At 37.1% G+C, this 72,089-nt stretch overlaps 1 long non-coding RNA gene and 1 pseudogene across 1 annotated transcript; one reads left to right on the forward strand and one right to left on the reverse strand.

The window, feature by feature from the left end:
* The first annotated feature begins 2,233 nt into the window (after positions 1–2,233).
* On the forward strand, positions 2,234–41,431 carry LOC141409810 (uncharacterized). Its single transcript, XR_012432077.1, has 2 exons — positions 2,234–2,375; positions 38,764–41,431. It is a non-coding gene; the product is annotated as an uncharacterized lncRNA (long non-coding RNA).
* Positions 11,939–12,830, reverse strand: LOC102142955 (large ribosomal subunit protein eL8 pseudogene; annotated as a pseudogene).
* Positions 41,432–72,089: the final 30,658 nt, after the last annotated feature.

Raw genomic sequence — 72,089 nt, forward strand, 5'->3', positions numbered from 1 at the left:
TGTTGCTTTTCTTTTTGATATTTCCCCCTTATTTTGCTGAAGCATATTGTATCTGTATTTAATATTGATACAATATGTATCTGTAAATAATATTGTATGTTTATTATTTATAATAATGAATACCACCATAGTTCTCATTTCTACAACGTATCATGCTGTCATTGCATACTTGGAAATGATATTGTAATCTTTCTTACCAGAACATATGCTCTGTGAAAGGAGGGACTGTTTCTCAATTACTTACTCCTCTCTCTCTAGTTCTGAGCACAGTGACAAACACAGAGCAGACATTAAATTAGTATTTAATTAGCATTCAATAAATGCAGACTAGTGTGTGTATCTGTGTTTGCATGTGTGTGTATGTACATGTGCATGCATGCACACACACATACCAAGATGACCCTGGGTGTTTTAATAAGAACATCTTCCAAGTTGAATGCTTTCTGAGGAAATTTACCTGTAATACAGATATCATTTCACATATTACTCCCCTTCATTTGCACTAACAAATGTCTCCTCTTGCTCTTTTGTGCTAGTTCAGTCTCCAGCTACATCCACTTGGAGTTTCACTGTTCAAGGGTTTCATTACCACTTTGGTGTGAATCTACTTAATAAACATTTTCTTTCTTTTGTTCCTTAGAGCTATCCTGTGAGGCACCCAGAACAGCTATTATTACTATTTTAATTTACAAATAAGGAAAGTGAGATTCAGAAAAAATGTAATGCATTGTGATGTCAGTGGTAGTTAAGAACTCGAATTTGCAGCTTGTTACTCTTAGTCCAGTACTCCTACTATTAAGACATGCTGGTATTTAAAAATGTAAAGTGGTTAGTAATGGACTGAACTTGAATAATACACTAATGGAAACATCAACTGAATTTCTTCTTATAGCTATAGTTTTGAAACCGCATAATATTGCTCAAGCGACAAATTAAATGTAGAGTTTTCTGCTTTAGTTCAGTCTTACGGATTATGATTAGAGGCATAAAAAATTACCAGTATTACTGAAAGAATTTCTGACTTTAGACATAACCTGTTTTAGTATTGTAAGCTATTTTTGATATTTGATCTTTATTGTATAAAATTTGACTCTGTATTTCTGGCCCCTATATCACTTAATGGTCTCTGGGTGTGTGCCTCAGGGCCCCTCCCTCAAATCCTTGTGGTTTAGAAAACCAAAAGTGGCATCTCGTTTTCTCTACTTAAAGACCTTCTTCATCATTTTGAAATTCTGATGACATTTATTGGGTACAACCATGAAAAGGAGAATGGCCATATGCTTTTAGTTTGCCAAGGTATTACCCAAAGCAGGTGTTCAGTATGCAAAGAGATACTTTTAAAGTGCCAACATTGTCATTTTTAATTAGTGGACATTCTTTGTCAGGAAAGTAAAGTTTCACATTTCTTTGGGTGTGAAGTTGCATATTAAAATGTTTTAGTTTCTTCTGAAAAACAAAAAAAAAATCCATTTTAGGAATAAAACTTAGGAATAACTTAAGCTTCAATTTCTGATACTCAGATTATTGTTTGGGAACAAGTCATCATTGTATTAAATCTGTTTCTCATCACAAAGGGAGTATCTATTACCTGAATAAATACTTTTAAGGTATTTTTGCATATAATGTAAGTCATGCCCTTACCATGAGCCAGGGTACCACACATTAACAGATTATTCAGAGGAGCTCAGAAACAGCAATGATTAAGAAATTTTAAGTAGATTTGTAGCACAGTAATGGGTTTTTAATCCTTTAATTTTACTTACCATCTCTACAAAGAAGTTTTGAGATTGACTTTGACTTCACGTATTTTCATATTTTCAAAATTACAGAAATGGATCTTTTTTGCTAGTCGAACATCCAGAATTAAAGTGAGCGGCTCATGAAACAGGCAAAGAAAACACAGTGAATCAATCAACTTAGTATTAAATCTTGTGGGTAAAAAGCCAGTACTAAGCAAGTGGCCACCAGGAATTTGATTGTTCCCACTCATAATGGAATTTGGAAAGGGCTACTAATCACATAGTTTTGCCTTCCCTGAGCTCCAGCATATTGATTGTAACAGTCAGGTAACTTTATCCTCTGTAACCACCATAGCTCATGCTAATTTAGTTAGTCTTCATCTTCTCTGTGGTTTGATCTTTCTTGTCTCAGTAAAATTATTCCATTCTGTGTTCTCTCACATGAGTCATTTCCATTTCTAAAATCAATATCTCTCAATGGTATTTTGCTTCCAGAAAGATGGAATAGATATATTCCTGCTAAATCCAACTGAAAACCTTGAAAATTATATGTAAAACAAACCCAAGAAGACCTGAAAAGTGTAAAGAAGAAGGAAAACTAGCTAAGGAACTGGAGGACCAAAGAATGGCATGGTGGTAAGTTTTCTATGTTTTTGTTTTTGCCTCATATGTTTCTGACGTGGAGATACAGAAGCTGGAAAAATCCCAGAAATGCCAGAGGATGCAAAAACAAAAATCCTTAACAAAAGCCTACTGGCTCTAGCCAAAGTTTCAGGAAAGGCATACTAGCAAGAAAGAAAGCTTCTATATAATAACTCTTCCACCCTGACCAAATACCACAGAAAAAATCTGTAGCCCAGTCCCACCTTAGCTAGCAAAAGCTAAATGACGAGCATAAAGTTTCATTCTTTTCAGACTATAAAGAGGGGTCTCAGACTCTCTCCAGGGTGATGTCAGAGAAGACTGCATAGGAAGTTGTAACTTTGTTCTCTGCTAAGGGTAATGAGTCACACTTGTGGCTTCTATTGTGTCAGTGAATACACCTGAGGAGTTTTGCTTTTCACCACCACCTAGTAATGAAGAAGAATGCCTCTACCGCTTTCTGGTGGTGGTAGAAAAGGCCTAGAAGAGAGTCTGGACTTTCATCATTGCCCAGTTTCCCCTCCCTGTGGTGTCAGTGGAGTTCACACGGGGAGCAGTAATAGAAGCATGCCAGTATGATATCAGCAAACCTCTAGTGGGGACATGAAAATCCCTCACTTGTCCAACAGTAACAAGGAGCTTTTCTCCCCTTTGACTATTAATAAAGGATAAGTAGGGAACTTGAAATTTTATCTTCACTTCCCTTCTGTCCCTGTAGAGGAAACCAAGTGAGTAGATTTACATAGGATCCGGTCTCATAGTTCTAAAGGGTTCAGGTTTTGAGAGAACATCACATGTCACAAAATGGCCAGGAATATTTCTAACTGAATAAAGAAAGACAATCAAGATATGTCAACACCAGTACAATGTAGATACTAGAATTATGTGACAAATCATTTAAAAAATGCTTCTGCAAGTAATTACAAATAAACTGGAAATAAATTAAAAGAGAAAAGTTTTAGTAAAGAAATAGGAGATAAAATAAGAGTGAAATGGGAATTTTAAAACTAAAAAATACACTAACCAAAATAGAAAACTCAGTGGATTAGCTCAGCAGCAGAATAATGAGGACAGAAGGATGAGTAAGTAAACAGGGTTAGAGTTCCAGAAGGAAAGAACAAAGAAGGTAGGGCTAAAAAAATATGCAAACAAATGACCAAAGCTTCCCAAATTTAGCAAAATACATAAACTTACAGATTCAAGAAGCTTAGAAAAACCCAGACAATATAAACCCAAAAAAGTGTGCATGAAGATATATCATACTCAAACTTGTAAAAACTAAAGGCAAATACAAATGATGGAAGCAACTAGGGAGAAATGACATTTTGGCTATAGGAGTAAAACAGTTTGAATGATACTAACTTTTCAATCAGAAATCAGTACTTCAGCATTTTTTAAGTGCTAAAAGAAAATAACTGTCAGTTCAAAATTCTAAATACCATTTACATTTCAATTAAGAATCAAAGCTAAATGACATTCTCTGATGAAGGAAAGCTAAGAGAATTTATCACTGGCAGACATATTCTACAAGAATGACTAAAGGAAATTATCTTTGTTAGTTAGCATAGGCTATTAATATACCATGGTCTGGATGGCTTAAACAACCGACATATTTTCTCACTATTCTGGAGGCTAGAGGTCTTGGAAAAAGACACCAGCCTGGTTGGTTCTGGTGAGGTTTCTCTTTCCTTCTTGTAGACAGTTGCCATATTGTTGTGTGCTCAGATAATCTCTGTGTGTGTGTGTGTGTGTGTGTGTGTGTGTGTGTGCGTGCACACACAAAAAGAGAAAGAGACAGAGAGAGGGCGGGAGAGGCAGAGAGACAGTTTTCTAATCTGTCTTCTTATAAGCACACTAATCCTATTGTATGAGTGCCCTACCTTTGTAACTTTACTTAACCTTAATTACCTCCTTATAGCTCTGTCTTCAAATACAGTCACATTGGTGGTTAGGATCTCAATATATAAATTTTGAGGGGACATAATTCAGTGAGAATTCACTTCAAAATTGGGTCAGAATTTATCATTGACTAAACAGAAACAAAATGATAAAAAAAGGAATTTTGAAATATCAGAAAGAAACAAGAAACAGCAAAAATATGGATAAGCAAGAGACTTACTCATATTTTCTTCTCTTCTTGGGTTTTCTAAGTCATGATTGACAGTTGAGGCAAAAATTATGACACTGTCTGATGTGATTCTAATTGCTTAGAATATATTAAAGACAGTTATTTTATAAATGAAAGAGGAAAAAAAGATGTGAAGAGAGGGAAGCTTTAAAGCTTCACTTTAACTGGTAAAATGTAAACATCAGTAGACCATAATAAATTTTGTACATATAATATAATTATATATATAATAATATATATAATATATGTACATATAATGTAATTATATATAATATATAACATAATTATGTAATATACATCATATATAATTATGTAATATACATCATATATAATTATATAATATACATTATATATAATTATATAATATAATGTCTTGAGGAATCACTGAAAATGCTATAACAAGAGATATATAAAAATTATTGTACATACATCAAAATGAAATTCTAAAAATATTGTCACATTGCTCATAATAAGGCAGGAAAAAAGAAAACAGGAACCAGGACAAAGAGAAAAGAGAAGGAGCAAAATAAGACTTAGATGGTAGACTTAAATGCCAACATGTTAATAATTACATTAAAAGTAAATAATCTAAATACGCACATTAAAAGGCAAAGATTTATAGGGTGGATTAAAAATATGTGACTGAGCTATATGCTATAAAAACTCACTTCAAATATAATATAGATAAATTAAAAATAAAAGGATGGAAAAGATATGCCATGCAAATATTATTTTAAAAAGGCAGGAGTGGCTAGATTATTGTAAAATTAAGGAGACTTCAGAACAAAGAAAATTACCAGAGACAAAGAAGTACATTACATAATGATAAAAGGTATACAAGTCAAACAATAGAAGTACAAGATATGTGAAACAAAAGCTGATATAATTAAAAAGATGGGAGAAAAAGACAAAGACCATAGTTTTGTTGGAGATTTCAGCACCTTTCTATCAACAATTGATAGACTATTTAGACAGAAAAATTAGCAAAGATGTGGAAGAACTTAACACGAATAGCTGTAAGTATCTAATCAACATTTAAGGAACATTTTACTCTTTAAAGAGCAAAATAAACATTTCTTCTAAGTACCCATGGAAAATATACCAAGATAGATCATATCTTGGGCTATAAAGCAGACCTAGACAAATTTTTTGAAAATTGAAATCATACAAGGAGTGTTCTGTAATCACAATAGAATCAAACTGGAAACCAGTATCAGAAAGTTAATAGGAAGATCTCCAAACACTTTGAAATGAAATAATGCATTTCTTTTTTTTTTTTGAGACGGAGTCTCGCTCTGTCGCCCAGGCGTGCAATGGCGTTATCTCGGCTCACTGCAAGCTCCACCTCCCAGGTTCACACCACTCTCCTGCCTCAGCCTCCCTAGTAACTGGGACTGCAGGCGCCTACATAATCCCTGGATTAAAGAGGAAGTTTCAAGGAAAATAAAAAGGACATTCAAAGAATTATAAATGAATATATAAACATATAAAGTTTTTCAGGACACAGCAAAATTAGTTCCAAGAGGGTTTTTTTTTTTCCTTTTTTTTTTTTTTAAGACCATGTCACTCTTTCACCCAGACTGGAGTGCAGTGGCATGATCACAGCTCACTGCAGCCTCACTGCTCAGGTCTCAAGGGTTCCTCCTGCCTCAGTCCCTCAAGAAGCTTGGACTAGAGCTGCATGCCACCATGTGCAGCTAATGAAAAAGTATTTTGTAGAGACAGGGTGTCACTGTAGTGTCTAGGTTGGTCTCAAATTTCTGGCCTCAAGTGATCCTCCCATTTTGGTCTCCTAACATGCTAGGTTTACAGGCATAAGCCAACACACCCGACCCCAAAAGGAAATTTCTAGTACTAAATACATACATTAGAAAATAAGTTCCAAATTAATCATCTAATCTCTGACTTCAAGAATCTAAGAACAAAATAAATCCAAAGCGAGCAGAAGGAAGAAAATATTAAAGATAATAGTTTAAATCAATGAATTTGAAAACAGAAAAGCAATAAAAAATCAAAATAAGCAAAGAACTAGCTCCTTGAAAAATAAGTAAAATTTAAAAAGCATCAAAATTGACTGAAAAAGAGGTCACAAGTTGCCAATATTGGGAGTGATACTGCTACAGCCATTACAGAGCTCAAAAGGATAATAAGAAAATACTATCAACTCCCCAAACATGTTTGTTAACTTTGATAAAAATTGGCTAGTTTTTCAAAAAGCACAAAATGTGACAACTCACCCAATATGTAGTAGATAATTTGAATAGCCCTATACTTGTTAATAAAATTAAATTATAGCTAAGTCAAATTTGAAAAACTACTAAAAAGAAATCTCCAGGCACAGATGGTTACCTGTATAATTGTACTAAATCTTTAAATAGCTAACACCAATTTTATGTAATCTCTTCCAGAAAAAATAAGTATACAGTTCCCAATTCTTTTTATGATGTTTATATCACCCTGATACCAAAAACTAAGAAAGAAACAAAAAAGAAAATTACCGATCAATGTCTCTCAGAAATATAGGCATGTAATAAACTTTATTAAAATATTATTAAATAGAATTCAGTAATGTAGAAAAAATATACATCATGATCACATGGGATTTATTCCAATGATTTGAGGCTACTTCAATATTTGACAGCCAATGTAATCCACTGTGTTAACACTCACAAGGAGAAAAAATCACAGGTTCATATTCATTAATACAGCCAAAGCATTTGATAAAATACAACACCCACTGATAATAACTTTCAGAAATATAACAATAGAGGGACTCTACCCTTGCTAAAGAGTATCTACAAATAGCTTATATATAACATCATACTTAATGGTAAAATACTATATTTTTTACATCTAAGATTAGAAACTGACAAGGATGTTCACTTTCACCACCAGTATCGCACATAGTGCTAGAAAATCTAGCTGATACAGTAAAATGAGCAAAGCAAATAATAGGCATGCAGACAGGAAAAGAAGAAATAAAATGGTCCTTATTTGCAAATTACATGATGGTCTATATGGAAAATCCCAAGTGATCTTCCGCTGCCCCATAAAAGAGACCAAAAACTCATAGAACTAATAAATGAGTTCAAAGTCACAGAATTAAAAAAGACGGAAATCAATTATATTTCTGCATATTAGCAATAAACACATGGATTAAAAATACAGTGCCATTACAAATGCTCAGAAAACAAAATGAAATAGGTGTAAATTGAACAAAACATCTATAGGACTTACATGCTAAAAACTATAAAACACTGATGAAAGAAATCAGTGACTATCTAAATAAATGGAGAGACATAATCTGCTTAATGGATTCATAGGCTCGTGTGTTTGTGGACTGGAAAGCTCAACATAGTGAAGATGTCAGTTCTCCCCATATTGATATACAGTTTAAACACAATTTCTACCAAAATCCCGATAATATTTCTTTTAGGTTCAGGGGAACATGTGCAGATTTGTTATATAGGTAAATTGAATGTCACAAGGCTTGGCATAGAGATTATTTCATCACCTAGGTAATAAGCATAGTACCTGATAGGTAGTTCTTTAATCCCCACCCTCCTTTCTTCCTCCACATCAATATTAATCCCAGCCCTTCTTCCACAAACACTGATTCGGCAGCAATTCACAGGTTAATTTCCTTTGTGAGTAATCCAAAACTAATTAAAGCGCTCCTGTACCTTGAGGGAATGTGAAACCAGAGTTACCAAAGCTGGTAGGGATATTTGGGACACCCTTGCACTAGAGACCGTGACCCCACTGTAGCACCATACAATCAGGAAGAGACACTTTAGCTCCCAGATTGATCTTAGGGAAGCAAGGTGTTTGTTCAAGTGTCCAGCACCCCAACTTTTTTGAGTGGGTTCCACAGAGAACCAACTTATATCTTCCCAGTCTTGGAGCTCTGACAGGTTCTATGCAGTCTATCCAGCTGGGGGAGAAAGGAGGCAGTGGCTTCAGATGGTAGACACCATTAATCCCACCCCCAACTTCTCAGCATAGAGCAAAGGGCAAAAATAAAATCTTAGCTCTCAGCTTCCATATGGAGAGAGAAAGAGTTCATCCATGTTCCCAGTACCCAAGAGTCACCAGGGATTGCCAAAAATAATAGCTAATATTAAAGCTCTGCTGAGGCCGGCACAATCAAGTTGCCTTGGGAAGAATGGAGGTTGGTGGCTTGAGCTGATAGATGCTGTAGCTTCTCCCTGGCTCAGCACAGAGTGAGCAGACAATTACCACAGCTGCCTTCCCTCCCTGTGGAGGAAAGAGTGGGTAGAGGCTCCCAGAATCTCTGGTTAGGGTTGTTTATCAGGGTCTTCTTCAGAATGAGGTCAGTCTGTAAGACTGGAACAGTTGCCTGCTGTGTCTAATGGACAGACACCAACACAGAGTCAAGTAAATCAAAGAACTAGGCAAATGATACTCAAACAACAACAAAAAAGAAGGAACAGGGAGCAAGATACATCTCCAGAAACTAATGCTAATGAAATGTAGTTATATAATTTACCTGACATAGAATCAATTTAATTAATAATAAAGATGCCCACTGAGATTGAGAGAACAATGCATTAATAAAGTGAAAATTTCAATAAAGAGATATAAAATACAAAAGAGTTCCAACAGAAATCATGGAGTTGAAGAATATAATAACTGAATGGAAAAAGTCACTAGAGCAGTTCAACCACAGACTATTTCAAACAGAATAAAGCCTCAGCAAATGCAAAGACAGATAGTTGGATATTATTTAGTCAGAGGAAGAAAAGTAAAACAATGAAACATAGTGAAACAATTTTTAAAGATTTAAAGAACATCATCTAAATGCATGCATTATGAAAGTCCTCAGAAAAAAAGAGAGGAGAAAGATCAGAAAGCATATTCAAAGTAGTGGCTGAAAACTTCTCAAATCTGAGGAAGGAAATGATTATCTATATCCACGGCTATAAGAAGACCCTAAATAGATGGAACCAAAAAACTCCACAGAGACACATAACAATCAGATTGTAAGAAGTCAAAAACAGAATTTTGAAAGCAGCGAGAAAAAAAGGAAATTTTTATGAATAAGAGAATCTCCATATATACAAAATCAATCCAAAATGGCTACATACTAGGGTAGTACACATATAATATTTTTGAAATAGTAAAATGTATAACAACGGAGAACAGATTAGTGATTTTCATGAGTTACACAATGGCAGAGGGAATGTGGTTATGAAGAGGCACCATGAGAAATCATTGTAGTAAAGAAAATATTTGGTAACTTAATTGTGCCAATGTCATATTGTGGTTATGATATTGAACTACAGTTTTTCAAGGTGTTATTATTACAGGAATATGGACAAAGGGTACATGGGGTGTTTCTATTATTATTTTCAACTGCATGTCAATGTATAATTTTTTAAAAATAAGTTTAGTTTTAAAAAGTCATTGTAACTTATGGTAATATGTGGTTGTCTAAGTCCATTTCGTACTGTTATAACAAAATACCTGTGACTTGATAATTTACAGAAACCAGAAATTTTTTTCTCACATTTCTGGAGGCTGGAAAGTCCAAGATCAAGCCATAGGCTTGATATGATGAGAGACTTCTTGCTGTGACTTTTCATGGCAGAAGGAGAAGGGCAGAAAAGGGGGACAGATGCTGTTCTTCATATGGCAAAATAGCAAAAGAGTCAGAATGGACTTTCACAAGGCCTTTCCATAGCAGCATTAATTAATTCATGAGGGCAGACCTGTTCTGACCTAAATACCTTCTATGAAGCTCCATCTCTCAGTTTTGTTGCATTGGAGGCTAAGTTTCAATGTATATCTTTAGAGGAAAAAAAACATTCAAACCAAAGCAATGGTTAAAATATAATAATTAAAAATAAATCAGAATGCTATGAGCACAGAGCCACATATGTTTGTTCAGGACTCAATACTCAGTTTTTAGTAGAATGCTTATATAAGTTGTCAAATTAGTATTTGAGTATAATGAACAAATACACGAATCTACAAGACATCCTGAAACAACCGATGACCTATTTCATGTGTCTATTTGCTTGGTCCTGCATTTCTCCTATTTCATCATGTTGCATATGTGCCCAGTGTCCTCACATTTTTTAGATGATAATAATATGTTATTTTACATTGCTTCTTTTATTAAAAATATGATATATCTCAGGTAACAACCATCTAGATTCTAAAATGTATGCTGCTAGATGGCAGACATTTTGCGTTTTATTTACTGCTATATCATCTGGTATCTAGAAAATGGTGCATTCTAGGAGTATAATGCATTTGTTACATTCATTATATTTACTGAGTATAAAGAATTTATCAATGTGTGGATTAATTATTGAACACTCCTCTTGTTGCACATCTGCGTGATTTTTATTTCATTCCTCCATTTTCTACTTTTGTGTTCTTTGTTAAAGAGCAAGATCAGTGACATATGTGGTCATGAAGCTTCCATATTTATGGAGTATAATGATGAATAAACATAAAACCAAAAATACCATAGTAAGTGCTTTGATGTACACAATGCCTATAATACAAGACATGTAACTTGGATTTTGAAGTCAGATGAGTTGTTTAAAGGAAATGACATTTGTAGCCAAAGAAAATGGAAGGATGGTTTTTGTGGAGGGGCCCAGCATAAACTGTGCACCTGTTTAGCCAATAAAATGCATATGTTAAATTAAAACCATGTAATTATAATGATTATGTCTATTAAATTTGGAAGACATATTCAGACTTTGTATTAGTCTGTTCTCATACTGCTATAAAGACATATCCAAGACTGCGTAATTTATAAAGAACAGACGTTTAACTTACTCAAAGTTCTGCATGACTGGGGAGGGAGGCTTCAGGAAACTCACAATCATAGCAGAAAGTGAGAGAGAAACAAAGTCACATCTGACATGGAGGCAGGCAAGAGAAAGTGTGAACAAGTGAAGAGGGATGAGCCCCTTATAACATCATTGAATCACATGAGAACTCACTATCATGAGAACAGCATGGGGGAAACCATTCCCCTCATCCAATCACCTCTCACCAGGTCCTGCCCTTGATGCATGGGGATTGTGGGGATTACAACTTGAGATGAGAATTTGGTGGGGACACAGAGCCAAACCATATCATTCCATCCCTGGCCCTTCCCAAATCTCATGTCCTCACATTTGAAAGCCAATCGTGCCTCCCCAAGAGTCCCCAAAAGTCTTAAGTCATTTCAGCATTAACTCAAAAGTCCACAGTCCAAAGTCTCATCTGAGTCAAGGCAAGTCCCTTCCACCTATGAGCCTGTAAAATAAAAAACAAGTTGGTTACTTCCAAGACACAGTGGGGTACAGGCATTGGCTAAATGTTCCTATTCCAAATGGGAGAGGCCAAAACAAAGGGATTATAGGGCTCATGTTAGCCTGAAACCAGGCATGGCAGTAATTAAATCTTTTTTTTTTTTGAAGGAAAATTTGTATTTTAATTATTTTTATGTACAGAAAACTCAACAGTGTACATTTAACCCAGCTTAGTGGCAAGTTCTTTAGCCTTTGCCTTTTCGAGCTTGGCGATACGAGCCACAGACTTGGGACCCAGGACATTGCCGCCCCAGGGATGGCGGATCTCATCGTATCTGTCGTTGTAATTGGTCCTGATAGCTTCCACCAGCTTAGCCAAAGCGCCTTTGTCTTCCGAGTTCACCTGTGTGAAGGCGACAGTGGTGCAGGTCTTCCTGTGGACTAGACGGCCCAGTCTGGCCTTCCCCTTGATAATGCAGTAAGGGACCCCCATTTTACGACACAGGGCAGGCAAGAAGACAACCAGCTCGATGGGATCCACGTCATGTGCAGTCACCACCAGCTGAGCCTTCTTGTTCTCCACCAAGGTGGTGATGGTGTTAACTCCTGCTCGAAGGACAGGTGGTCTCTTAGTGGGGACATCCCCTTTGCCAGCAGCTTTCTTCTCGGCCCGGGCCAACAGCCTCTGCTTCTTCTCTTGCTTTGTCTCTGGTCTGTACTTGTGGGCCAGCTTAAGCAGCTGAGTAGCTGTTTGGCGGTCCAGGGCCTGGGTGAACTGGTTAATAGCAGGAGGCACTTTCAGCCGCTTATAGAGGATGGCTCTCTGCCGCTGCAACCTGATATAGCGAGGCCATTTCACAAAGCGGGTGAGGTCTCTTTTGGGCTGGATGTCCTATCCAATGCCAAAATTCTTAGGTCTTTTGTCAAACAGGGGATTCACCACTTTCTTGGCCTCCTGCTTTTTCACGACAGCAGGGGCCGGAGCCACCTTCTTTCCCTTGGCCTTCTTTCCTTTTGGCATCTTGGGCGGCGGGAGGAGAGAGCAGTAATTAAATCTTAAAGCTTAAATTGATCTCCTTGACTTCATGTCTCACATCCAGGTCATGCTGATGCAAGAGGCGGGTTCCCATGGTCTTAGATAGCTCTGCCCCTATGGCTTTGCAGGGCACGGTCGCCCTCCCACCCAGCTGCTTTCATGGGCTGTCATGGAATGTCTGTGGCTTTCCAAGCTCACAATGCAAGCTGTCGGTGGATCTACCATTCTGGGGTCAGGAGGGAGGTGGCCCTCTTCTCACAGCTCTACTAGGCAGTGCTGCAGTGAGAACTCTGTGTGGTATCTCCAACCCCACATTTCCCTTATCCACTGTCCTAGCAGAGATTCTCCATGAGGGCTCCACTCCTGCAGAAAATTGCCTGGACATCCAGGCGTTTCCATACATCCTTAAATTTAGGCAGAGGTTCCCAAACCTCAATTCTTGTCATTTGTTTACCTGCAGGCCCAACACCACATGAAAGCTTCTGAGGTTTGGGGCTTGCACCCTCTGAAGCAATGGCTTGAGTTCTACATTCCCCCTTTTTAGTCATGGCTGGAGCTGGTGTGGCAATGGCTGGGACACAGAGAGCCAAGTTCCAAGGCTGCGCAGAGTGGCAGTGAGGCTCTGGGCCTGCTCCCAAGAAACAATTTTTCCCTCCTAGGCCTCCAGGCCTATGATGGGAGGGGCTGCTGTGATGTTCTCTGGTATGCCCTGGAGAGATTTTTTTCATGGTCTTGGCTATCAACTTTTGGTTCCTGGTTACTTAACGCAAATTTTTGCAACCAGCTTGAATTTCTTCTCAGAAAATAGGTTTTGCTTTTCTGCTGCATGGTCAGGTTGCACAATTGCCAAACTTGTATGCTTTACTTTCTCTTTAAACATAAGTTCCAATTTCAGACAATCTTTCTCAAGTTCAGAGTTCCACAGATCTCTAGGGCAGCAGCAAACTACTGACAGTCTCTTTGCTAAAGCATAGCAAGGGTCACCTTTGCTGCAGTTTCCAAGGAGTTCCTCATTTCCATCTGAGGCAACCTCAGCCTAGACTTCATTGTCGATATCACTATCAACATTTTGGTCAAAACCATTCAACAAGTATCTAGGAAGTTCTAAACTCTCCCACAAGTTCTTGTCTTCTTCTGAGCCCTCCAAACTGTTCCAACCTCTACCTGTTACCCAGTTCCAAAGTCGCTTCCACATTTTCAGGTATCTTTATAGCAGCACCCCGCTCTACCAGTACCAATTTATGGCGTAAGTCTCTTCTCACACTGCTATAAAGACCTACCTGAGACTGGGTGGTTAATAAAGGAAATAGATTTAACTTACTCACGGTTCCAAATGGCTGGGGAGGCCTCAGGAAACATACCATCATGGCAGAAAGAAGCAAGACGTGTCTTACATGGTGGCAGGTGACAGTGAGAACAAACAAGCAAAGGGGAAGATCCCTTTATAAAACCATCACATCTCACGTGAACTATCTTGCTATCGTGAGAACAGCATGAGGAAAGCTGCCCCCATAATCCAGTCACCTCTCACCAGGTCCGGCCCTGGGAATTACAATTTGAGATGAGATTTGGGTGGGCACATATAACCAAACCATATCATACCTCTTAAATACTTTTGAAGTATCAGAAGTTCCCAGGAATGTAGACTGTAAAGACCTGGAAATATGGCCTTAATTATTACTTATTAGTTAATCCAATGGTGTAATAACTATTTTTATTCAAATGAAGGTTTATGTCTTAATTTAAAAAGTGTGTAGCTTGACTGATTTTTTTCAACATTTATTTTTGGGATAAAATTTACTATTAAATGTGATAAAGATTTGACATGAAATTGGAGGTGCACATTATATACTCTTTCCTGGGAAAAATTTATGAATGTTATATTTATGTACACTTGAATATATAAAATGTTATATTTATGCACACTTGAATATATAAAAGTCTATAATTACCTTGAGCTTATTTCTGGATAAATTTGCTCAGTTGATCCAAAGTACCTGAGATTTTATTTTAGAAGCAATTATTTTATTGTTTTGATCACTCTCCCCTATTTTTGCCTTCTTTTATAGTTAATCAAGTCCTTGGTTCCAGTTAATTCCTTGGCAAATTTTATAAACTGAAATTTTTCTTCGCTTTGAAGCCAAAAGTAGTGAAAAACTCATATAAAACATTTGATTAGCTGAGGTTTGCAATAATTACACTAACAACAAGCATACCTTAGCACCTAGACTATTAAGAACAATTTTAAGGTAGCAAAAGTCTAATTTATGAATAAAAATGAGCAGAATCCAATAAATGCTACATCTTCTAGATAGTAATATTTTCCACAGAAATTCTATTTCAGAAAATCTATGATACCACTAATACATACTAGAAAGATATAACCATTTTACAATTAGTATTTTTATAATATAGAAAATTGTTCTCCGTACTTTCTATAGTCACATAATGGTGTGTTACTGATGACAATAAATAGCACTTTTGCTACTTTCCAAGGATGTTTTCTGTACAAATTGTAAGAAAAGGAGTCCAAAAAAAAAGAAAAAAAAAAGGAATTTGATCCATGTACTGTCACGATGTGTGGAAATGTAATAGAATCCTATAAATATTTTATCTCAAAGTATTTTCTAATTTTCCTTATGTCTTCTTTGACCCATTGACTAGGAGCATGTTGTTTAATTTCTACATATTTGTAAATTCCCAAAATTCCTTTTGTTTTCCCTTTATAATTTAATTCCTTTGGTGTTGAAGAATATATTTTGTATGTTTTCAACCTTTTTAATTTTTTGTGGTTTTAATGAAGTAATATACAGTTTATCTTAGAGAATATTACCTGTGTACTTTAGAAGACTGTGGATTCTTCTGTTGTGTATAGAGTGTTCCATAAAAATCTGTTAGCTCTAGTTGGCTTATAGGTTTGTTAAATCTTCTCCTTTAATTCCCTGTTGAAATTCTTCTTAGTTTATTTTTATTCATTATTGCAGCTGAGGCTATAGAAGTGTCCCATTATTCTTGTTGACGTGGCTATGTCTCCCTGTAGTATTGTCAATTTTGGCTCCATGTATTTTGGGACTCTGTTGTTAGATGCATATATGTTTATAATTGTTATGTCTTCCTGAAGGATTGACCCTTTTATCATTATAAAACATAGTTCTCTTTTTTTCTAATAATATTTTTCTTAAAGTCTATTTTGCTTGATATTAGTATCACCATTTCAGTTGTCTTTTGAGTGCTATTTTTATGATATAATTTTTCCATCTTTTTAACTTTCCACCTACCTATTTTTGAATCTTGAGTGTATTTCTTACAGACAAGATATAGTTGGATCATATTTCTAATTCATTCTGCCAATCTCTGCCAATTGTTTAGTATACTTTTGTTTAATGCAATATAGATATGGTTGGGTTTATATCTGCCATATATGTATATATATACACGTGTATATATATATACACACACATATATATATATATATGTAGGTGACTATTTTGGATTTTTTTGGTGCCTGTTGGATTTGTCATATATATATGCAGTTGCCTATTTTCAGGCCTCAACAATCACATATACAATTTTGGCCTGGAGCTGGACTCCTTATGTTCATGTGGATTTGAGTTGTTGACTAGTTTCCTTTCATTTGGTTCTGAAGGACTTGCTTCAGTATTTCATGTAGTACAGGTCTATTAGTGATGTATTTCTTTTTTAATTAATTTATTTTTTTGGTCTTGGGATATATATATGTATATAAATATATATTTAAACATATATATAATGTTTTTTGTTTCTTCATTACTCAATTACTGCCTTGTTTGTGTTAACTATATATTTGTATTGCACTATTTTAATTCATTTTGTTACTTTTGTTATATTATTTTGCATTATTTTCTTAATGGTTGTCCTGGGCGTAAAATTTACATCTTAACTAAGACAATGTATTTTAAATTATTGTCAATTTTAATGTCAACAATGTATTTTAAATTAATGCATACCAACTTCCAGTGGTATACAGAAATTTTACTCTAATATAGCTTTGTTCCCTTACAATTCTTCTTGCTATAGTTTTCATATGAATTACACCTTTATACATTAAGGCCAAAGAACACATATTCATGATTATTGCTTTATGCATTCACCTTTTAAATCAGGGAAAGTGTTAGAAACAAAAAAATACATTTATTACATCTGTTATATTTATCGATGTAGTTACTTTTACTAGTGGTCCTTTTTTTTTTTTTTTTTTCTTTTGAGACGGGGTCTCATTCTGTCACCCAGGCTGAAGTGCAATGGTGCAATCTCAGCTCACTGCAACCTCCACCTCCCAGGTTCAAGCAATTCTCCTGCCTCAGCCTCCTGAGCAGCTGAGACTACAGGTGCACACCACCACGCCCGACTAATTTTTGTATTTTTATTAGAGATGAGGTTTCACCATATTGGCCAGGCTGGTCTTGAACTCTTGACCTCATGATCCACCTGCCTCGGCCTCTCAAGGTGCTAGGATTACAGGCATGAACCACTGCACAAGCTAGTGCTCTTTATTCTTTTGAAGAAAGTTGAGCTGCTGGGTGTTCATGCTAATTAAGACAATAAACTAAACTACAAATACTAATTGAGCTGTTTTTCACTTACTGTGATAGTATCAGTAAGAAGCTAAATAGCAAAGAGTGCTGGCGTGCTGGCTCCCTCAATGTTCCCATTTCCCCCATGGAATGGCAGTGTGTTAGGATCAAATGTAGCAATACATGTGGAGAAAATATGTAACTGCCAAGAGATACTTGAACAAGGGACTTCTGTCATTTTATGACCTGGGGCTAGGGAAAGTGGAAGTGTAAGGGCTCAAATTCAAGGAGTCGTAATTACTGAGTCAGAGTGGAAAAATCTTTGAGGACCCCTTATAAAAATATAGAGGTGCTTGAGGAATGTCTCAGCTGAGGCTTCCCAATAAGGAGACTTCCCAGTAGAGGTCCTTTGGCTATGAATAAAAATGTACATAAGAGCATGACCAGCCAGAGGGGCCTGAGTTCTTGGCTGCAACTTTCACCAGAGACTTCAGTGCATTGTCTGTATGTCAAGTTTGGTGTAGGGAGAGTAGATTTCCCTGTGAGGCCTGCCAGGTAAAGCCTTTTCAGGTGCCTATTTCCAGGCCTGAAAAAATGTTCACGTGGATTTCAATTAGTCTAACTTCTTTTCATTTGATTCTGAAGGAGTTCCTTCAGTATTTATTGCAGTGTAGGTCTGTTAGTGACAAATTTCCTTTTATTTTTATTTTTTGTTTTTTTTGGCCTGGGGATATCTTAATCTCTCCTCAACTTTTGAAGGTTAGTTTTGCTGGATATTCAATTCTTGGTTGACATTCTTTTGCTTTAAGCACTTTGAATATGTTGTTTTACTGCCTTATAACCTCCATGATTTCTGTTGAAAGTAACCTGTTAATTTTAATGAGATTCCTTTGTATCTTATAAGACTCTTTTTTTCTTGCTGCTTTCAATACCCTTTGTTTTCAGCTTTTGTCACTCTGATTATAATGTGTCTACACTTGGATCTCTTTGAGTTAATCCTACTTGGAAGTTGTTGATCTTCTTGGATGTGTAAATTAGTGTTTTCTAAATCAAAGTTTGAAAGTTTTTGCCTGTATTTTTTCAATTTTTTTCTATCTATTTCTACTTATGCTTTCCTGCTGAAACTCCAATCCCAGAGATCTTATAATTTTTTTTTCTGTTCCTCAGACAGGATAATCTCAATGGACATGTTTTCAAGGTTATTGGTTCTCCTTTTGATAACTTATATATGCTGTAAAGCCCCTGTTGTTAAAAAAAATAAGAAATATTTGTCAACTTCAGAATTTCTATTGATTCTTTTTAAAAAATAATTTCTCTCTCTTTATTGATATTGGATGAGGAATTTTTCTAACCTTATTTTCATTCTTTCCACAAGATTTTCTTAGTTATTTGAGCACATTTGGAATAGCTACTGTATGTGTCTAATAAATCCAACATCTGGGCTTCCTCAGGAAAAGTTGCTATTGACTGCTTTTTTTCTCATGTATGATAATACATTCCTGTTTCTTTGGATGTCTTATAATTACTTGTTAAAAACTGGATATTTAAAATTATATCATGTTTTAGCTTTGGTAATCAGATCTCCTCCTGTCCCTAGTTTTGTTTTTGTTGTTGCTATTTGTTTGTTTCATGTTTTTCATGAAATAATTCTCTAAAGTCTGTATTCTTGGTCATGTGCAATCACTGAAGTCACTGCTCATTTAACTTAGTGATCAGCTAATGATTCATTTCCTTGGAGTTTTTGAGCCAACTAGTCCCCTAAACTCTCCTGAGGCGCTCTGTTTGTGTGTTGGGCATGTCTTTAATGCTCTGAGAGTTTACATTTGTGCTTCAGCCATTACTTCCTATTTGGACAAAGTATCAAAATTAAGTAGAAATGAGAGGTTAGAAATTTCTCAGTTCTTTTCTGAGTGTTGTACAGCCCTTTACATGTATATGGTCTTCAGCTTCCCAAGAATGTAACAGAGCTTTTCACAGTTCAGTGGACATATTGTCTCCAAGTTTTCTTGTTAAGTTTTTTGGCCAGACTCTTGTTTACCCCAAATGATATTAACACCTCAGGCAGCTGAAATAATATATAATTGCCTGTGAAATTTGATAAATGACCTGGTGAAGGGATTTTCCTCGTGAATAAGCTCTGACTTCATGTAAAGATGAGCCCCCTATGAATGGTGCCAGACACGTCAAAAAATAACAGTTCTCTCAAGATCTGGTTTTTGGAGCTCCAAACCCATTCTTCCTTCAGTGGCTGTTAGACTGCTGATTCTTACAGCTACCATGGTTGTAAGGCTGCTGGTTTTCAAGGCTGTCGCCAAGGTGCAGAGGAGCAGGGGTGGAAATAGGGGAAATTAGAAATACCACAAACCTTACTCTTCTTACTGAGATTAGTTTTTGTTTTGTTTTTTTCCATCTACTAGTTATTGCAAGTCTTTGGTTAATTTCCAGAGTTATAAAAATGTTGATTTTGAACAATTCTAGTGTTCTGTCAGCTCTTATGGAGGAATGGATTTTCGGGGTTCTTTACATTGCTGAAGTGTTTCGGCTCTTTGTGTAACAATTGCTTCTAAAAATTAGTGCCTAAGTTTCCCAATGTTTACATAAAAGACATGAATTTTATGTGTGAAACATGATTAACTATGTAAAAGGGTTTTGTCTGCAAGTGTTAAAGCCATAATGAAATATATGGTAAAGCCTATGTCACAGTTGCCAGTTGGTATTAGTAAAAATTTGTTAGTAATTTGTCCTAAGCTTATTTCTTCTCTGAGTGTCACAGCAGGAGCTATACCTGCTTATTGATACCAAAATGCCTAGAGGCACAGGATAGGAATGTACAGGAATAACAAATAGATCCATCAGAACTAAACATGCTAAGAAGGAAGATTGAGTCGTTCGTAAAATTATAAATTATAGGAACTCTGTCTTTAAAAAATATGTATCTTACAACTCTTGATTTGTTGTTGCATTTGAAGGCATTCACCAACTCCATCCCCAAGGATATAAAACTTACACATAGTAAACAACTCAGAAACTGCCAGAAAAGTGAATCTCCCTCAAGTCCAGATTCAGTGTCTCCTTTCTTATATGTAAACCCCTGTAATTCTGGATTATTTACTTTAGGAAAGTGCAAAATAGTTGTTAATTCCTGATGTGGACTATATGGTTCATATATTTACCATTTTCTCTCTCCTTTCTCCAATGTTTGGCATTAAATTTAAAAAATGTTGTACTATTTTAAACATTCTGGAAGATACAGAGAACAAGCAAAGTGTACTCAAACATATTTACAGAACATGTGCTAAAAATCTGTTTTAAGCTCACTTCTCAGTCTTTTTCTCTTCCTTTCTTGCCAACTGTGAGCCCTGTGCTTCAGACATTCCACTAGGCAGAGAAACTTGCACTGGCTCTGTAGCACTGATATTGGAAGATGTGATTATTTCTTCTTGCTTCATTTGTTTACTTGCTTCTTTACACTTTATGACCTCCACATATTTGTTGACATCTCTTATTTAGAAACCCCTCTCATTATTTTCATTTTTCCAGGTTTATACTCTTCTAAACTTCCACTTTGAACACATTTCTTGTTTTAGTGGAGTTTCTAAAGGAAAAGAGAGAAAGATGTACTTTCTTATTCTTTTATTTAAATAAATACAATCAGGCCATTCTACTTTATTTTAATATTAATTGCCCTTGTCATTCTGCCATTTTATTTTATGGGTTTTCCTTTCTTCATTTTCTGATTTTTGTATAAATTTTCTTCTTTTTTTTTCTTTTTAATGTTTTGGAAACTATAAACTTGGCCACAGTCCTCAACTCTTTCTCAGTTGAAATAGTACCTATTAATATTTATCTATGATCAGTGGAGCTCAAAGAGTTTATTAATCATTCATTATTAGTGAGTAACTTAATGTTCAGTACAGGAAAAAAGAGCCGCTTTAGATGCTTCAAATAGAATGAAACTTAATTCAGGGAATTAGGCACTTCAAAAATTGTAGGGATGTCTGGAAGAGCAGAAGTTCATACTATTCAGGAACATGTTTCTGCTACTGTACAAAGTTGGTGACTAGAGAGTAGAACATGAAGTTAGAACACTGAAAACATTTGTCCAATAATCACAGGAAGGTGACTTCCTTCTCATTATGATTTTGTGCTTGGCAGAATCTTATGTCCAAATACATAGCTGTGAGGGAGTCTGAGAAATGTACATTTTAGCTTTCTATCTCTCTAAATGGGAATAGGGAAATATTGATGTCTGAGAACCAATCCATGGCTAGCAAGTAGATGCTAAACCAGAGTTTAGAACTTTTGATTCCTGACTCATTTCTTCTCCTAAAACTGCACTGTGGCTTCTTTTACTTGATTTTCAAGGCATGAGTTATATAAGTCATAGCTTTGTTTGTTTATTTTCCCCATGACATATCTGATGGCTGCTCAATTTTTGTCAGAGCAAATAAAACTCAATCAAAAATGTAAAGCTGAAATTCACATATTACATTATAAATATCTACTTTTATGTTTTTCTTCATTTATATTAGAAGATTCATTTTTTAAACACATTATACACATATATATATTTGTATGCATATATATATGCATATACATATATATGTGCATAGTCTGTTAATATTAAATAACAAAAACTAGCCAAATTACATGAAAGGAGTTTTCACCTCCGGTTTCAAATGCAAAAATGCCTTAGATATGCATCATATATTGCAGTTTATTCCGTATACACATTTTTCTTCTTACAAGAACACTTAAAATGATTTTATTAACATTGTGCTTTTCCCTGAATAAATATTATCTCTAAATAATATAACTATAATGTGGAAGATCATACTAAACTGTGGTAACAAATAGACACAAAATGATCTAAATGCTTCAAAGGCAATGAAAGTTTATTTCTAGCCCACACAATTCAAGGTGACTCTTTTCCATGGGTGACTCAGGGTCCCAGTGTTCTGGATTGGGGCTGTACCTTTCATCATATTGGCATCCACAAGTACAAGGGGAAGTGGAATGGACAAAGGCAAACCAGTTAATTACATCCTTTGCCTGGAAGTGGCTCACGTCATTTCTGTTCACCTAACTTTGTTGACAACTAATCACATGACCACATCTGAATGCAAGCAGGGTAAACAAATGCACTTCTTAACTGGGTAGCTGCTTCCCAGCTACAAGTGACTAGCAAGGTTAGTGGAGACATTGCTACTTCTACTGTCCATTTTTCTGAGCGCCAAATTCACTCTTAGTTCTTTAGGTGGGAAAATTGCACCTTTCTTCCCACTTGAAAACCACACCTATCCCATCGCTAAGGGGAAAATTCCAGATTCTGATTAAGGAACTGCATCAGCTCAAAATCCATGGTCTCTGGGAGTTTTACATTTGCTTCCGTGGACCAGATGTGACTTCTATCTGTCCAGTGACCTGCTAACCAAAATGACAAGTTCTTTGCCCCTGCCTTCCTCCATACCAAATATGGTGGTAGAAGGGTAGAATATATGTTAAAAATCTCATAGTAGTCACTACTCCTTTGCCATATTCTGCTGAGCAAGCATTAAAATATCCCTATAATATATTATGGATTAGGCATTCTTTTTATAGAGAAATTCTCTAGCCCTTTGTTCTTCATGGCCCCGAGTATACCTCTAGATTGTTTATTCTTGTTCAATCCTTCATGACATCATTATTTGCAGTGGATGTCAGAGATTCTGCCTCTTTGAGAACTGATCAGCTTTCATAGCTGATTACTTATTCATTCAATTTTGAGAGTCTAAGTCCACTAGTCTGTGGATTTTACAACCTAGACTCATGCATTCTTTGTTAGCACAGCACTTTCAAAATTTTCAGGAATATTTGCTTCTAGTTAGTTTATTAAGACTGGAGTCATACCCTCAATTTTTTTCCTAGACTTATTTCTTATGTCTGCCTTATAATTTTGCTGTCTTTCCCTCATGGCTATTTCTTCAAATTTAATGGCCACTAAATAAAAACCATTTAAAACAATAAACTTGTGTGAGAAAACAATGCCTTTAACTTGACCTTTATCACATGGCTAAATTTTTTTCTTTTTTTAAAAGTCTTAACAGTCTCTGGAGAGCAAATGCTATGTGGGCTTCAAGAGTTCTCTGTTTCCAGCCCTGCTACCAGTTGGTCAGTCATATATGAGCTAATCTTTTTCCTGAAATACTTTGCTAATCGCAGTCTGTGTAGCCAACACACACTAATATTTTGGATCCTTCCAACAATTTCCCTAGAATCACAATTGTATGTCTTTGGCCTTCTAACTTATCTCCGGCAACAGTTTAGCCAAATACTTTGATACTGCATAGCATAGGTCCCCAATTTCCCAGCCTGCATCAGCTACTCCTCACTGCCTGTATTAGTCAGAGTTCTCTAGAGGGACAGAGCTGACAGGATAGATGTACATACAAAGAGGAGTTTATTAAATAAGTATTAACACACAATCACAAGGTTCCATAATAGGCTGTCTGCAAGCTGAGGAGCAAGGAAGCCAGTCCGAGTCCCAAAGCTGAAGAACTTGGAGTCCGATGTTTGAGGGCAGGAAGTATCCAGCCCTGGAGAAAGACGTAGGCTGGGAGCCCAGGCTGGTCTCTCTTTTTCACCTTTTTCTGCCTGCTGATTAGATGGTGTCCACCGAGTTAAGGGTGTGTCTGCCTTTCCCAGTCCACTGACTCAAATGTTAATCTCCTTTGCCAACACCCTCGCACACACACCCAGGACCAGCATTTTGCATCTTTCAATCCAATCAAGCTGACCCTCAGTATTAACCATCACAAGTCATCTTGAACCCATACAAATCTCCTGAGATCATACATAATCTTCAAATAAACAATAAGGTCATAATTTTATCTAACATAATACAGCTATCCTTCTTACAACTGGAAATGCACCAATCCCCAATCCAAATGCTATTACATAAAGTTAACAACACTTAAGTTCTGATATGAAGTCAATAAATCTTATGGTACATGAAAAAGGAAATGAAATGATGGTATTTTCTTAGTACAAGCGTAAACATGCTCAAACATGGTACTATATATTGGACACTGATTCAGAGAATACGCAGCCTTATGAAGAACTTTGCCCCAGCCCTGCAAAGTATAGTCACCTAGTTGGCTTTGTGATTGCGACATTGAAAGGCCATTTCACCATTCTATCAATCTAGCTGCTTCAGTATGATGGGGAACATGGTAAGACCAGTGAATTTCATGAGCATGAGCCTACTGCCTACGATTATTTAGCCATAAAATGATTGCCTTGGTCAGAGGCAATGCTATGTGGAATACCATGATAGTGGATAAGGCATTATGTGAGTTCATGGATGGGAGTCTTGGCAGAAGCTTTGAGTGCAGGATAGGCAAACCTATATCCGGAGTAAGTGTCTATTCCAGTGAGGACAAACCTCTGCCCTTTCCAAGATGGAAGAGGTCCGATATGAATCTGCCACCAGGTAGCTGGGTGATCATCCCGAGGAATGGTGCCATATTGAGGATTCAGTTTTGGTCTCTGCTGCTGGCAAATTGGGAACTCAGCAGTGGCTGTAGCCGGGTCACCCTTGGTGAGTGGAAGTCCATGTTGCTGAGCCCATATGTAACCTCCACCCCTGCCACCATGGCCACTTTGTTCATGGTCCCTTTGGGTGGTGACAGAGGTGGCTGAGGAAAGAGGCTGAGTGGTGTCCACAGAATGGGTCATCCTATCCAGCACTGATTGTTAAAATCCTCCTCTGCTGAGGTCACCCGTTGGTGAGCACTCACATAGGATACAAATATCTTCACAGTTTTTGACCACTCAGAGAGGTACATCCACATACCTCGTCCCCAAATTTCTTTGTCACCAATTTTCCAATCATGCTTCTTCCAAGTCCCTGACCATCCAGCCAAACGATTGGCTACAGCTCATATATCAGTATACAGTCGCACATCTGGTCATTTCTCCTTCCATGCAAAGTGCACGGCCAGGTGCACTGGTTGAAGTTCTGCCCACTGGGAAGATTTCCCTTCACCACTGTCCTTCAGGGATGTCCTTGAGAGGGGCTACAGTGCCACAGCTGTCCACTTTCGGATGGTGCCCGTGTGTTGTGCAGAACTATCTGTGAACCAGGCCCTAGTCTTCTCTTCCTCTGTCAACTGATCATAGGGAGCTCCCCATGAGGCCTCAGTGCAGGTGCAGGGAGAGAAGGCAGAGTGTCAGGAGTGGAGACCATGGGCATTTGCTCCACTTCCTCGGGTAACTTACTTTGCCTTCAGGACCTGCTCAAGCCCGATCATGTATATACCATTTGTATTTGATGATGGAATGCTGCTGTGGATGACACACTTTATGGCTGGATGGGTCAGAAAACACCCAGTTCATGATAGGCAGTTTAGGTTGCATGGTGACTTGATGATCCATAGTCAAACATTCGGTTTCCACCAAAGTCCAATAACAGACCAAAAAGCTCTCTCAAAAGGAGAGCAGTTGTCAGCAGAAGATGGCAGGGCCTTGCTCCAAAATCCTAGAGGCCTCCACTGTGATTCACCTATGGAGGCCTGCCAGAGGATCCAAACAGCATCCCTATCTGCCACTGACACCTCAAGCAACATTAGATCTGCTGGGTCATATGGCTCAAGTGGCAGAACAGCTTGTGCAGCAACCTGGACCTGTTGCAGAGCCTTTTCCTGTTCTGGACCCCAGGGAGAATTGGTCAACGTCTCTGCCAACAAAATTGTGACACAAAGCTGGAGAGTTGATATACCCCTGAGGTAGGATAATAAAAGTATGTTGCTGGCTTTGCCAGCTAAAGGCAAATTGCTTCTGGTGGGCCTTATGGACAGGAATGGAGAAAAAGGCATTTGCTAAATCAATTGCTACACACCAGGTACCAGGAGATGGTTAATATGCTCAAGTGATGAAACCACATCTGGTACAGTAGCTGCAATTGGAGTCACTACTTGGTTAAGCTTATGATAATCCACTGTCATTCTCCAAGATCCATCTATCTTCTGCACAGGCCAAATGGGAGAGTTGAATGGGGACGTGGTGGGAATTACTATCCCTGCATCTTTCAGTTCCTTGGTGGTGGTACTAATCTCTGCGATCCCTCCAGGGATGCGATATTGTTTTTGATTTACTATGTTTCTAGGTAGAGGCAGCTCTGTTGTCTTTCTTCCATTTGGCGTTTCCCACCATAATAGCCTTCACCCTACCAGTCAGAGAACCAGTGTGGGGGTTCTGCCAGCTGCTAAGTATATCTATGCCAATTATGCTTTCTGGCACTGGGGAAATGCCAGACCACATGATAAGTCTGGGAACACACTGGACCCACTGTAAATTGAACCTGGGCTAAAACTCCATTAATTACCTGACCCCTATAAGTCCCTACTTCAACTGGAGGACCACAATGATGTTTTGGGTTCCCTGGAATCAGTGTCAGCTCAGAGCCAGTATCTAGTAGTCCCTGAAATGTCTGATCATTTTCCTTTCGTCAATGCACTTTTACCCTGGTAAAAGGCCAGAGGTATCTGTGGGAAGGGAAGGGAGAAAGGATAACTGCATAAATTGTCAGTAGTGTAGCGGGGTCCTTCCTCGAGGGGATCCAGCCCGCTCTTCATTCAAGGGATTCTAGGTCTTTAAACGGGTTCAAGTCTGGAAATTGATTGAGGAGCCATGATTCTGTGTTTCTATAATTCAGATTAGTCTTTTGTCCACTAGATCTGGATGTTTTCTTATATAAATTAAGTAGGAATGGAGTAGGCTTCCTATCAATTTCGCCTCTAGAAACACTGTGATTAATTAGCCAATGCCAGAGTTCTATACAAGTCAAACTGTTCTGATTGATGCTTTGCCTCTGATGTCCGTTACAGTAGCTATGCCCACCTTGCCTTTGATGGCTGAGTGTTGCCCCTTGGCCCCTGCCACCTCGGGATCCAATTATTCGCATTGTATTTACATTTCGTAGTTGAGTGACTACGGTTCTCACTGTTAGATCTGGCATACAGAGAAGAGCAGTCCCTACAGAGCTCCTCAAAGATGCAGGTGCTGCTCTCACAAATCTATTTCACAAAACATTAGTCAAGGGTATATCTTCCGGACTCTCTCCCAGATGAGATGAGTAGGTCTGAAGTGACTAATCCACTCCATCTTTCCAATCTCCCTAAGGCTTTGGATCCTTTCTTCTACATTAAACCAAGGGAGGAAATCAGGCATTTCCAGCTTGCTCACAGTGGGCCATCTTTTAATCCATATTTCAGTTAACCAAGCAAATAAACATTAGAACTTTTTTTTTTACCTCCCCGAGCAGCAATATTAAATGCAGAATCCCTACTTACGGGGCCCGAATCAATAAATTCAGCCTGATCCAACTCTATGTTCCTTCCACTATTATCTCACACTCTTAATATCCATTCCCATATCTGTTCTACAGATTTCTGCTTATATAAATCAGAAAACTCAAGTAGTTCTTTTTGAATGTAGTGCACCTCTTCATGGGTCACACTCTGAACCTCATCTCTAGTGGCCTGCTGGGACTTTAGTCTACTTATAGGTCTAGAAGCAAACAGGGGTGTTAAGGGTGAGTACTGAGGAGAATCAACATTACCTTGCCTGGAAACTGCCTCAGGGGAGGCCATTACTGTTGCCTCAGGAAGCACAGGGTTTATCTCCTCAGACAAAGATGGAAAGGCTGATGGCAGTTTGGGTCGGGGAGGGGATGTTGCCACTACTGGGGATGGGAAAGCTGTTTCTTCTGGCAAAAAAGGTTCATCAGAGTTTACAATCTCAGTGTCCCCAGCTTCATCAGGGTCCTCCCACTGATCCCCATTCCAAGTTGCAGGGTCTCATTTTTTGTTCCAATCAATGCCCTAACTTTAACAGTAGACACCTGGCAAGGCTGTGCATACACCTTTGTTGCAGGTCAGTTGCTGGCACGATAAGAGCCTCTGTCTGATTTTCCACAACTTTAGTTTTTTCTCTACAGGAGATAAGACTCACTCAGGGCAATCTTAGGACATTTGTGGCTCGGTATCTGTCTCTGTAACTGGGAGTTAGAATTCCTGAGTTCATAATTTTCTTTCATCACTTTGTCCAGTGAACTTAGAAGCAACCAACCAACTTCATAATGTCCTTTGGTTCTCCACATATGGTCAAAGGTATTTGTTTTGTGGAAAGAGACAGTGAGTATGGAGGATGAATGATGTTATTACCTTGATCATAAAGTGGCATACACAATTACTTATTCTGTTGATATTAACTAGTCACTAAACTCCTTGCCTCTCATGAACAGTGATTCAGGAGTGTCAAATGCATCTACACAGTTCATGTCAAGGACTATCAGTGTTCTCCATACTATTAGAAGCAGAGTCCTTAGCATTTTTGGGTCTAATCACATGAAACAGCCAACTCCAGAAATCCCGAAATCAATGAAAGAACTCCATCCTTAATATTCTCTTCCTCTAGAACCACTCCTGGTACCAAAATCTGTATTAGTCAGTGCTCTCTAGAGGGACAGAATTAATAGGATAGGTGTATAAATAAATGTGAGTTTATTAAAGAGTATTAACTCACATGATCACAAGCTCCCATAAAAGGCCATCTGCAAGCTGAGGAGCAAGGAAGCCAGTCGAGTCCCAAAACTGAAGATCTTACAGTCTGATGTTCAAGGGCAGGAAGCATCCAGTACAGGAGAAAGATGTAGGCTGGGAGGTTAAGCCAGTCTAGTCTTTTCACGTTCTTCTGCCTGCTTTTTATTCTAGCCGCATTGGCAGCTGATTAGACTGTGCTCATCCAGATTAAGGGTGGGTCTGCCTTTCCCAGCACACTGACTCAATTGTTAATCTCCTTTGTCAACACCCTCACAAACACACCCAGGATCAATACTTTGCATCTTCAATCCAATCAAGTTGACACTCAGTATTAACCATCACACTACCCAACTGTTATTCCCGTGTCCTATATTTTAGTGGTTTGCTAAATAGAAACACTTCACTTTAAGGTATTGGTTTCTCTACCAGTAAGAGTATACTAAGGTTTGATAAAATATACATGCAAAATAAATAATGGGTCAACACAAGAGACTATTTTCACCATCATAGTAACAGTCCAAGGTGGTTATTCCTGATCCATGAGCAGATTTATTTTCCATATTCATAATGCAGAAACCTAAGTTTCTCCCATCTTCTGTCATCCCGTGGGGCTATAACCATTTTTATTTATTTTATGGAAAGAGACAGCGAGTATAGAGGATGAATGAATGATGTGATTACCTTGATCATAAAGTGGCATACACAATTACTTATTCTGTTGATAGTAACTAGTCACAAGGCCACAGCTAGCTGCAAGGTGGTCTTGGAAATGGACCCTAGCTCCTTTAAGGAACCACAACAGTATACAAAAAAAATGGGAAGGAGATTTTGATGGACAGCCAGCTATTCCTCCCATATTACTTATTGACATTTTTAATATATCTTTACAGATTACAAAGCAATTATATAATTGCATAATGTAAATATCTTAGCAATTCTCAAACACAAAAAGTTATCTGTAGCCAAATTAGTAATTTGCCCAAGATGCATTACTTGTAAAAGTCAAAGCCTATGTGTGAACTCAGAACTTATCTTTCCAAATCTCATGCTCTTTCTGAAAAACTGGTTAGGAAATAAATAAATAAATAAATAAGTAAATAAATAAGTGACTTTGTTCAGCATGAGATAAACTTTGAAATGATTACCTTCAAGTGATCTCATAAATTTTTGATCAGTAACACATGGCCACAAATCTTAGACAGTTTAATATTATATTTTCCTCTCAATAATACAGTTATAGAATCTAATCCCATTAAAAATGACCAAAGAGAGTTCAAGTACAACTCTTTTTATCTTAAGTGGACAGGATAAAATTATTTTTTGTGAATGAGAACTCATAGTTCATATTTTAATAATTGATATATTTAGATATTTAAGACTTGAAAATAATTTTTTCTCATGGCATTGCACATCAGGAAGTTGTTTCTTATCAGATAGTCTTTTATTCCTCCCTTTTATTTTTTAAGAGTCATTGAAAAATGCTGCTTGGAAGGAAACTCTGTACTAACTGTTCCAGTGCTGAAAAGACATAAAAAGAAAGTTCAATGAAGATAAATTTTCCCTTTTTTGAGCTTCTGAAAAAAATCAAATAAATATATCCAGCATTATGGAGAGAATTTTATTTGTTTTATTTCTGCCTGATCTATATTCAGATTTAAATATACTAGACAGTCACAGAATCATAAAATTTAAAGTTGGAAAAGAGTTTTGAGATAATCTCACCCAATCTGTCTGTCATTAAACCTCAGTAGAACTTATTGGTATAGTTTGAGGAAATTAACTAATGGCATACAGTCTTCTTTTTTGTTTCACAGATTATGCAATTTGAGCTTTTTGCCCTGACCAAATTATTGTTGGTCTAACTTTCTAACTTTCTTGGCGGGGCAAGGAGAGTTCCAGTGGTCTGCCCCTCCATTAGACAATGTTATTGCCAATTGGCTCCTTACTTATATGGGCAAGGTCTTATTAATTCCATGGCACTTCTTAGCTTTTATTATTGCAATGATTTGAATATATCCTTTATGTGGAAACTATCTTTTTAAATTTATTAAAAACAAAACGTACTTCAAGAACTGCCTAGAGTAATCTTTTTTGGTGGCATCATGTCTCGATAATTGTCTGCTTTCTAAGGATGAAAAATTTAGGGCTTTTTGCACAATCTTATTGACATATGACATTTGCAGTTAGGATTATAAATTATTTTTAGAATAAACCTTGCTGTCTGGAAATCTTCAATTCCAATTAGAATTCTTCAATAAACAAGTATGACTTATCTAGACTAACATAACTTTGCTTAGGTATTGTAAGTTTGTCTAACTGAACATTCTAGACTTGGTGCATACTTAACAAATGCTGTGTAATAGTGTCAAATTAGCTTGACAATTTCCTGTACATAGCAAGATTGATTTTAGACTTTTAATATCAAATGCTTTGAATATGGCCATCTATCACAGTATATGACTATAAATATGTTCTATTTGATGAGATCTGACTTTACTAAGGATTCGTTATTCTAGTATTTTTTTGTCAATGACTTTGAGGTGAGAAATTTATTCAAGTTATGCAACCACAGAACAGCCTCTACATTGGGATTTGTGGCTCATTGTCTGAAGCACAGTCTAGACAATAGCAAATTTTTCAATTCTGAACAGGCTGCATATAATAAATTGCCAACTTGAACACTGATTTAACTAAAACATTACACTTCATATTTCAATATTGCATTCCATCTGATTGCACTAAATGTTGGACACAGCAGTAGAATTCTGGTGTCTTGATTCTGTGATCTAGCTCTGAGGCTGTGTTGCTTGGATACAACCCAGAGGACCTAAAGCCTGTCCAAAACACTGAACACCAATTTCTCCACTGCAAGCACTTGATTGTCTATGTTTCTTTCCTGTTTTCTCCTCTTAAACACCCAAGTGAAAAGCCCAGTATACAATGAGTCCAATTCTCACAGTGTATCGGTCACATCCTTGATGCTAGCTTGATCATCTTGGTAATTGAGTTAATTCTTATAATTCATTCAGAATAATTAGGACTTTATTTGTTGAAAAATGTGACTTAAAGTTACATATGTCATTTTCAAGAAGTTTTGGCAAGGTGAAGTAATGTAATTATTTTCCTGGAAGATTAAATATAAAAATGTGATTCAATAAATGATATGTTTATTCATTCATTCAATGAAGATGTTTATTACATTTATTGCACTATTCTCAACATTGTTGAGAATATAAAAGAAGTAGTCATATGCTATATGACTTTCCTTTAAAAATTACAATTTAATTGAGATAACAAGTTATGCACATGTTTAAATGTTGATGACAGTGCAAGACAATAGCTTCCCAAAAGGTTAAAAGACAGAGTATTGTCAAGTGTCAAAGCTGGGAAAAATAGGAATTTAGGGAAAAGTCCCTGGAGTTTGAACTATTGAGTGTAGGTTTTATGGGAAAGATGTGGTTGACTCTAATCCATGATGAATGAAAACTAGTCAATTGTGGAAGAAAAAATGAGAACAAAGGGAAAGAAAGAGTTGAGAAAATAAATGATTTGAGAGATAATGAACAGCTATTCTAACAGCAGCACAGCATCTGTGAGTATGAATTCCTGTTGGAATTAGTAATAAAATAATTGGCTAGATACAGTATCTGCCTTCCAGCTTTCTAGTGTGCAAGATTAACTAATAAAGGCTGATTTCAAGGCAATGTGGAGGGAAATTGATACCATAGTTATTAATGATTTAATTCTTCGTTCATTCAGTACTGTATTTTGTCATTCCTTTAGTCAACTTAAGATGTACCTTCATTGTGTCAGAAACTGAATTCCAAAAAAGAGTGAATAAGACATATATGGCCCCTACTCTTTTAATGTTTACAGATTATTTCTCTAATTTGCTACAAATAATAAACAAATAAATTGGAAAGGGCACTAGTAAACAAGAAAATAATGTGCTGTTAAAAATTAGAGAATCTACTTAGAGAGGTTATCCATAGTAAGTCAGAAAGTAAAGGAAGAACAAGACTCAATCTTTCCAGGTCAAGGAATCCTTTGGAAAATGCTTTAGTTAACTTTTTAACTCAAGTAAGACATGGGAAATGCAGCAGGAGTGAATTCCAGACAGAGAAAATAGCCTATGTAAAGCATGTTTGAAAGAAAGGAAAGCATGATTCTTTATGACCGGAGAAGTGGAGCTGGGAGAAATGTAGTTAGAGAAAGACAAGCAAGGTCAGATGATGAAGTGTCCTGTGATATTGTCTGCTTATTTAATGTCAGTAACAATCTAGCATTTATATGGGCCGGGTGTGGTGGCTCATGCCTGTAATCCCAGCACTTTGGGAGGCCGAGGCGGGCGGATCACGAGGTCAGGAGATCGAGACCATCCTGGCTAACATGGTGAAACCCCGTCTCTACTAAAAATACAAAAAATTAGCGGGGTGTGGTGGTGGGCACCTGTACTTCCAGCTACTGGGGAGGCTGAGGCAGGAGAATGGCGTGAACCGGGGAGGTGGAGCTTGCAGTGAGCCGAGATTGCACCACTGCAGTCCAGCCTGGGAGACAGAGTGAGACTCTGTCTCAAAAAGAAAAAAAAAAATTACTTTATACATTAGGATACTGCTTGAGAGAGAGAGGGGAAGAGATTGAGAGGGAGAGAGAGAGAGAGCTTTTCCTTTTTATAAATCTCCACAGTCCTATTAGAATAGGACCCCGCACTTATGACCGAAATAAACTTCCATCGCTTTCTAAAGGCAATGTCTCTTTGTAGATTCATACTAGGTTTGGGCTTCAACACATTAATTAGAATGGGGCACCGTTCAGTCCATAGCAGAAGGCTACATGTGTGACCAGTGAAGGTAACTCTTGGGATTCTGTATGTGCTCATTATACGTTTATCCCTGTCACAGCCTGATGACATGCTTTATTTTTAGAGTTTTGAAAGGCATACATATTTTGAGTCAGTCCCCGCCTTTCATCATGAGGACTACTGAGAGGAGCACCACGCTTTTAGAAATAGAACGTGAAGTTTTGGTGTATTTGCTAAAAACAATCATAGAAATTTCACACATCTATCCCTTAGTGTTCAGTCTTTTAAAAGCACAAGAAATATTATGAGTAGAAAAAATGTTTATGGAAATTAAAGATTACAGTCATGTGGAAAGATCTGGGCATGTGAAGATCGGGAACAGGAAAGTGATATTCAGCAAAAGTCACTAACCATGACAGCCTGTTGTCGATGGCCAGGTCAGAGATTGCAGAAAAGTTCCAGAAGATGTGCATCCTTGGCCACTGAATTGGGACTTAAATAAGGCAGTGCTTGAAGAGAGGTCTGTTGAAGCTATCACCTTGCTAGAGCTTGGTGGTTGGCTTGGGGCTGCCATTGGTTGATGAAAACAGTAGAAAGATGAGCTGAAACTAGAGCCCAGGGAACACCCTGAGACTTCCTCTCACCCTGGCCTCCCACCGCAGTCCTCCAAAATAAAAAGAAAGCTTCTCTTTTACCTAACTCAAATCCAGACCACATATGGAAGGGGATTCTGGGATAAATTCAGTTGACCCCGAATAAGGTGGGGTTAGCGGCACCCCCTCACAGTCAAAAACCCACACATAACTTTCGACTCCCCTAAAAGTTAACTAATAGCCCCCTGTTGACTGGAAGCTTTACCGATAATGTAGGCATATTTTGTATGTTACATATATTTACTATTTATTAATTGGAAGTGATTATCCCAAAGATCTTTGTCCCCTTTGCCTTCACATTGTGTGGGCTGAGAAGAAGGAGAAAGAGTAAGTGTTGGTCTTACAGAAATGGGGAACATATTAATAACTTGGCAAGGGCAAGCAGGATGAGACTGAACATAGATTGCTAGATTTGGCAATTTGGAAGCCATTGGAGACCTTCGAAAGGGTTATTTTATTAGAGTGGTGGCGAGCAGAAAATCTGATAAGAAATGAATAAAGAAATAGAGAAAATAAAAGTGCACAAAATACATATGCACATAAACAAATGTAGGTACAAAATATTTAGAGTTATAAGTTCGTGAGCTTTACTGGCAGTAACTAGTGTCAGGAACCATGAAGGATTTGAAATTTTAACCAATCATAAGTTAGCTTGCCACAGTTGCCTCGATGCTGGAAGAAGGCAGAGTTGACTAATCTTTACTAGACTTTACTAGTCACTGGCCAGGAGGCAGAATTAAGTTCAGGTTTATATTGTTTTTTCTTGCTGCCCATTCCCCAATCCCACGGGGGTGCTGTGGAGTTGGGCTATGTGCTTCTTCCTTTGGCTGGTCCTAATTTGTATCCTAGACCTCTGATTAATGCAATTGTGAGTATAATTATTTTCAGTGAGTCCTGTAAGTCTTTCTAGTGAAATTTTGAACCCAAGATGGCTGTGGTAACCCCTGAATTTGTTACGAGCTAGTCTGAAATAAGGGTGGTCCTGGGGACATTCAAAGGCAGCTGGTACCTGAAGTGAGAATAGTCTTGTGACTGTGTTTTCAGATTGTGCAGTTTCCTTAAATCTGGGAAACTCAACTTTTTTAGGTATGGTTAAAAGCATTTGTGTTTGTTTGATATGATAACGACAAAAAGTATGACTCCCACTTTTTTCTTTACTGACTTTTGTTCCAAATTTATTTAGAGTCATTCAGAAAGGTTACTATATTCCAAGAGTCATACAACTCATCATATGAGACAAACCAAGATGTCAATTATCATGCAATATTTAAGATAAATGGCAATTTGACTTTTAATTTTTTCCCTATATAGCTGTGATCCATTTTTAAGGTGACAATGGCTTGAGGAGGCTTCACAAAGCACAGAAAAAACTCAGAGAAGAGAAATACATGTAATAAGGTGATTTTATTTGATGTTGAGAAACAAGTTAGTCTTCTTATCTTAAAACCTTTGGTTTATAGTCATGAACACTCATGCCATAAAAATTTCCAAACCAAGAATTTGTTTCCATAATGTTTTTGTTGTCCTGACAACAGGAAGTTGATACTTCAGTTTGGCTCATGTTTTAATAATTTCCTGTAGATTGCCTGCTAGTGAAAATAACATAAAATGCCATGTATAATTTTTATTTGAAATAATGTCTTTTGTGGGGTAAATTTTATTTTTCTCCAATATGAGCAGCATTTTAGTCTTTCACTGGTAAACATTAAACAAAAAGAAATTTTGGCTAAAATGATAGTGCATAATATAGCCAGAAGAAGGAAAACTTTAATATAATTTACATTTCATCACATATTAATTTATGAGAAATCATAATTTCTATGGGCCTCTGTCTTCTCTGTTTGTAAAAGAACATCTTACCTGCTAGAAGAAAGGGGTGATATTAAGGTCTATTTCCCTCCCAAGACTTTTTAAAAAAATAAATGCTATGAAAAGCAATAGTTAGATTTTATGGATATCCTGGGTGTGAGTAACAGAGAATACAGCAGAAGTAGAATGTGTTACAAAAAGCATATAATTGTTCCAATTCTATCAGTTGTTGATTTTGTGACCATTGCAATAATTCAACCTTTCTCAATTTTTCCCTGGTCAAGTAGAGACAGGGTTCTTTGAGACCTGAATACAATTATATACAGTCATTGTTTGAAGTAGAAAACATTCTACAAATGTCTGAATTCCATTAGTACTTCCGATAACTTACCTGTGAAGCCATTAGTCCAATTGTAACAACAATATTAATACAGATGAAACAAACAGGCAGTGGAAGGCAGTTAAACTCAGAGAATGCTAATAAAGTCATATAGAAAGAAATTACTAAAACAGATTTTATGACTATATATAATTTAAGCCAAACTTATACCCAAATCTGGTCATCAATATTTATGTAGTTCCAACAGATATAATTTGCTCATGACCAAATTAACAGAGGTGGATATTTTTATTGCCGTATATTGATATTGGATTTATGAAGTGAAGTGTAAGATACATTGTTTCTTAGAATTTGTGTCAGTTTCAGAGTAAAGAAATGAATCTGAAGAATAACATAAGTGAGCAATTCCAAATATTAAAAAATAGAAAACAAAAATGTGATTTGGACTTTATTTAATTTCCTCTTAAGTCACTACATTAGAAATTCTTCAAATTCTTCTGGATAAAGGAAAAATGAGTAAACATATTTCTTATATTTAACAGTTCTTGGACAAAATTGACAAATATTTTTGAATATCAATTCAAAACTATACGACTGCCAGCTATTGGCAATTGCATGTTGCAAAATGAGTTCAGTGGTGAAAGGAGGATTCCAAGCCTCAAAGTTGTTGTACTAAAAGTCAGGATATGTCTGCAAAGCAAAACAAACACTACCTTGGAATAACAAACTGTCTGGTATTCTTCACCATTTTAAAAACATATTGGGATATCAAAAAAATTTAATCTGGTATCAATTGTGTTGTTTAAAGTAGCTTCTGGTACGTAAAACACAATGGGCGCCTATGCCAATCAAACCTCTTGTATTTGTTGTTTAATATGCCAGTGATTAAAATCTTAGCACTGAGACTGGCACATAGTAAGTCTTCAAGGAATGGTAGTTATCGCACTACTATACCTAAGGACCCAGTCCCAGAGAGCCTGTAGGGAAAGAGAAATGAGCAATTATCACACGATTCTGCAGCCTTTAGAGAATCCACAGACATCTTTTTATAATTTTGCTGTAAGTTCGTAGTAAAAAAGCAGGTTGTGAGAGGTAGTTCAGAATATATTGGAGAATCAATATCATCCACATTTCTACAATTTTAAAAAATCAACTTACGTTCTATCGTATATATCTTAGAGTTAGGAATGTGTGTTTTCTCTCTCTCTCTCTCTCTCTTTTTCATATGCATGCTTGAGTACACTGAAGAGACTGAAGTGACTGAAGCAGCAGGGAGATCTGATAATTGGTCAGCATGTTTTTACTTTTTTTTTTCCCTAGTAACAAACTGGTCATATTATAAATTCAATTAAAAAAGTTGATCATGCAGCTATGATAAAATGCATTCTTCCTTCTACTGGGTGTTTCACTATTATATGAAATCAAATAAGTTGCTAGGAATGTTTATTCCTTAACAATAGAATAGGTAAGTTTTATGATGTGGAAAAATATATTTTATAGAGAAGAAACAGTTTTGATCTTCCTAAATCATGACATTCAGCTGGAACAGGACTACAAGGAACAGCACTTATTTCTATGCAGATTGGAACTTAACTTTCATGTTGGTAACAGTCTTATTCCTCATTTTAATAATTGAGCAAGCTATTAATTCAATATTAGTACCCCTAAATATTTTGTTTCTTGAATCAATCAGAGCTGGAGTGTTAGTTTCCTAGGGCTACTGCAACAAAGTAGCACAAACTGGGTGACTTAAACAATAGATATTTACTGTCTCATAGTTCTGAAGGTCAGAAGTCTGAGATCAAGGTGTCGGCAGGGTTGACTCCTGAGGGTGCTTAGGAAGAATCTATTTCTTGCCTCTTTCCTAGCTTCTGGCAATGACCAGGAATCCTTTGCATTTTTTGGCTTGTATATGTATCACTCCAATCCTTTCCTCTTCTTCACACGGAGTTCTGTGATGGCTAATATTGAATGTCAACTTGATTGGACTGAAGAATGCAAGGTATTGTTCCTGGGTATGTCTGTGAGGGGGTTGCCAAAGGAGATTAACACTTGAGTCAGTGGACTGGGAGAGGCAGACCCACCCTCAATTGGGTGGGCATAATCCAATCAGCTGCCAGCAGGGCCAGAACAAAAGCAGGCAGAAGAATGTGGAAGGGCTAGACTAGCTAAGTCTTCTGGCCTCCATCTTTGTCCCATGCAGGTGCTTCCTGCCCTTGAACATCAGACTCCATGTTCTTCGGCTTTTGGACTCTTGGACATATATACCAGCGATTTGCCAGGAGCTCTCGGGTCTTCGGCCACAGACTGAAGGCTCCACCATTGGCTTCTCTACTTTTGAGGTTTTGAGACTTGGACTGGCTTCCTGGCTCCTCAGCTTGCGGCCTGTTGTGGGACTTCACCTTGTGATCATGTGAGTCAATTACCCTAATAAACTCCTCTTCATATATACATCTATCCTATTAGTTCTGTCCCTTTAGAGAACCCTGACTAATATAGATATCGTTACCGGGTAGCGGGGTGCTGCTGTGAAGACACCCAGAAATGTGGAAGCAGCTTTGGAACTGGGTAAGAGGCAGAGGTTGGAACAGTTTGGAGGGCTCAGAAGAAGACAGTAAGATGTAAGAAAGTTTGGAACTTTCCAGGGACTTGTTGAATAGCTTTGACCAAAATGCTGATAGTGACATGAACAGTTAAGTCCAGGATGAGGTGGTTTTAGATGGAGATGAGGAACTTGTTGAGAACTGGAATAAAGGTGACTCTTGCTATGTTTTAGCAGAGACTGGTGGCATGTTGTCCTTGCCCTAGAGATTTGTGGAATTTTGAACCTGAGAAAGATGATTTAGGGTATCTGGGAGAAGAAATTTCTAAGCAACAAAGCATTCAAGACTTGACTTGGGTGCCATTAAAAGCATTCAGTTTTATGTATTTACAAATATATTGTTTAGAATTGGAACTTTTATTTAAAAGGGAAGCAGATCATAAAAGTTTGGAAAATTTGCAGCCTGAAGATGCAAGACAAATGAAGAATTTATTTTCTGAGGAGAAATTCACACTGGCTGCAAAAATTTGCATATGTAACTAGGAGTCAAATATTAATTGCCAAGACAGTGAGGAAAATATCTCCAGAGCATGTCAGAGATCTTCACTTCAGCCATTCCCATGACAGGCCTGGAGGCCTAGGAAGGAAAAACAGTTTCATAGGCCAGGCCCAGGGCCCCCCTGCTGTGTGCAGCCTAGGGACTTGGTGCCTAGTGTCCCAGCCACTACAGCTGTGGCTAAAAGGGGTGAAGGTTCAGTCGACCCATGGCTTCAGAAGGTGCAAGCCTCAAGCCTTGGCAGCTTTCATGTGATGTTGAGCCTGTGTGTGCACAGAAGTCACAAATTGAGGTTTGGAAACCTCTGCCTAGATTTCAGAGGATGTGTAGAAATGCTTGGATGTCCAGCAGACGTTTGCTGCAGGGAAAGAGCCCTCATAGAGAGCCTCTGTTAGGTAAGTGTGGAAGGGAAATGTGGGGTCTAAGCATAAACACAGAGTCCGCACTGGGGCACTGCCTTGTGGAGCTGTGAGAAGAGGGCCATCATCCTCCTGACCTCAGAATGGTAGATCCACCAACAGCTTCCACTCTGTGCTTGGAAAAGTCACAGACACTTAATGATAGCCCATGAAAGCAGTTGGGTGGGAGGGGGACTGTGACCTGCAAAGCCACAGGGCCAGAGCTACCCAAGGCTGTGGGAACCCACTTCTTGCATCGACGTGACCTGGATGTGAGACATGGAGTCAAAGGAGATCATTTTGAAGCTTTGAGATGTGACTGCTACTGTGGATTTCAGTCTTGCAAGGGGCCTATAGCCCATTCATTTTGGCCTGTTTATTCCACTTGCAATGGGTGTATTTACCCAATTCCTGTACCCCCATTGTATCTAGGAAGTAACAAACTTGCTTTAGATTTTACAGTCTCATAGGCAGAAGGGACTTGCCTTGCCTCAGATGAGACTTTGGACTGTGGACTTTTGAATTAATGCTGAAATGAGTTAAGACTTTGGGGGACTGCTAGGAAGGCATAATTTGTTTTGAATTGTGAGGACATGAGATTTGGGAGTGGGAGGAGCCAGGGATGAAATGATATGGTTTGGCTCCATGTCCCTACCCAAATCTCACCTTGAATTGTAACAATTCCCTTGTGTTATGGGAGGGACAAGGTAGGAGGTAACTGAATCATGGGGGCGAGTTTTTCTCATGCTGGTCTTGTGACAGTGAATACGTCTCACAAAATCTGCTGGTTTTATAAGGGACACTTCCTCTGCACATGCTCTCTCTTGCCTGCTACCATGTAAGATGTGCCTTTTTCCTCCTTTGCCTTCTGCCATGATTGTGAAACCTCCCCAGCCATGTAAAACTGTGAATCCTTATGAATTACCCAGTCTTGGTTATATCTTTATTAGCAGGGTGAAAATGAACTAACATAAGTTCTCTCTGTGTTTATGTGTCTTCACGTTGTTGTCTATTTATAAGGACATCAGTTATATTGTATTAAGAACCTATCCTGGCCAGGCACTGAGGCTTACTCCTGTAATCCCAGCATTTTGGGAGGCCAAGGTGGGTGGATCACCTGGGGTCAGGAGTTTGAGACTAGTCTGGCCCACATGGTGAAATGCCGTCTCTACTAAAAATACAAAAACTTAGCTGGGCGTGGTGGTGGGCACTGTAATGCCAGCAACTTGGGAGGCCGAGGCAGGAGAATCACTTGGACCCAGGAGGCAGAGGTTGTGGTGAGCCAAGATTACATCATTGCACTCTAACCTGGGAAACAAGAGCATGCCTTCCATGCTTCCAAGAGCAAACTCCATCTCAAAAAAAAAAAAAAGAACCCATCCTACTCAAGTATGACTTTATCTTAACTAATAACCTTTGCAACGACCCTATTTCCAAATAAGGTCACACTCTGCATTCTGAGGTACTAGGAATTTGGTTTCTAATATATATAATCTTTAATATATATATAGAATATATTTATATATACACATTAAATATATACATATGTGTGTATTTGTGTGTGTATTTTTTTTTTGCCAGTGGTGAATGGAAGGGCACAATTTAACTTCTAACATCTGGTGACCTGATTGTAATCTTACTTTTATTTTTGCTTCTTCGTTTTCATCTGTATTCTTATTTTATGGAAAATAAAGGGGTGGATTTTATTCCTATAAATGATTAAGTTCTACAGCTTAATCAGCTAGATTAAGAAGAAATAGGAAGCAAAGTTTACTACTTATTCCAGGATATGTCTTCCTGGATTAGGTATCAGAGTAAACAGAGTTGGGACTCAGTATGGCATGAATAATTCCTAGAAAGAAATGAAGAGAGTGCAACAGAGGCTTTGTGGGAAATTGCATTGTCTGTGTTAACCTAGAAACCAGAGTGGACATGGGAGGGATAATTAAATGTTTAAGAAAGAAAGCAGAAAAGCCTCATGATAATGAGCTAGGTTTGAAAGAGTACCTTTTTCTAAATGCTGAAGTTGGAGGAAGAAAATCTGTGAGTAATTGCATTCAGTGCCTATTGAACAAATTATTGGGTTAAACTACACTGGCAAGTGAAAATTAGAGTTTTGAAAAATTCTGTAACAGGCAGGTGCATGGGTCCTAGAAAAAAAAAAACAGAGAAGATAAAAAAAAAAACTGCATAAAAGTCAGAAGATTGCAAGAACTTATGTGAGAGAGAAACAACTTGGACAAGCTATGCAGTCGCTGGGGAAGAAGATGTGGGCAAAAGGAATTCAGACACCAGACTAGATAAGAGCCAAAGGTGAGCAACAGGGGGACATAGATTATGGAAACCTATTGCCATTCCAGGCATGAAGTTAGAAAGACAAGACTGTTTCCGTCCTGGAACCGGAAGAGGAGAGCTAGCCCAGTGGGTTCATCTGTTAGAAAGGGGAGCTTGATTGATACTTGAGGATTTGCTGGAGGTGGAAGCAGGAAAGTGAAAGAAGGTATGGAACCCATGCTGGTATTATAATTTTCATTCTAGACAACTCATCACAGTCAGTGTGAATTTGGGGATTCTAGTTTGAATGAGTCCATGAGGATTCTCAAAGAGAGAAAAACAGCCTCTCTTTTTTTCCAAAAGGGGAAAAAAAGAAAACATTCTCTCTTTCTTTTTTTCTTTCCCTCTCTCTTTAACAGTTCTCACAGTCCTTGGGCAAGCAAAACAACAATCTATTTACAATCTTCCTTCTCTCATTTATGGGGCTTTGATCTTAAGGTTCTGACAGGCAGAAGTGGACTAAAATTAGTAGCTACATTTTCTATGCAGGATGTGACAGTGGCCCTCCTTCCTCTTGATTACAGTCTTAGGTTTAATGAGAGAATAGAGTGAACCCTAAGGATGTCTAGGGTAGCTGACCTGCAGGCTCCCACTTGGTACTGCAATCTCCAGCTAACAGCTTTCCAGAATTCCCCAACATCCCATTGATCTCCATCTACCTGGACATAGTCTTAACTCAGAGGGCATAAAACATGTGCGATGCCTTTTGGACAAGAACACTTAAAGATTGAGGATATCCAGATATCTGAATTATGTTTGGTAAGTGAAAAATGCCACATACTGTCCTCTGGTTAATGGAGCATTTGAAAATTACTGAAGAACCATACAGGTAAGAAGATACACTGCCAACAGAAAAAGAATATTGTACTGTGTCCAAATATGGACACCATAATTGTCCATATTTTGGGGGCAAGGTGTGGTATTTCAATACATATATACTATATGTAATGATAAAATTGGGGTAATAGCATATCCATCACCTCAAATATTTATTATTTCTTCATGCCAGAAACATTCAAAATCCTCTCCTCTATTTGAAATTATACAATAAATTATTGTTAGTTATAGTCACCCTACAATGCTATTAGTCTCTATAACTTATTCCTCCTATCTTGTTGTATTTTTTTAAATCTGTAAGCCAACTTCTTCCTATCCTTCCTTTACCCTTCCTAATCACTGGTAACCACTATTCTGTTCTTTTCTTCTTTGAGATCAACATTTGTAACTCCAACATATGAGAGAGAACATGCAGTATTCATTCTTATGTGTCTGATTTACGTAACATAAGGTCTTCTAGTTCCATCCATGTTGCCACAAATGACAGCATTTCCTACTTTTTTGGCTGAATAGTATTCTATTGTATAAACATACCACATTTAAAAAATTAATTTATCCACTGACGGAGGTTGATTGTGTATCTTGGCTATTGTCAATAGTGCTGTAATAAGCATGGGTGTACAGATTTTTTTTTGACATACTGACTTATTTTCCTTTGTATATATACTCAGTAGTGGGATTGCTGAATTATATGGTAGTTATATTTTAAATATTTTTGGAAACCATACTGTTTTTCATAGTGGTTGTACTAATTTACAGATATTTAATACAGTGTGGCTTTCCTCCACAATAGCAACAATTCATCCATCTCATCTTACTTCTGTGGCTGATCCCTGAGTTTGGATATGTGAATAAAAGACACACAAAAAGACCAAATGAAAAGAGAGTACCTATGTTCCAAAGGACAAATTCCTGCCGAATGTTTGGTTTATGTAATAACTGCACTGGAGTCTCATGTGCCCCACAATGTAGAAGAATACGCCAACATGACAAGCCAAAAAGGAAGATAAAGATTTTCTATTCATCCTTCCAGAATTCATGCTCATCCCCCATTTTTGCCTGCTCACATATTTTTAAAATTAATTCATTGATTCGTTTTGTCACTTTCACCTTTTTTCTTCAATCTTAGCTCCAATTTCCATAGACTTCCTTTGTAATGTGTTTAATATGCATCATGTTTTGCATTAGTACTTTTGCAAAATGTGCATGCTTGGTGTATGTGAAATTTTAATCTATATAAATGTATTGTGTTCATATATACTTCTAGTATTTTCATGCTTTTTTCACTAAAAACTATATTTTAAAATTCAATCATAGTGTTTTGAGTAATGAATCCATTGTTCGTAACTACTGATTGACATTGCATGGTGTCCATTCATCACGTTTTACCTGGTCATTCTCCCAGGTTTAGACTGCCAGGTTGCTTCCTAATTCTAGCACTGCAATAAACACCTTACAAGTATCCCCTGTGAACCCGTGTGAGACTATCTTTGAGCCATGTATCCAGCAGGAGAATTGCAGAGCAGTACAGGCTATAACCTTTGTATCCTGCATATCTAGAGAGAAATAGATTTGCTCTCAAAAATAGCATTTTTCACTAACAGTGCTTGAGGGCTCCTATGTCCTTGAATTTCCACCAATACATGACATTCTAGCTTCTTAATCTTTGTTTAAAAAGTGCAAAGTAACACCTTGTTTTAATTGACATTTCTCTCATTACTAACGATCTGGTGATTTTGAGTGTGTCTTTATGTGCTGTTAACTTTTCTTCTTTTTCATGATTTTTGCTTTTTTTCTTCAGGAGCATCTTTATTCTTGTTGATTTATAGACTTGTATAATCTTTCTTTTCGTTTCTTTTTTGAATTAAATATCTTCTGCCATTTTTCCATCTGTTTCTTAACTTTTGTCTATGTTATGATTCATAGACTATAAATCTGCATTTTGGCATATTGAAACTTACGTTTTTTTGTCTTATATTTATGTTTTTGGTATTTTTGTTTAAGATAACATTCTAAGATCCTGCTACAAAGATATTCTATTACATTTTATCTAGAAATTTTATGTTTTTTAATTGACATAGTGTACACGTGTGTGTGTGTGTGTGTAGGTGTGTATCATGTTATGTAGAAATCTAGGTTTTTCCTATTTATAGTACAAACCCTTCAGAATTCAAAGTTGATTACAATTATGTATAGGTAGAAAAGGATTTCAACAATATCAACACAAATATGGCACTGTCACTGAAAATCTTCAGTCAACATAAGTACACAAAAAGGAAAGAGAAATACTTGGAAGATCCAAACAAATTTATACCCTGCCAAAATATATCTAAGTAACACTTTTCCATTTGATATTTCTAGAATTACAGACTACTAGGAAAACCTGAGACAGCTAGCAGCAGCTAGTGGCACAGGTGAGATTTCTTTCAAATCTCAGTGGCTTTCATGTGGAGGTTGACTGACGGAAGAAGAAAAACCTCTTTTCGATAAAGTTCAAACAATTGCTTCAAGCACTCTGACTTCACCTTGACCTGTTTCCAAGTGATTAATTTCATCATATAAATAGCTATAATACAACACTGACAGGGCTTCGGCTTAGACAACCCTTCACCCCTGGCCCTCAGGCCTCAATTCCTTTACTATTTATATCTTTAGGAGCTGGCACCACTTTTTCTTGTAACAATGCAACAATGACTACTAAATCTAGATCTTTTTATGTTCTGCCCAACCTCCCCCAAAATGCTGATGTTCAGAGTATTGTACAGTAGACAGACAATCCATCATGTCAAATGTGCTGGCAGACTGGCTGACTTCTGCCTTTATGGAATTCAGTGCCTTGCCAAGTAAATAAATATAGTAAAAAACACATCCAAAATTAGATATGCCCTTAAATAAGTTATTATAGGAAATTTGCCAAGAGCTTTTTCTTTCCTGTCTCCCAGACTGCCTGTGTGTAAGGTCAAAAGGTCAGAGTAGATTATGCCTCGCCAGTCCTAACATTACACCATCACGAAGTTCCACTCTGCTTCATGAACCTTCCGGCTAATCAAAGCAAGCCTAGGGAGTCTGTTCGAAGTTACTGAAGGATTATTTAGCAATCCTGCCAGAGCTCCTCGCCTATTGTTCACAACCAGGAGTGTTATCTCATCTTTGGGACAGAGCACAGTTTATCTTTCCTCAGAAAGACAGATATGAAAGCGCTTAAGGAGCACACACTCTCTCTAGCCAATCATGAAAAATCACATCCAAAAGCTATTTTGCAACTTCTCAGCTACTGGGTCAATTTGTCCGATATCTAAATAGTTCCTCCTTTTGTTAAAGAAATTTCCTGCTTTGAAGAAAACATCAGAGATGAAAGGTTACAAAAACTTGGTGGAGTGAGAAGAACCTTGCACTGGACATAACTCATAATGAGATGCATTCCCTTTAAAATCAAACAAGAAGGAAGCTTTTGTTGCAGTTAAACTGGTCCAATTTCCATTATGTTTAAAATGATTTTTGTTCAGAAGTGTACAAACCGAAGGTGTTTGCTAAAAACTTTACCACTTAGGGTATTATTTTTTAAAAGACAAACATACCTCTTCTAAATATTTAAAACTTGAAATATTTCACTCAAATGCAAATTGATTTTTGACGCTGATGATCAATTAGGGGTCTTGAATGCCGCACACTGAAGTGTAACTGCCTTTCCATGCAGGCATGACCAGAGCATAGTTAATATCCCACATATTTGAGGCACAGAGATCTAAAAATCTCTGTGTAGCACTGCCAGGAGCTTGAAATCGAGGAGCGAGAAGTATCTGAATAGCCAAAATTAACATTGCAAAGCCCTGACTTGAAAGCCAATGTAAATCCTACAAGTGAATCCCATGCCATAACTCATCTGATTAACTTGATTTTTACATTTACTTTACCCATTTTAAGCACAGAAAAGGGCAGAGAGCAGGCTGGGTCCGTATTACTTTCACTCGCGTGCTTGTGAAGAGATCACCAACCAGGCTTTGCGTGAGCAGTAAAAGCTTTTAATCACCTGGGTGCAGGCGGGCTGAGTCCGAAAAGAGAGTCAGGAAAGGGAGATAGGGATGGGGCCATTTTGTAGGGTTTGGGTAGGTAAAGGAAAATTACAGTCAAAGGGGGTTGTTCTTTGGCGGGCAGGGGCATGGGTCACAAGGTGCTCAGCTGGGGAGCTTTTGAGCCAGGATGAGCAAGGAGAAGGCATTTCACAAAGTAATGTCATCAGTTAAGGCAGGAACAGACCATTTTTCACTTCTTTTGTGGTGGAATGTCATCAGTTAAGGCAGGAACTGGCCATCTGGATGTGTACGTGCAGGTCACAGGGGATATGATGGCTTAGCTTGGACTCAGAGGCCTGCCAATTACTATACTTGCTTTAAAGATGAGAAAACCACAGACTTAGTTAGGTTAACTATGTTGCCCAAGTCCAAACATTAAATATTTTAGATTTTAGGGAATATGATCATAACTTGTTTAATAAAGAAGATAAATTCAGAGATCCTTCACTATCAGAAACCTCTTTCTCAGTATGTAAAGCAGAGGCATATAAGTGTCTTTGCAGGTTGGGATCTGTCCAAGTGAGAGCTGGCTTTCTCTGGCCCTTCAGCTGCCAGCTCTGTCTGCCAGTGTTGCTCGGTCTTGGAGGTGTTTTACCAACTTGTGATAAGCTATTGAATAAGATCAGAATAGCGCTAAAGAAAGTCTATACCAGGGAAGTGGTAGCAGGATTAAAATGAGAGACTGATTTGAAAGATGTTTTAGAAACAATATTTGAGACTGATCGAAAGGTAAGCATCCATCCTCTATTCTATTCCTTTTTCGGAAGTACCTCATGGACGGATGATATATGATTGACAGGTATAATTTCCTATGATTTATATTCATATGACTCATAACTTTGTTTTTCATAAATAGCTTCCATTCATATTTAAACTATATGATTTTATAATAAATATTGAATTGCTCTCTAAATATATAGCTTTTATGACCAAACTATACTGTGACTGGATTTCTGCTTTAGACAAACTGAATGTTAGATTAGGCTACATACCACCTGATGTGTCTTGATGATACCACTCTTAATGAACACAGCCCTTACGAAAATGACTAGCATCACAGATAATGCCATTGTACTAGTCCAGCCATCAGCTATTTCTCTTTATTAGATCTCCCCTGAAGGAACTAATGACTTTCATTAGTCATTCCCTTATAAAGTGACCATACAATTGTAACACATGCAAATACAGGCTACTGAGATTAGTCTTGTGTGATACTGATCTTGTAGTCTTTATGGAAATCAGAGACATGTGAAGAGGTCATAGTCTCTTCATCTGTACTCTTACTGGCAGTATCTTCTTCCTGCATTCAAAAAGAGTCTCTTGCACACAGTGTCATCAGTATACAGTTAATCTTCATTATTCCTGAATTTGCCTACTTGTTAAAATGTATTTGAAACCCCCCAAATCAACACTTGCAGTGCTTTCATAGGCATTTGTGGACATACACAGAGAGAAAAATTAAGTCACTCCATGTGCAGGTTCCCAGCTGATGTTGAAAAAGGTGATGCTCTGCTACCTCTTTGCAGCCCTGCTTTTAGTAAATGAGTGTCTTTTTCCTGATCTTTTTAGTGTCATGTTTTTCACGTTTTTGTGCTTTTTGTTGGTAATTTCTCTGTGTAAATTGGCCCCTCAAATGTAATGCCGAACTGCTATCTAGTGTTTCTAAGTGCAAAAGGTGTGCCTTCTGGAGAATATATGTATGTTAAAAAGGCTTCATTCAGGCATGTGTTATAGTACTCTTGGCTGTCAGTTCAGTGTTAATGAATCAGCAGCATGGTGTATCCAGAAAAAGGAAGAGAAAAGTTACTATCTCTATGAGACGTTATCCTGGAAAGAGTTAAAGTTAACATTTATAGTTCATAATGAAGCCATAGAAAAGATGGAAAACTAGCTAAATTTGTGGACTCATGAGATGACAACCAGTAAAAATGTATAGGGGATAGTTTTGTTGTGAGGCTGGAAGTCAAAAAAATCTTATGGTCATAAGTTGTGAGGCTGAAAGTCAGTTTTGTTGTGAGGCTGAAAGTAAAAAAAAACAGGGTCAGGACAATGTTAAGCTCTTTGTGGCTCATGCTGAGAGGCTTACATATTTTGAAAGGCAATGTATCATGAATATGTTAAATTTTCAGGTGAGGCAGGTTCTGCAGCTTAGGATGCTGTGAAGAATTTTAAGAATACCTGCTAAGTGGGATACAGAAGTGGGATTAGGTGGCAGAGCAGGTTACAAGACTGACTAATTTTAGGAGGATGTTGACAAACAAATACGTGTACTACAAATGGTGTTTAGGTTGAGGAAAATGTCTTGAGCAGAGGCTTGTGGGAAAGTAACTATGGAATTACCCTAGGAGCAATAGTTTAGTATTTTCTAATTTAGTGTTCATGGTAGCTTTATAGAACCCATTACAGCAAATAGTAAGAATTGACTGTATTTGTCTTAGATATGAAAGAAATACTCTCTATTCTCCAAAACAGATTTCCCAAACTGTATCATGGAATATTAATAAGTGCTATTTAAAATGCTTAGTTCTTTGATCAAACAAATAATAAATAACTAATAACAAAAATCTGAAATCCCATAATTTTGTAAAATGCTGGCTAAAGTAAAATAATTATTTTTTCTTTCTTTCTTCTGGATTTTTATTTTTAGAAACAGGGTTTTGCTGCCATCCCAGCTGGAGTGCAGTGGTGCGATCATAGTTCACTGCAGCCTCGATTCCTGGGCTCAAGCGATCTTCCTATCTCAACCTCCAGAGTAGCTGGGACTACAGGCATGCAACCTGTAGTCCAATATCACACCAAGCTAATATATTTATTTTCTTGTAGAGACGGGGTCTCGCTGTGTTGCAGACTGGTCTTAAACTGCTAGTCTCAAGCTGTCCTCTCCTGTGGCCTCTCAAAGTGCGGGGATTACACCTACCTATTTCTTTTTTTTTTCCTTTTGTTTTTAAATGGACAAATAATAATTGTGCATATTCATGGCAGGTACCTAGCATTGTTTCAATACATAACAATGTTTAGTAATCAGATTAGGGTAATTAGCATACCTGTTATCTCAAACATTTATCATTTCTTTGTGTTGGGAATGTTCAATGCATTCCTCATTTTAGCCATTTCACACTATATAATATATAGTAATATATTATTGTCAACTATAGTCACCTTACAGTGGTATAGAATACCGGAATATATTCCTCCTATCTAACTGTAATTTTGTACCCTTTAACAAATCTCTTCCTTTCCCTCTATCTTTCCCAGCCTCTGGTATTCTCTGTTCTACTTTTTACTTCTATGAAGTCAACTTTTTTTTTTTTTTTTAAACTTCCACATATGGCAGAGCATGTGGTATTTAACTTTCTGTTCCTGGCTTAATTCACTTAATAGAACATCCTCCAGTTCCATTCATGTTGATACAATGACAGTATATTATTCTTTTTTATGGCTCAGTAGTACTTTTTCATCCATTTTCTTTATCCACTCATCTGCTGTTGAGCACCTAGTTTGATTCCATATCTCAGCCATTGTGAATAGTACTACAATAAACACGGAAAACAAATTTTCCCCACTAAATTTCTCCAAGCTGTTGCAATAATAATCTGTAAAGAGAAACCACATGTAGCTTTGCCTGAACTCTTTTCAACATCTGTGTTATGTGGAATAGTAAAAAACACTTCTTTAGCACTTTTTTTGTGCCAGTCTTCTAGACACTTTTCTCTATTAACACATTTAATCTTCACAGTCACTCTATTAGGATAAGATCTATATATGATCCCATTTTCAAGATGAGGAAATGAAGGCAAAGAACCAAGCAAGCTGGCTTTCCTCCCTGTACTCTTAAGTTCTATATCGTGCTAAACATTTTTGAGAAAATAATGTTTTAAACATAGAAGAATCAAATACTGATCACAGAGTGCAATGTTCAGGCTTTTCTGTGATCTGGCCTCAACCCATCTGTGCAATCACAGGTCCCTTTCCCCTTATACACTGCATTTACTAAAACCTGTCACCCACTGACCAAGCCGCATGCCTTATACCATTGCCCATATTCCATATTCAGGGACTCAACATCCTCTTCTTCAACATTTCAGCTCCCACTTTTGCATTGAAGCCTTAAGCTGACTCTTCCAAAAAAGATATGGAAGAAAAACAAAACTGGAGTCTGATTTGTTATGATTGCAGTTTGGAGAATGGTTTAAAGAGAGGGTGCAGTACATTTAGGATGTTTTGGATTCAGGGATTTGTTTATGAATTGTATTTCGACCGTATATTCTGATTTCCTAACCAAACACCTTGAAAACAAGGGCTATGGATTGGATTCTTCACTCACTCCAAGCTCCAGTAAAATCTGGGAAAGTGTCTCAGATACTGTATATCTTAATTGTATATTGTACATTTTAATATCTCTGATATATACATTAGTAAGTCAAAATAAGGCAAATGTTTTTATTAATAAAATGCTTATATGTACAAATATATTTTTGTTAAACATTTATCTCTGTAAATATTTTATTTAACTCAGATTATATTGAGGACTTAAAAAATTTATTTTAGGTTCAGGAGCTATGTGTGCTTGTTTCTTACATGGGTATTACATGGGTACTTGCGGGGAATGCGCTTCTAGTGCGCCCATCACCCAAGTATTAAACATTGTGCCAAACAGGCAATTTTTCAATCCTCACTCCCCTCTTGTCGTCCACGCTTTTGGAGTTCCCAGTGTCTATTATTTCCATCTTGATGTTCATGTCTGCCCATTGCTAAGCTTCTACTTATAAGGGAGAATACATGATATTTGATCTTCTGCTTCAGAGTTAGTTCACTCAGGATAATGGCCTCTAGCTCCATTCATGCTGCTGCAAAGGATATGATCTTAATGTTTATTATGGCTGTATGATATTCCATTATCCCAGCAACCATTGATGGGTACTTAGGTTGGTTCCGTGACTTCTCTATTGTGAATAGTGCTGCAACAAACATCCAAATGGAGGTGTCTTTTTAAATATAATGCTTTCTGTTTTCTTTGGGGAGATGCCAAGTAGTGTAATTGCTGGGTGGAATAGTAGTTCTATTTTTGGTGCTCTGAGATTTCTCTATACTGTGTTTCATAGAGGTTGAACTAATTTGCATTCCTACCAACATTTTTAAAACTGGAATTTGGCAATAAAAATAAAACAATGATTATTAAACAACATTTAGTAGAAAAAATAAATCTTACGTTGGTGTAAATTTGAGGCTAACCATGAGGTAACAGAATTTGAGTAAGCTTTCAGAGTTTTGTGTATATACAAAAAGATATATTGTGCTACAAGTCTTACAGAATTAGAAAACTAATTTTTATCTGTTTAGGAGGTAAGCCAACCATAGAGAAGACATTGAAAAAGACTTGAATAGTGATCAAACTTGAGTCCACAGTAAATGGATATGTCTGGTGAGAATTTAAGCTTAACAAAATTGGGTGAACAGTTTTTCTCTCTGTATTTAGAAACAGGTAGCAGTTTTTCATTCATATAGATGTATCTGCTCATTTTTTTTTCACCATTATTGGCAGCATGTTGAAAATGGCTAATTCCTGTTGAGTAGGTTGAGACACTTCCATTTTACAAGTGTGGATTTATCTATTTTCTGAGTGACTTTCCTGCTACTAAGATGAGAGAAATGACAAAACTCAGTATCAGAGATGCCTGGGTTTCAGCTGACCCTCACTAAGAAAATGAGGTCATTGAGAAAATTCCTTAATCCTTCTGTATTAAGGAATTTGTTTCCTATTGTTGCTATAACAAATCACTATAAACTTTGAAATATAAAACAATACAAATTCATTATATTATATTTCTGGAGGTCAGAGCCCTGAAATCCAAGTATTGTCAGGGCGGCATTGCTTTTGAAGGCACCAGGGCAGCATCTGTTCCCTTGCCTTTTCCAGCTTCTAGAGGCCATCTACATTCCTTGGCTCACAGCCCCACTCTCTGTCTTCAAGGGCAGCAGCGTAGCAACTTTAACTCTCTCTTACTCTTTCTCTCTGAACTCTGCTTCTCTGATCACAACTTCCTCCTCTCGTTACCTTACAAGGGATTTTGTGATAACATTGGATGATTCAAGATAACTTTTCTATCTCAAGACCCTTAACTTAAGTCATGCCTGCGATATCCATTTTGCCATGTAAAGTAATGTATTCACGAGTTCTGCGGATCAGGACAGGCATATATTTGAGAAAACATTATTCCGTGTACTATACCCTCTAAGTCTCATTTTCATCATGTATAAAATGGCAGCCATAATTAGTGCTCACTCTAGCATTGAAATACACTCTTAACATATAAACTGGCATATAGAGGGTATTCAATTCCACATAATTATTTTGTAAGTCTGTGTGGTGATGCTTTATTTGTTTCGCATCGTCTCAGAATATTTTATTTATTGCTTTCTTCTTATATGTCTCACCATGGTGAATCATCGTATTTCAGACTTTTATTTATTCAGCAAATAATTATTGACCAAATCAAATGATTGAATGTTTGTATCTCCCTCCTACCCCGAATTCATATATTGAAACCCTAATCCCAATGTGATGATATTTAGAGGTGGGGCCTTTGAGAAGTAATTAGGTCTTGAGGGTGCAGCCCTCACGAATGGGTTAGTGCCATTATAAGTAGTGCAGAGAGCTAGCTCTCTTTCTGTCATAGGAGGATGCAATGAGAAGTGGGTGATCTGCAGTCTGAAAGAGGGCCCTAATCAAAACTCAACCATGCAGACATTCTGATCTCAGGCTTTCAGCCTCCAGGACTATAATAAATAAATTTATATTGTTCACAGGCCACCCAGTCTATGGTGGTCTTTTGTTACAACAAAGTCTGAGCTCAGGTATCCAGTTAGTGCCAGTGCTGGATTAGAAGCTAGTGCCTTATGCTGCATCCCTTAGGTTTTCCAAAGCCAAGTTATTTCAGATTGAGCCTTTCATCTTGAGATTTATCACGTCCTTCACTGGCCTCCCATTTTCAAAACTCTCTTTTCTAGAGTCTGGTCCCTCACTGCTTCCATCTGTGTACCTTGCTTGGCCTGGAGGAATGTAAGCCTTTCCCATGCCTCAGATGACTCTTTGACTAAGAGTGACTTCAGGCTTAATTTGGATAGGAGGATGTTGGAGCCCTCTCCTAGCATTACCAGCTCAGCACTCATCAGGAGGCCCTGCCTCATCCCTCGTTGTCTGGGGCTAGAGTCTTGTTTTGATATATACAAAAAGATAAGTCAACAATTAAAAACACTGGTGATTTGGTAATGCAGTCTAAGAGGTGAAAACATTGGAAAGAAAAATTAGGGAGGAAGAGGTATCCAGCATAGGCAGCAACGAATGAAGGAGCCCAAAGAGGGAACACAGTGGTATGCTGAGGGAGATACAGGGGTTGCATTTGACGCCGTGAACCGGGTGAGGTGAAAACAACAGGCTTGTGCAATTTCTTGAGCAATTTCACGTGCTGTGTGTGGTGGTAGATTCAGGCAGCACCTTCACCTGTTCACAAGGGCACAACTGAAAGGATTTTTTCTTTGCTCTTCTCTGAGTCCTTGGAGGTGTTAGCTGATTTCTTATACCTGTCCTCCAAGCAGGCATGTAATCAGAAACTCCCCAACAGGAGAGAGTTCTAGAGGAAGGTCTGCTAGATACAGAGTTTTTGTAATATTCTTGGTGAAGACTGACACAATGAAATGGAATGCCCAATATACTTACAAAATCTGCTTGGGCGGATGTGAAAATTTATCAGTAGGGATAGGAATTAATCAAATAGTTATATAAATATGTATCAAACTGCTAGATTCTAAAATATACACTATTCTTCTCTTTTAACATCTCTGTAATAGCATTGAATCTCACAATTATTGATGGCTTGCCAGTAGTTGTGCCATGGTAGTTGCGATTAATTGCCTATGCATAAGCATGAAAAATTCCAGAATGGATGACAGCAATTTCCCAGAGACAAAAGTGGAAAACAATTTTAAGAAGTACTATACCATCAACACTCCTGATGACACAGCAGATACTATTGTATGAGCAAGCAGAGACATCAACCATTCTGACTTGAAAAGTAGTGCGGATTATTTGGGCTCTGAGGGATAATGAAGACATTTTATAAATACTTTAATCAACATTTTTGTTTTTTGAACAAAGAATGCAAAGTATGCAAAAGAATGTAATGTTATAAAATATAAGCAGATGGGGCTAAACAGCTCATTCTTTAAGATAAAACAAAAATTCTAATAAGAATGTGAATGTCGGCCGGGCGCGGTGGCTCAAGCCTGTAATCCCAGCACTTTGGGAGGCCGAGGCGGGCGGATCACAAGGTCAGGAGATCGAGACCACAGTGAAACCCCGTCTCTACTAAAAATACAAAAAATTAGCCGGGCGCGGTGGCGGGCGCCTGTAGTCCTAGCTACTCAGGAGGCTGAGGCAGGAGAATGGCGTGAACCCAGGAGGCGGAGCTTGCAGTGAGCCGAGATCGCGCCACTGCACTCCAGCCTGGGCAACAGCGTGAGACTCCGTCTCAAAAAAAAAAAAAAAAGAATGTGAATGTCATAGTTTGGCAGTTTTATTAAATAATGTATCTTCAAATCAGTAGACTTAGATTGGATGAAGTATAGTGATAATTAACACAATTGCATTTGTGATATAAAGAAGTATGAAATGGAATGAAAGTAAAAAATGGAGAGATAAATTTAGGACTATAATTTAGAGCTATCCTGAAGAAGTGGCATTAAGATAAAATTAAGTAGCATTATAGACAAAACTTTACAGATAATCAGGGGTTCACTTACTGATGAAGTAGAGCAGGTGGTCATTGCAGGCCAGAGAAGCATTCTGTGTAGAGGCACATGTGAAAGAAGGTGTCATGGTCTAGAGCAAGCAGGGCTGTGTTGGGCAGTGAGCCTGGAGAGGTAGAGAGTGGTTACTTGCTGAAAGGCCATGTTATGTATTTTGGACTTTATTGTGAAATCATTGAAAAGCCATAAAGGCTTTAGGCACTTATGTGATAAAACCAGTTTTGTGTTTTGTAAGCTACTGTTTTTGCAATGTGGAGGGTAGCTTGAGGGGTGAATGATGGTGAAGCTGGGATTCATTTAGGGGCTTCCACAGTCATTCAGGTGAAAACTAATGGTGACTGCACTAGAACAGTGACAGTGGAAACTAATGGAAGTGGAAAGAATTGAGAGGTAATTGAAGGTAGTAAAGGGGGAGTGATGCGGTGATGGGATCCAGACTTGTGATGATGATGATGGACACTTCATCCTGGAAGTTGCAGTGTTCTCCTTTACTTTTAGTGGATGATTTCATGTTCTAGTAGAGTGATAGCATTGAGAAAGGTTAGAAGTGGGGAAACTGGTGAAATATTGAAGAAGTATTAAATGTGGGACATCTTTGTATATGCAGATTGTGAACAAAATAATTAACATCCATAAACACATGCACAACTAGGTGAATTATGATTCCATTTCTGAGATAAGAACTGGAGGAGCAGACTCAGGGGCTTCTACAGGGAGACTCATTTTGAACAACTGTGTTAGGGATCTTTCTGATATCTAAAGGAGATGCATAACAGGTTATCATGTTTATAAATATATAGATGTAGAACTCAGAAGAGATACTCAGAAAACTGGAGATACGAATTTCTAAACAGATGGCAATTAAATCCACAGAATAGACTATGCTGAAGTGGACTGAATGGTGTTTATGGTCAGTACCCCGAACCAAATATGTCTGTGTCCTCATCCCTAGGACTTGTGAATGTTATCTTATTTGGAAAACGGGTCTTGTAGATATAGCTAAGTGAAGGATCTTGAAATAAGATCATCTAGGATTATCCAGGTGGGCCCTAAAACTAATGCCAAGTAACTTTATAAGAGACCTAGACCCAGAGAAGAAGGCCATATGAAGATGGAAGCAGAGATTGGAGTAATACAGCCAAAAGCCCAGGAATATCTGGAGCCACCAAAGGCTGGAAGAAACAAGAAACAGAAGCTCCCTTTGAGCAGCCTCTGGAGGAAATATTCCAGGCTTCTCTCCTCCAGAGCTGTGAGGGAATTCATTTCGTGTTTTAAGCTAGCAAATGTGTGCTAATTTGTTGTAGCAGCTTCAGGGAACCAATACAAATGCCTAGGATGACATTTCAAGGTGAGAAGGCAAGAGGGAGTAGGTTCTTGAGAAACTTCAACATATCAAGCCCTCTATGGGAGGTTGAATTGATGAAGAAACAAGATATAAACAGAGAAGGAGGAGAAACGTGGTGTCACAGAAGCCAAGGGAAGGAAATGCTTCAGAAAGGAGAAAGTGGACAGCTGTATCAAAAGCTGAGGAACTATGAAGTAATGGGGCTCTAAGTAGTGATTCACGAGTTTAGCTATATGCATCATATTAAAGCTCCTCTAGATATAAGACAGAAGAGTTTAACAGAAGTTAAGGTGTAGCAAAGTACCTCTCTGATTACTTCCCTTCTTGTAATGTCAGGCTTATGACTTGCTTATAACAAATAAAAGTGGTAGAAGGAATGCTGTGTGAGTTTTGTGGTTAGTTCAAAAAAGATTACTTTCACTTTAGTTGCTGGAATCCTTATGCAAGAGCCTTGAACTGTCATGCTGTGAGGAAGCCCCAAATAGCTCACATAGAGAGACCATATGAAGATGGCTTGAGAAAACATAGAAAGAAAGAGATTTCTAGGCCTACTGCTCCAGGCCCAGCTACTATCAAACTGAACATCGTGAGAGACTCCAAGCCAGAAGTGCTCAGCTGCAGCCTTTCCTCTGACCCACAAAATAAAATCCTTGAGAACTAATATTAATAAAATAAGTATTATGTTTTAAGCCATTAAAGTATTTCATACAGGAATAATAATCAGAACATGAGGTAAGCTATTCTCATGTAACATATTGAAAAATATGTTAAATGAAAAATAACGTATTGCCATTATATAAATCCATTCTCTATAAGAACACAAAAGGGAATTTCAGAGCCAAATTATCACTTGAAAAACTTTTCCCATAAAGGTTTTGGTAACACTGCATTCAGGGAAACTTCAGAAAATTGCTTTATTTTCTCATAAAGTTAACAGTAGATCAAATATAAATGCATAACTTAATAATTTACCTTCTAATTTTCAGCACACACATAGCATTATTCCTGAGATAAGGTTGTCAAAAAGTTATGGAAAAATTAAACCTTCTGGCAAAATGTCAAATCTGAATGGATGCTTATGCTGAATCTACAAACCTTTGTCAAAAATCCCTTAAAACTAAACATGATTCAGAATTCAAATTTTTAAAAAATTACATAACACCTGTAACAGTCTGAGACAGTACCCCATAATATAAAACAATAGATACATTTAGCAAAATGTATTGCGTGTACTCTAATTTAAATAAATATAGACTCTACATGAATTCTTATCAGAAAATTGGTTTGCAGCCAAAATAATTTGGAAAAAAATGGTCTTCAGGAAATTTTGGAGTTTGGAATCATGGATAAGGAATTGTGAACCTACTTCTGCCCCATTTTTCTTCCCTCACTTATTTTCATAAGAAACTGAGTGCCGATGGAGAAAGCTGCAACCACAGGGCAAATGGTTTCATTATATATCAATAATCACAAAGCTCAGAGGAGACCTTGAAACCACCTGGAATTTCTATCAAGTTTCTCTTGTGTCTCATCAAAATTCAACCAACTTTTTCTATTCATTTTTGGTAGATAAATTCATGTTGTAATTTATACTGAAAATAAAAGCCATTCGGTAGAGAATATCTCATTTTTCTGATATCAAACCTGACTCTCTTACTATAATAAAAGGATTTCCCATATACCTACTGTTTGAGGCCACTTGTACCCTGTGCTTGAGGTCCTAGCCCCTGCTACCTTCCCAGAACCCCCACACTATGTAGTGGCTCTTTCTTGTATTGAAGAGTGTAACTCTTAATTTTCTGTTTTTCATTATTGGATGGGTGATGATGATTTAGCTAGCATTGGAAGATAATAAGATCAAGCTTGTTTATGTGTTTGTGAGATATTAAGTAATTGTTGTATAGATAAATTATTTCACACATAAGTTATCAGTGAAACTTATTATTGAAGCTTTGAACATGGGTGAAATTAACACTGTTGAGAGTGTAGAGTAGAAAGGAAAGAGGGCTTAGATTGGGGCCATGAGTTCAGTGACAGGAAGAGTAGATGCTTTTAAAAGAGACAGAAAAAATAGCCAACTAGGGTGAAATCCAAGACACCATAATTCATGCAGAAATTAGACAAAGCTTTCCAGAAATTTGATGTAAAGGGAAAAATTAAAGCTGTAAAACTGTAACCGGAGAGAAATGAGGGGAATATGTAGACATTGTTTTTCTTAATCCTTTTCATGTGGGAGCACACTGTATCATACAATTACAAGTGAGTTTCTTCCAGGGGACTAATGCACTCCTAATTATGGCTTCCTTCATTCAACCAATAAACTTTTTGAGTCCTAGGTTCTCAGTTAGGCTGGGAAACTGAAGCTGAATAAGATATACTTGATGATGTCAAAATGCACAGAGTCAAATGCAGAGCTTGACATCTGGTAATTTTTGTTGTAGGACCTTGTTACCATATCTATATGATTGTGGGGGAGTAAAAATTGAAGACATCTTTAAAAAGTGAAGAACAATATAGCTTTATAAAACAATTTGTTGTGTGATTTATGATAAAGTCTAAGGCACCTTTGAAATTAGAGAATGAGTGGGGGAAGTAGCATAAAGACAGCAAGTCACTGTAGTTATCTAAAAATGGTCACTGAATGGACAGACTGCAAACCCTGAAATTTTCGCTTTTAGACTTACGTAGTTCAAGGTATCTGATATGGTTTGGCTGTGCCCCAATCCAGATCTCATTTGAATTGTAGCTCCCATAATTCCCACATGTTGTGGGAGGAACCTGGTAGGAGATAATTAAATCATGAGGGCAATTTCCCCCATACTGTTCTCGTGGTAGTGAGTAAGTCTCACAAGATTTGATGGTTGTGTAAGGGGAAACCCCTTTCACTTGGTTCTGATTCTCTCTCTTGCCTGCTGCCATGTAAGACATGCCTTTCGCCTTCCACCATGATTGTGAGGCCTCCACAGCCACTTGAAACTGTGAGTTCATTAAACTTAATTTCTTTATATATTACCCAGTCTTGGGTATGCCTTTATCAGCAGGCTGAAAACGGGCTAATGTAACATCTTTCTTCTAATATATTATTTTTGGCAAATAGTGGGCTCATCAATAAGTGTTTTCTCCATATTTTCACCATAAGAATCACATTTTGAGCTAAAATATCACATTATAATCAGAGGAATCAATATCATGACACAGACAAAGCACTTCTAATGTGCTGTATATTCTGACATTCTCCAGTGAATCTGTGGGATAGTCTAACAAATGAAAAATATTATTTATCTTCCCTCACATTGGGCTCATTTAATATTGTGCTACGAACAAAGACAATTTCAGGAGAGTTATTGTATGTGAATTTATCTCTGGTTTCTTGAGTGTTCAACATTTATGTTCTAATTTATTTCTCAGTGGAACAAATATTGCTCATCTTTTGGATTTGAAGCTTTTTGAAGTAAAGTGACATCAGAAAATGAGTTTCCTTTTCTGTTATCTTTAAGGAAGGATAATTATCATGTAATATATGATGTGTTTATGGTTTTCTGTGAATGTTATCTAACCTAAAAAGTGAGTGATCAGCAAGAAGGAAAGCAGATGGTAAAGTATCTGGTTTGTGTCTGAGAGCAAGGATATCAGAGGGCTATAAAGTCTTGAAGTGTGGGCCACTTGTCATGCTCACTGGCATTTGGAAAAGAGGCCCTTCAAACCTGAAATCATTAACAGGCATTTATTTGGGAAGTTTGACAGTAGAAAATATATGACAAAAATATTATCTTTCTCATGCCTTTCATTTGGATTGTTTTGCATTTAATATAGGCACACACATACACACTTAGATAAAAATACAGAGACTGCAATGAATTGATTATACCAAATTTAAAATATAGGACATTTAAACTTTAGTTACCATGAATTACAAGTTTTATAGAAATTAATGTTGAATTTTGTTTTTAAAGTTGATATGGACTTCACTTTGTGGTCACATTTTTAAGTTCTTTGGACTGGAACTGTGTTTTATAGACTTTGGCGTAGAACTCTCCATGAGCACGTAACTCTGACCCAATTTCAACATTGAATTATAATGATATTTGTGTATCTGCTCTCTCACTATGAACCCTTTTGAGTTTAATCTCTGTCTCATTGTTGTTCCCTGACGCCTTATGCATGCCATGGTACATAATGTCTTCAATATGCATTCTAATTGAAAAATAGGTGTTTGTACAATTATTTTAAATAAATGCATACTAAACAAATATATCAATGGTTACCTTCTAACGTACAAGGTATTTTTCATTTCTTATAGTATCTGGAATGAGAATATGTAGCCTACATTTTATTTAACTGCCCTTTTTGCAGTGCTTTTATCATATCAAATTCTAAAATAAACCTGAAATCCGTTGTTTAATAGTTACTTTAAGCTTTATATATGTTTACATATGTTACCAAGTCAGTGGGCATTTATAGAGCTATCAATTCATTAAAAAACACGTTTATAATTTTATTTTTAATAAGAATATATTGTAAATATGAACTTTCTTCAGTACATTTCTTATGATGAGTGAGTAAATTGAATCTTGCCACAACTTTGTATTTAAAGTCAAGCTATGTTAAAACTACGATATCGCTAAATATAGCAACAGGAAACATCATTACCACCTGTGTGGCCTTTAACTGAAGATACTATGAATTCAAACTGTGGAGCTGATGAAAATGTTTATGTTCTGTCTCAAAATGCCTTCCCAGATGACACGCCCAGATGATCTGCAGTATCTTCAAAGAGTTATTTGCTAATTGAGGTATCTTATGTGCATTTACGTGCCCAAATATTTAATAAACTGCCTGATTATTTTTTATATGTGTATACACTCATGTAATCACCACCCAGAGCAAGGCATAGAATATTTTAAATACCTTCGAGGGCTCCCATGTGTTCCTTCCTACTCAGTACTCCTCTCCAGACTAGTTACTTCCTGGCTAACATGGTGAAACCCTGTCTCTACTAAAAATACAAAAATTAACTGGGCATGGTGGCAGGCCTGTAGTCCCAACTACTTGGGAGGCTGAGGCAGGAGAATCACTTGAACCTGGCAGGCGAAGGTTGCAGTGAGCCGAGATCGCGCCAGTGCACTCCAGCCTGGTGACAGAGTGAGACTCCGTCTCAAAAAAAAAAAAAAAAAGAATTATTCCATTCTGCTGTATGCAGCAATAATTCATTCTTTCCTGTTTTCTGCTTAACATTTCATTCTATACTACCAACGTGTGCCACAATACATTATCATATTATTCATGGATATTTTGGATGTTTCCAGTTTTGTACACAATGAATAAGCTCTATTATGAACATTACTATGCATATATTTTGTTGAACCTTAAGTACTCATTTTGTTTAGGGACATACTACTCAAAAGTGAAATAGCCAGGATGTAGGAAATAATTTTTTTTTTTTTCAAAGTGATTGTATCAGTTTATCCTCTCATGAGCACTGTGAGAATTCTAGTTGTTTCATATCGTTGTTGACACTTGATATTGCTAGTTTTATTTTAGTCTTTTTTGTGGATGTATCTTACTATCTCACTGTGGTTGTAGTTTGCATTTTTCCGATGACTCATTATGTTGATTACCTTTTGCCTGCTTTCTGGTTTTATGATATCTCATTTTGTGCAGTGTTTGTTCAAATTTTCCATCTCTTAACTGGATTTTTTTTCTTATTTACTTATAAGAGCCCTCTATGTATTCTAGATACTATTTCTTTGTTGAATTTATGCATTGCAAATACTTTCTCCCAGTCTGTCATTTTTCTTTTCACTTTTTAAATGGTGATTTTCAGTGATCAGAATTTAATCGTAATTAAGACAAGTTACTGATAATTGTAATGAGGGCCAATTTATGAATCTTTTAAAAAATGTATGTATGTCATATGTAGAAATCTTTGTCTATTCATATATATGGATGTTTTAAAAAATACAGTAATACCCGGCCGGGCACAGTGGCCCATGATTGTAATCCCAGCACTTTGGGAGGCCGAGGCAGGCGAATCACCTAGAATCAGGAGTTCAGGACCAGATTAGCCAACATGGTGAAACCCTGTCTTTATTACAAAAACAAACAAACAAACAAAAAACCCCACAAAAATTAGTGGACGAGGTGGGCCTGTAGTTTCACCTATTTGGAGGCTGAGGCAGGAGAATTACTTGAACCCGGGAGGCAGAGGTTGCAATCAGCCGAGATCGTGCCACTGCACTCCAGCTTGGGGACACAGCAAGACTCTGTCTCAAAAACAAAACAGAACAAACCCAAAAACCAAAACAAACAAACAAATGCAGGAATATACAATTGGCCCCGTACAATTTTTGCATATATGCCACATAAAGAAATAAAATATTAATATATGCAACAACATAAATGAGTTTATAAAGAATTATACTAAATTAAAGGAGGCAGCCTAAAAGACTACACACTGAATGATTTCATTTCTTTGTAATTCTAGAAAGGGAAAAACCAGAACTTTAAAATACAGAGCAGTGCTTTTCAGGGACCAAAGCATGAGAGAGGAGGGATTGCAAAGGGCCATGTAAGAACTTTTTGGAGTGATAAGGATATGCTGTATCATGTTGCGGTGTAGCTGCCTGACTGTATACATTAGTTAAGACTTTGAACTATGCATTTAAAATTGGTGCATTTTACTTTCAAGCAGCAATACTTGCTAAAGAACAGTCCAGGGCATGTTACTTTATTATATTTTCTAATCTTTGAGTATTTTTTTAACATCCAATTTAAACTGGAGTGAGTATCAAATAAAGAATAAATATCACTATTGCCAACAATTAAGCTTAGGAATGAGAAAGTTAAGGTTGTCTAGGATCACACAGCTAATATGTGGAAAAATGTGAATTTGAACCTGGATATATCTTATGCAAAGGACTCAAGTCATGGATTACTAGGTGATTTTTGCAAATAGATTTTGTACCTTGATGGATGCATTTTTCATATCATTCTATTGCAAAAACAAACTATTATTCATATAGCATAGAAAAACGACTTAGTTCCCTCATATCAGACAGTAAATATTGTGGAATTTTAACTGGGCAAAGAACAAGAATGTTGGGGATTAAATATCTACTTTTTTGGATCAGTGAAATTTGTTGTTCAGATGGACTATTTTGATTTGTTTTGTGTGTTAAATAAACTTAAGCCTCTTTAATGTGGATTTATCTAATTTAAACAACAGTTGATTTTTTGAAAGTCATCAGCATTTTTCAATTCAAAATAGCTATACTAGTAAAAGTTATAATGTCCATATAATAATTTATTTATCTCCAGAACCTCTTAATGTCTACGAAAACATACTCAACCTGTAATTACAGCAAGACTATCTCTGGTCAGTTGGAAACTCATCAGTAGTGTTGCTGTAGGACTGAGAATGAATATATCTTTTGAAAATTATAAATCACACATTTGAAATTGGCATAAAACATTTTTTTTTCTGTTTCTAAAAGCCTCATACTATGTTAAAGATGTGTGAATTGTGAGGTAGTTTTCTATTTTTTCCCTTCCCTGACTTACATGCAATATTTCTGTTTTTATTATATAAGTTTTATTTATATATATTGACTTTATTATATATATATTTTTATTATTATACTTTAAGTTCTAGGGTACATGTGCACAACTGCAGGTTTGTTACATGTGTATACATGTGCCATGTTGGTGTGCTGTACCCATTAACTCGTCATTTACATTAGGTATATCTCCTATTGCTATCCCTCCCCACTCTCTCCACCCCACGACAGACCCCGGTGTGAGATATTCCCCATCCTGTGTCCAAGTGTTCTCATCGTTATTATATTTTAGAGACAGGGTCTTGCTCTGGCACAAAGGCTGGATTGCAGCAGCACTACCATAGCTCACTGTGACCTGAACAACTGAGCTCAATCTTGCTTTCTTAGCCTCCTGAGTATCTAGGACTACAGGAATTCACTGCCAAATCCAGCTAAAGCAATTTTTTTTTTTTTTTTTTTTTTTTGGTAGAGATGTAATCTTTCTATGTTGCCCACATTGGTTCTGAACTCCTGGCCCTACGTGATCCTCCCCTCTAGGCCTCCCAAAGCAGTTTTTGTTTGCTTTTTTTTTTTTTTTTTTAACTGAAAAGGAACTGTGTAAGTTTCTTCCAAGTTTCAAGGGAACATTTTATTGCTGCATAACAAACACTTCAAGTATTAGCCTGTAACTATTTGTTTGTTTGTTTTCTGAGATAGAATCTTGCTTTGTCATCCAGGCTGGAGCGCAGTGGCACAATCTCTGCTCACTGCAACCTCTCCCTCCTGGTTCAAGTGATTCTCCTGCCTCAGCCTCCCAAGTAGCTGGGATTAAAGGCACCTGCCACCATGCCTGTCTGTAGAACTATTGTTTTAATGACTTAGTTACATAAACTGTTTTTAAATAGTTGTAACCAAAGTTTTCATTTTATTTTATTTTTATAGGAAAAAAGCTAGTGCATTGTATCTGGATTTTATTTATTTGCTAAATAAATTAAAGAGTAATGTTAGAATTATATATTTTAAATATTTATTAGAAAGCATTTACTGAGTGCTTATGACACTTTTTCAAAAACACATTGTCATGGTTAATTTTAAGTGTCAACCTGGCCAGGTTATGTTGCCCAGTTGTTTGGTTAAGCACCAGTCTAGTTATTGCTGTGAGGATATTTTTTAGATATGATTAACATTTAAATTAGTAGACTTTGAGTAAAGCAGATTCCCCTACATAATGTGGGTGGGTCTCCTATAATTATATGAAGGCCCTAAGAGCAAAAACAGGATTCCTGAATAAGGAATTCTTTGGAATGAAATAATACAAACTCTCCTTGTGTTTTAGTCTGCTGCCCTTTGGAATTTACACTCAAAGTTGCCACATCAACTCTTACCTGAAGTTTTAGCTTTCTGACCTGCTCTACAGATGACAGGCTTGCCAGCCCCTACAATCACATGAGCCAATTTCTTAAAATAAATCAGTCTTCAGGTCGGGTGCAGTGGCTCATGCCTGTAATCCCAGCACTTTGGGAGGCCGAGGCAGGCAGATCACCTGAGGTCGGGAGTTCGAGACCAGCCTGACCAACATGGAGAAAACCTGTCTCTGCTAAAAATACAAAAAATTAGCCAGGCATGGTGGCACATGCCTGTAATTCCAGCTACTTAGGAGGCTGAGGCAGGAGAATCACGACCCCAGGAGGCGGAGGTTGCAGTGAGCTGAGATCACGCCACTGCAATCCAGCCTGGGCAACAGAGCGAGACGCTCTCGCTGTCTCAAACAAACAAACAAACAAAAAGTTAGTGAGGGATAGCTTAGACCGGCTGCTGTAGCTGAAGTGAAGAATTTCTTTCCAAGTTTCTACGGGTGATTTTCCTAGAGTTCATGTTTTGGAGTCTCCACATATTATATGTATGTAAATATGAGGTTGTGGCCTCATATTTACATACGTCTAAACAGCAAAGATGTTTATAGGATAACAATGAATCTAGAGGAGCAAAACAAGATTCTTGGAAGTCATTGGTGGCACGACTCACCATTTTCAAGGGGTTTTAGGACCAAACCATATTGGTAGGAGCCACGTGAATTTGTCTGAATGTCCCTCTACATCTCTCTTGGAAAGCTTCAGCAATGATGGGTGTTGAATTGGAGATTCGTGGCTATACCACTGTTTTTCTACCAGAGACATGACTAAAGTCAAAAATAAAAAAATACACCTTATTTAGTTACTTGCAAGAAATCAAAACTTGGACTCATACAGCATTCTTCTTGAATTTAATGTGATCTTAAATGTCATCTTTTTGCTGTCATAAAACTACAGCAATGCCATTTTGACAGTTCTCACAGGAACTCACTAGTTATCCATCTTCCAATTGCCACACACAGAAAAGGAAATCTCCGCTGGAAATGAACCTAATCATCTGGTCACTTCTTTATTAAAAAAACATGAAACAACTGTTAAACAAAAACCTTCAGCTGAATTACATGTAAAGGAGTTTAATTGAGCAATGAATGATTCGCGAATGGCGCAACCCCCAGAATCACAGCAGATTCAGAGAGACTCCAGGGATGACTCGTGATCGGAGCAAATTTGTAGACAAGAAAAGGGAAGTGATGCACAGAAATCCACAGTAAGGTACAGAAACAGTGGGATTGGTTACAGGTTGGCGTTTGCCTTATTCGAACACAATTTGAACACTCAGCAGTCTATGAGTGGTTGAAGTATGGCTGCTGGGATGGGCTAAGATGCAGCTGTTGTTATAGGCACAACCGCCTAAGTTAGGTTTTCAATCTTTTCTGCCTATTAAGCTAGGTTACAGTTTGTCCACAAGAACTCAAATATAGAAGTACGGACTCCTCCTCAGGGCATATTAGTTTGCTTTAACACAACAAAACCAAAACAATAATAAATAACAGCAACAAATGTAGATGTTCTTAACATTCCCAAAGCTGCTGATATAATTAAATCATCTTTTGAAATTATTTAAATTATTGACTGAGGTTTTTGGGTTTTCAAAGTAAATGTATCAGCTTAGTGGATTCTTATTTCTCTGAAAAAGCAATAGTTTGGGGCATTATGTTTTCTAAAATGAAACCTGACTCTCTAAGTTGGAGTTTTTAAAAAAACTGGATTTTGTGTTCCTAGTCATACTTCAGGGTTTATTTTGATTTTTAAATAAATATACCATCTGGAAGTTGATGGAGTCAAATGAAAAAGTTTAATGACTAAAGGCAAAACAAATATATCCATCAGATATTATGATATGGCTATCCTATATGATAAACTATAGGAAAAAGTTTATAATATATATTTAGTTTTATTTCAACTGGGAAAAGAGTGACTGACTATGCTTCTAGATTACTTAATACTGTAAAGTTTCATAGAAAAAAATAGCAGCTATTTAAATCAGCATGACTCAAATCCAATTTCTTTTAGTCAACTTTAATAATGCGTTTCAAAAAATAAGTAAACTATTGACCAGTTCTTGGGAAATTAATGAGTCTGTTGACAACAATTGATTTCAAAACAATCCCAATTCACTCATCAGCCAAATGACAGGAACTAATTCAAGTACCTTGGTATTTGAGGATTTGAGAAAGGTTGGGAACATTTGATTGAACTTGCTATTTCCTTTACCCTTTTCTTATTCTTTAAAGCACTGAAAATTTTTGTTAGATGCCAAATTCTTGGGGAAAAAAATCCACTTTTTATTACACATGCACATAATTTCTAATCAACTTGAACCCTTTAGGGATTGCTATGTTTATAAATAAAAATGAAACCATCGTTGCAGCTCACTCTTCTTTTCCACGATGTGTAACTTTTTGTTTTTTGGCTACAATTAGTAACAATTCACTCAGGCTTCTCTTATGTAACTGTAATTTTATTGAACTGATGACTCAGAAAGTTTTCTCTTTATGTGGTGAGGTTTAATTCTGCTTGATTAGTTCCTTTGCAAAGATTCCTTTGAAGTTTTGAATGTTCTCCCATAAATCATAATCTTAAAAAAGCTCTGCTGATCAATCATAAAACAGAAATCTAGATCATCAGTAGACTATTGAAATGATAAGATTTAATTTTATTAGACTCTAATGATCTTACTGTATATTTTGGTGATCAGAGATATAAAATTAAATAAGGTCTCTTGGGAATGAAAATTTATTTTTTTTTTAAGAGAATGATCCATTTCTTTTGCAAATAACTCCTCCAGGACAAAGTGAATATATGGATTTATATTTATTAGGGATTTTAGGAATGTTAATAGTTATAATCATTGGCTTCATTGTTTACCAGCTTCCTATAAACAAAATTGATTCTGTAGAAGCCAACATATGGAAATAAAGTCATTTCATATAGTTAAGAACATGGGTTCAAGAGTTATAATCCTGAGGCCTAATTCTGTCTTCATCACTTACCAGCTATGTGACTTTAGGTACTTTAACTTCCTTGTGCTTCCATTGTTTTTATTCTGTAAAATGATCTGTTTCTTAGAGATAGATTTGATGATTAAATGAGACAATACAGGTGCCTGGAGTATGACAAACCTCAACTCTATGATGTGTATTATTATTACATAAAAAAACTGAAATTGTTAATATTTTCATTAGGTGAGATAACAACTTTTTAGCTTTGCCAACATAAGCGTAATATATTCATGTGGATAGCAATTGATTTAATTTTTATTTAACCTTCATAATAACTCTAAGTCATAATAAATGTTATCCATTAGACTCCTAACATCTTAGTGCATCATACAATGATTTTATGTCAAGAATATTAGAAATTTTAATCACTGACAAGCTATAGATATTCACTGAGCATTGCATATAAGACACCATGTTTTAACAACTTACTTTAATATTGGTTAGTTATTTGAGCACATCCTTTTGTAAAAGCCATAGTACAGAACATATATTTTTTTTTAATGTCTCTAAAAGTATTGAAGAATAGATTAGCCAGTGAAGAGCAACTGGGACAAAATTGTAGGGGAAGCAGGTATCCAGATATGTGAGCAGACACATAGAAATAAACCCACTTTTGTCCCAAAGACATTGAACGATCTAAGTAGATTTGAGCTTCATATTTGTGGCCTTGAAGAATCAAGGTCTTAAACCCACAAGGTGGAAAATGTAGTAAAGACCCTCCCGTCATTAAGCTGGGTCATTAGAGTTACATGCTTAGGGCATATATGAGCTTAGGAGACAAAGGTAAAAAACAGTCCCTGAAGTTTTGCATTCTCATCCTGAGATGAGTGCTTTCAGTATCCTCAAACTAGGAACTTGAATTGAAGAATTCTCAGACTGTTAGTGTACCCAGAAGCAAAGCCAAATCATCTTGAGGGGAACCTCATCTAGTCCTTAAAGAGTCCCATAAATATTCTTTTTGTAAAATGGGTGTATCCTTCTAAGACAACTGAGTACACAATAAAACAAAATATCATGAGCCAGAAACAGCAGGAAAAAAAAAGAAACAGAAGAAACAGGTCTGCATGTATTTCAAATGTAGTGATTACAGATAATAAAAATTCACTATTCTTACTCTTCTAAAGACATAAAACACTAGCTTTAAAATCTGGAAGAAACAGGAAATATGAAAGGAAGCATAGCAGATTTAGGGAAAAAATCAAATTGGGGGCTGGGCACAGTGGTTCACCACTATAATCCCAGCACTTTGGGAGGCCGAGGCAGATGAATCTCGAGGTCAGGAGTTTGAGACCAGCCTGGCTAGCATGGTAAAACCCCGTCTCTACTAAAAATACAAAAAATTAGCTGGGCATGGTGGCATTCACCTGTAGTCCCACCTACTTGGGAGGCTGAGGTAGGAGAATTGCTTGAACCCAGCAGGCGGAGGTTGCAGTGAGCCGAGATTGCACCACTGTGCTCCAGCCTAGCCTGGGTGATACAGCAAGACTCCATCTAAAAAAAAAAAAAAAAAAAAAAAAAAATTGAATTTCTGGAAATAAAAAAAATCTCAGTGGTTTGGTTGAACATCAGAATAGCACAATTAAAGAGATAGTTGATAATCTAAGAGCTATATCCCGAATGGTGTGCAAGGAACCAAAAAAGATGGAAAATATGAAAAAGAGGTTATGAGACATGGAGTTTGTGAATATGCTTCAACATGTTTAATTGGTCTTTAAGAAGAGTAGAGGGAGGAGAAACAGTGGCAAAATGTGAAGAAGTAATAGTTAATAATTTTCCAGATGTGATTAAATATACTTGTTCACAAATTCAAAAAGCTCAGTGAACTCCAAGCAGGAAAAATAATAAGAAATCTACACTGTGATACATCATAGTGCACATCAGTACATCAAATACCTGAAGGAAGAGCTGCATCACAGTCAGAGATAAAAGGGAAGGTTTCTTTCAAATGAGTGAGTACTAAGTTGCCAGCTTATTTGTCCATAGTCGACATGTAACCCAAAGAAAACTTCCTTCCATTCTATAATTTCACACTTTGCAAAATAAATTCCAAGGATAAAGATAAAGTTAAAAGGAAAGAAAGAAAGAGAGAGAGAGAGAGAGAGAGAGAGAAGACAACAGCAAAAACTGAGTTTGTTAAGCATATACCCTTCATTCCAGTAGAGGGACAGTGAGCTCAGACGTAAAGTATGGGAAGCAAGAAAAGTGAAATGCAAAGAAAGTGGCAAATATGGCTAAATTGAAACCAGAGTTTCTCAAGATCAGTATGATTGACATTTTGAGCCAGGAACTCTCTGCTGTAGGGAGGTGATATGGTTTGGCTCTGTGTCCCCATGCAAATCTCATCTCTAACTGTAATCCCCATGTATCTAACAAGAGACCTGGTGGGAGGTGATTGGGTTGTGATGACAGTTTCCCCCTTGCTGTTCTTGTGATAGTGAGTTTTCATGAGAGCTGATGGTTTTATAAATGGTAATTTCCCCTGATCACTCTGTTCCTGTCCTGCTGCTGTGTGAGATGTGCCTGCTTCCTCTTCCACCATGATTGTTAGTTTCCTGAGGCATCCCCATGCATGAGGAACTGTGAGTCAATTAAACCTCTTTTCTTTATAAATTTCCCAGTCTCCAGCAGTTCTTTTTAGAAGTGTGAAAATAGACTAATACAGGAGCTGTCCTGTTTATTGCAAGACATTT

This window comes from Macaca fascicularis, chromosome 3, assembly GCF_037993035.2.
Source record: "Macaca fascicularis isolate 582-1 chromosome 3, T2T-MFA8v1.1".
Lineage (NCBI taxonomy): Eukaryota > Metazoa > Chordata > Mammalia > Primates > Cercopithecidae > Macaca > Macaca fascicularis.